The 72,089-nt window shown below is 40.3% G+C and overlaps 1 protein-coding gene across 3 annotated transcripts; it reads right to left on the bottom strand.

Annotated features, from left to right (window-relative positions):
- Positions 1–24,781: 24,781 nt before the first annotated feature.
- Positions 24,782–71,255, bottom strand: LGI1 (leucine rich glioma inactivated 1). Of its 3 annotated transcripts, none has more exons than XM_049855311.1 (8): positions 70,843–71,255; positions 70,384–70,455; positions 46,152–46,223; positions 45,980–46,051; positions 34,294–34,365; positions 29,003–29,172; positions 28,561–28,725; positions 24,782–25,709 (listed from the first exon to the last, which is right to left on the bottom strand). In XM_049855311.1, the coding sequence occupies exons 1-8, from the start codon at positions 71,055–71,057 to the stop codon at positions 24,874–24,876; spliced, it is 1,674 nt and encodes a 557-aa protein (XP_049711268.1). In that variant the 5' UTR covers positions 71,058–71,255; the 3' UTR covers positions 24,782–24,873. The 3 variants fall into 3 exon arrangements, with proteins under 3 accessions (XP_049711268.1, XP_049711270.1, XP_049711269.1); XM_049855313.1 differs by having other exon boundaries at positions 24,782–24,928; XM_049855312.1 differs by lacking the exons at positions 45,980–46,051; positions 46,152–46,223.
- Between the last annotated feature and the right edge of the window lie 834 nt (positions 71,256–72,089).

Below are 72,089 nucleotides of genomic sequence, written 5' to 3'. Positions count from 1 at the left end.
ATTTATGACTACCTTTCATTGTACTAAATGTGTTTTTAAGCTTTTACTGGAAAGCTCATATTGCATGGAGATTTTTCCCCACAGTTCTCTTGCCTGTGAGGTGGTTTCTTGGCTGCGTTAACTCTGGTCTCATAAATTGGCCAGACTCAATCCATGCTGTATGTTTGCGACTCCGTTCAGAGCTCTTCATTTCTGGTGTGAGTTAATTCACCTGTAGAGGCCAGGAAAGGGACTCTGCTTTGGACACTGACCCTGAGCAAGTAGTGTATTTCTGCCACAATTCTAGATGTATTATGGTGCTATATCAGCCACTAGGAACTCCGCTCAGGTTACCACTACGAAGAGGGGGCTTTAGTCCATTCCGATGAAGGTATTTAACCCAGTCCTGTTTGCCTGTATTTTTACACTTTGCTTAGTGCTAAAGTTTTACTATGTGTTTTCAGCCACTGAAATTCTTCTCTTGTTCTTTGAGTGAAGTATGTAAGTGTCTCATCTCTTATTTCTATGTATTTGTAGCACAAGAAGGAGGATTATGAATGCATTTACTCTGAGACCTTTATCCAGAGGTTCTCATGCCTTTTTAATGAGTGAGATGACAATATTTATCTGAATATCAAAAACATGTCCTTAGATCTAGTAATTTTGCTTTGGGAAATATTACTTAGGGAAGTAACCCAAAAGGTGGAAAAAAACCTCATGCACAGAGATGCTTGTGCCAGTGTTATCTATGATTATGAAATCTGGATATATTCTAAATATTTCCCAACAATAGGGAAATATTTCATAAATATATCCACCCACTGTAATGTACAGCTTCTAAAAAGAATAATTTACAAAGAATGCAAAATATAAAAAATGCTTGTGTTATAATGTAAGAGAGAAAATTGTCCTTAGCCCTTTTTTGTTGTGATTTATACAATTGTACAAAAAAAAAAAGGCATACAGAGAATGGAAAGAAGCCCCAGCAAAATGTTAAAAGTGGTTGTCTCGTGATGATTTTTTCCTTTTATTATCTATATTTTCAAAACATTTTGTTATGCCTATGAATTATTTTTATAATAGGAAAAGAACTGAATAAATATACTGATAGAAAGCTGAACAAAAGAGGAATGAAATCGTAAGCTGGGCATACTTTCCATGATCATAGAGAGTGAATTGGCGGGCCACAGAATGACTCATTATGAAGCACAGTTCTCATAGGTCACAAACACCAGAGAAAGCTTTTCTTAAGGGGTTATTCATTGTGATTAAATCTAGTTTCAGCTTCAGGGCACAGGTAGCACTAGATGGGGGGGATAGAGAGCAAGGAGGTGGGACTAGGATGGAGTGACAGATGGCAAAAACCTCCAGGCTGGCAGGAGAACAGTCTGGTGGAACCAGGCTCAGATGGGGGAAAGGACAAATGAGGAGACTACACTTTGAGAGTCAGCTGGCAGGAGGAAAACATTTATTGAGGGGTTGTTGAGTTTGTGCCAGGCACTGTTTTGAACCCTGAAAATACAGCTGCGCAAGATAGATACAGTTCTTGCTGTTAAGACATTTGCAGTCCGGGGCAGGAGTCAGCAAACTTTTTTTTGTGTGTGAATGGACAGGTAGTAAACATTTTAGGCTTTGTGGGCCATATGATCTTAGTTGCAACTCTGCCATTTTAGCATGAAAGCAATGATAGACAGTAGTAAACAAATAGACATGGCTGAGTTCCCATAAAACTTCATTTACAAAAATAGAATTTTGGCCAGTTGGATATAGTTTGCCAACGCCTGGTCTAGGGAGAAGACAGAGACAATACCCAAGTAAACAAATCAATAAGACAATCGTAGATCATGATCCTTGTCAGGAAGGAGGTAAGAGTGGTGCGTTAATGAATTACTAGGGGTAGGCTACTTTATCTTTTATCTGTTACTGACCTATGACAGACAGCCAGGCAGGAAAGCCCACAAATCTCAAGATATAAAATGACCTGAGCACCCCAGAACCGAGTCCCGAAGGATCAGAAGAATCTGCCCACCCAAAGAGCTAGGCAAGGGGAAGAATTTCAGGCAGAAGGGAAAACAGATGCAAGAGCCTGAGGCAGGAAAAGGCCGGGAGTTTCCCATGAACAGAAAGCACGTGGCTGGACAGCAGTGAGCCAAGAATAGAGTGAGATTGTATGGGTAGGGGCACATTTCTGTAGATGTTTAGCTCATGACAAACATTTTGCATTTTATTCTAAATATAATGGGAGAACAGCGGAGGTTTTTTAAAAATCTTATCGTGGTTATGTATATAATATGGAAACCCTGGTGGCGTAGTGGTTAAGTGCTATGGCTGCTAACCAAAGGGCCGGCAGTTTGAATCCGCCAGGCGCTCCTTGGAAACTCTATATGGCAGTTCCACTCTGTCCTATAGGGTTGCCATGAGTCGGAATCGACTCCATAGCGCTGGGTTTGTTTGTTTTTTTTTTTTTGGTGTATACATATATAAAATTATGTCATATATAAAACATAAACTTTACCATTTAAAGTGTACAATTTACTGACATTAATTACATTCATAATGTTGTACAACCTTCTCCATTATCTATTTCCAAAACTTTTCATTACGCCAAACAGAAACTCTTATACCCCTTAAGCAGTAACTCCCCACTCCCTCTTCCTCCCTGCCACTGGTAACCTGTAATCTGCTTTCTGTTTTTATGCATTTGCCTGTTCTAGATGTTTCATGTAAGTGGAATCACATTTGTCATTTTGTATCTGGCTTATTTCACTTAGCATAATGTTTTCAAGGTTCATCCATGTTGTAGCATTTATTAGAATGGCCTTCCTTTCTATGGCTGAATAATATTTCATTGTATGGTTATACCATGTGTTGTTTAGCCATTCATCTGTTGATGGACACTTGGGTTGTTTCCACTTTTCAGCTATTGTGAATAATGCTGCTGTGAACATTGGTGTACAAGTATCTGTTTGAGTCACTGGTTTCAATTCTTTTGGGTATATACCTAGGAGTGAAATTGTTGGGTCATATGGCAATTCTATGCGTAACTTTTTGAGGAATCACCAACCTGTTTTCCACAGAGGCTATACCATTTTATATTCCCACCTGCAATGCCTGAGGGTTCTAATTTCTCCAGACCCTTGCCAACACTTGTTATTTTCTTCTTTTTTTTTTTTTTAATAATAGCCATCTTGGTGGGTGTGAAGTGGTACAGCGGAGGGTTTTAAACAGAGGTGACATGATCTGATTATATTTTAAGACAATCAGTGAACTGATTTCTTGTCTTGTTTCTGGGCTTTTCGATGGTGTTTAGCTGGGTCTAGGGCAGGGTTTGGGGTTGGGAACATTTAGCCTTATCTGTGGCTGAGGTGGAAACCCTGGTGGCATAGTGGTTAAGTGCTACAGCTACTAACCAAGGGGTTGGCAGTTCAAATCCACCAAGTGCTCCTTGGAAACTCTATGGGGGCAGTTCTGCTCTGTCCTATAGGGTCACTATGAGTCAGTATCGACTCGATGGCAAAGGGTTTGGCTTTTTTTTTTTTTTGGTGGCTGAGGTGGGATATGTGAGAAGAACCCAGAAATGGACAGTATTACACTATTACCACACACTGTGATGAACCATAGACATTTATTTTCTAGAACACTTCTTTGAAATATTACTGTAACTGGATTTATTGACACCTTTTCAGAGCACTTAATTAGTGGATACCTTATGATGTGTGCATTAATCATAGACAAGGGCTTAAAAAAAGTTCAAGTAGGGAGCTAAGAGGTGGTCAACTGGCAGGTACAGTGTGCAGTAGCAAATAAGATAATTTTTTAATAATAAGTAATAAGACTGTGATGGAGGCCCCTAGGTTAGGATGGAGGAGCGTCTCAAATTGAGCAAAACACAATTAACACCCAGGACAAGGCAACCCGTGGTTGTGACAGAAGTGCAGAAGTTTAGTTTGATGTTGTGTAGCTTTGTTCAGATTTAATTTTTGAAGACATTGCAGGCAATAGTTAGGGAGTATCCTCTGATAGGGAAGAGAAAGAGGAGCCAACAGGAAATAGAATGTGGATAGATAATTGGCGAGAAAATAATCATTTGGGGTCCAGACTCTCCTTTCTCCCTCTTTCTCTCTCTCTTTTCTCCTTCCTTCCTTTCTCCCTTCCTTCCTCTCTCCCTCCCTTCCTCCTTCCTTCTTCCTTTCTTAAAGACAATAGTGAATAAGAGAGCAAGCAAATATTTAATCAGCTGGTGCCACTCTCTTAGGGTTGCCATGGAACAAATTTTATTATACTAGATATTATTCACTGTTTATCTGAAATTCAAATTTTACTGGAAGTCCTGTATTTTCATTTGCTAAATCTGGCCATTCTATACCTTAGGGCTTTGGTTTTGCCACTTAAGCCTCAGTGAATTAATTTTAGGATTACTGTCTGCTATTTGAGACAGCTGCCACCAGGAGGCAGCTGAGTGCTGGGTTCACTCCAGATGAGAGTGTCCCTGAGATTCTAGATGGCTGAGTCTGATTACCCTCTTCCAACCTTCCTGATGCCCACCCCAATTCTAACCACAGCTTTCCACTGTTCACTTCTAATCTTGCTTTATTAAAATAGCTAAACTCTAAAGAAAAATTAAAACCCTTTGTAAATGTGAAAAGAACCCATAATACAACACGCATCTTGTTTCAGAATTAATTGCAATCATAAATTAACCCTTCTTTCTTTTAAAAACCTGTATTACACTTGGACAACTCATGACTCTGGTCTCTCATCTCCTTGACCTTGCTGTCTCTCCCCTTTCTCCGTTCCCTCCTGCCCTCTATGGCACTGGCTCTTTGCTCCCTCTCTCTCTCCCCTTTCCCTCCTCAGCTCATCACTATGGTTACATGGAGAACTGTTTCTGTGGTGCCCTCTTCCACAGCCTGCTTCTGAGGTAATTTTCCCCAGTGAATTCCAACTCCAGTTATCTCTGCCCTTCTCCTCCTCCAATAGAAGTAAAAATTCAGAGAGAGAGAATGAGCATCCCAGCAGCTCAGAGATCCAAATTCTATTTGTAACCACGAGACTTTCTCTAGCTAATGTTACTACTTCTTGGTTTCTTTCTTTATGAGGAGAAGTCACTCCTGACCCCATGCCTCTTACTCTGGTTTAAACCTAAATCCACATTTAATACTTAGTTGACTAAACCTTTTGACCTTGTGACCAACTGTTTTCTTCATTAAATGCCTCAGATTCTAGAAGTTAAAAAGGCTCCCCTTAGGACAGAACAACAAATTGGACAAACAACACTGTGTCACACAGGGGAGACATCAAAGTAGAAATGTCAGTCAAGTCAGTCCAGGCGCAGTGAGGCATTTTAGAGAACTGCCCAGAGCCATGTAAGGAAATGTTAAAGACAAAGGCCCTGAGGATAAGAAAGGATTAGAGAGAGAGAGAAGAGAGAGACAGAGAGAGAGAGAGACAGAGAGAAAGAGAGACAGAGCCAGAGAGAGAGACAGAGAGAGAGAACCTCTACCAACAGTTTTCAAGCAGCAAAGATGATGCCAGAAAGCTTTTGGTACCATAACATGGAAGTGAAAAATTAGAAACAGCAGAGTTGTGATAAGTTTTTGGCTTTTGGATTGTTTGTTTTTGGGTAACTTGAGATTCTGTGAGTTAGGTAATTTTTCATGGTCCCCATAAGTTACAGAATAACTTCCTAAAATTATGCAAATGATCATTCAAAGGAAGGGGCAGAGTTATAATGTTAGTCTCTTCTATCATTCTGTTAAAACTATGACTCATGGAGTCAAAAAAGACTTTCATCAAATGAACTCAGTCCAGTAATATGTTTTTAATGTCGTGAAACGGTTGTTACCCACAGGAGCACATCTGAAAATCCTCATGTCCTCTCCCATCCCCTTCCCTTACACAGCAAATTCTATACCTCTCTTTTCCAAAACATGTATCCTGACACCCTCCTCTAGCCTAACCTGTGAGTCTTTGTATTATTCCCTTCCCCTTCTCCCAGTTTTGCTTCATGGGAACCTCCAAACAGGACTCTCAGGAGAGGAAGAAATTCAATGGAAAAAGCTAGAGCTTTCTTTAGCTTGTAGGGGCAGGAGAAGGGTTAGGAACACATTGACAGTAACAGTTTTGCCTTGTTAGACTTACAGTTTTGATAACAAAATTTTTAATGATTTCTTTCAAGCATCAGAGCATCTTCCCAGTCCTGGTGGGACAGCCACCTGAGCTAGCGATAATGCTGAGTAAACCCCATTGCCGTCGAGTTGATTCCGACTCATAGCGACTCTGTAGGACAGAGTAGAACTGCCCTGTAGAGTTCCCAAGGAGCACCTGGTGGATTTGAACTACTGACCTTTATGGTTAGCCATTTTAGCACTTAACCACTACACTACCAGGTTTCCATAATGCTGAGTGGTAGGTGGTAATTGGTAAGACCAGGGATGGAGTATCCAATAGGCAAGGTAAGCTCAGGCTTACTTGTGCTTACTTATTAATCTGTAGTGAACAATTTCACATGGGTTTCACCATATCTTAGAAGTGATATAGGCAATACAATAGTTATATCTCTGCCATACAGGAAAGAATGAGTGATTGTTTCAGGCTGAATTTAATTGTTTATATCTTGGCTGAGTCACTAGGAGTCTATGCTCTAGTCTTCAGTTTTAAATGATCCAAACTTCCATTCTGACTGTATGTCTCGTGACGACCAAGCTTTGAGGGCCTAATCCAGTCTCTCAAGAAACAGACCAGTGGATTGATTTCAGGGAAGAACATAACCTTTAAGAGGGACAGAATATGGGTGCTGTCTTCCTCTTGAGAAAGTCTATTTAGAACATGAAAGCAAGATGCTATTTTCCTCAGTTTCAGCCTCTTCCTCTGGCCCCACTGTCTTCCTCACCATCTGGCTGAAGCAGGACCTTGGCAAATCTTATTTAGCAAAAGTTTATGAGACAAAAATCTCCTCCCCCAAACCTCTTTTCCTACATTAGCCGTGCCATTTCTGGGAACCACTCTTTGTAGTCCCAGTTTCCTGGAGTACAGAGGTCCACAGAAGCGGCTACATGGTCACTGAGTCACCTGCACCAGCAGCCTGCTCTCTCAACCTGGTTCTGCTGCCCTCTGCTGGCCACAGTGGGCTTGTTTGGCCTGTTAACCATTTGGGTCATGTCCTCCTCCCCTAAAAGGCTGCAGTACTTTCCCTCTAACTCTCCTTCCTCAGCATCCCTCAACAGAGACCAAACTCTGCTGTTACTAAGGAGCAGAGCGTGGCATGAAGCCATGTGACAGCTTCCAGGTAGAGTTTATCTAATATGCCGCTGAATGATTCTGGCACCCATCATAATGGATAATGGGTTATTTCTGGGAAGGGCCTAGAAATATAGCCAGAATATGTCTGAGCTCATCAACTATGCACTGACTCTCATTCGATTTGTTGTCAGTGATATCTCTTGATCTTGTACCAACGTATTGAAGAAATTCTTATTTGGGGCCCCCTAAACACGAAACCACTTGCGATAGCGTAATAATATCATTATAATTTATTTGCTACAGGATCCTTAAAGCTGCAGCTGAGTATTGCAGAAATCTCAAACATCAGCATCAGTTTGAACCTTTAAACTGAAAGTACAGGGAAGAATATTTGGAAAAGGTGCTGATGGAGGTGAAATTGGGTCTCCTGGAGAAAAAGGAGACTGGGCTCAGGTACCCCAATGTGCTGGGATCCTAGGGATCAGTCATATGTGCCGAATTTTATTTTCTAATGTGTATCTCCTCAGCATCTTGGACTAGCCCCTTTGGCCCTTCCCAGGGCACTAATGCAGGTTGGCAGTGGGTATCTGGGATGTATTTCTGGGAGGACGCACTTACCACATAACCTTTCTTCTTTGCCATACAAAGAACCCTTTAGCAGATGGGTGTGTTTAAAAGTGGTCTGCACTTTGGCCCCACATGCGTATAAATATTGTAAACATGAACATCTTGCTCATGTTAGCAATGACTGCAGCGCATATTGACCTCAGATTAGGAGGGTGAGGTAGCGAAACCCTCATCAAACCACCAGTAACAGCTCCAATGGATGGCTGGGGGAGTGGGAGAGGACTTACTCCATTTTGGGGAAACTTCTCTTTAAAAGGAAATCCTGGTGGTGTAGTGGTTAAGTGCTATGGCTGCTAACCAGAAGGTTGACAGCTCAAATCTACCAGGTGCTCCTTGGAAACTCTTTGGAGCAGTTCTACTCTGTCCTGTAGGGTTCCTATTGAGTTAGAATCAACTAGACAGCGAAGTGTTTGTTTTTTGGTTTGCCTTTAACAAATTATCTAAGAATTATATGAGAATAGTTTTAAAAAATCAAATAGTAATAAAAGGGTTTCAATAAAAACAGTCGTCTCCTGTCCTACCCCTTCCCAGACTCACTCCTCTGGGGCAACGGGTTTCAGCTCTTTTAGCTGTTTCTTCTTATATGTACTCCCGTATTCTAAGTGGAGTAGTCTATGTAGGCTAAAATGTCTTGCTTTATCCATCTTAGATATGATCTGTTGGTTTATATTAGAGTAGATGAAGATTTAGCTCTCTTCCACAGAATCTCCATTTCTCCTCTCTTCAACTTCCCACATGGTTAGAACATGAGGTAGAAAAACCTTGTAAACAGGTGGGGCTCTGAATTCAGACTACTTAGCATTGAATCCCAGTTGTGTGACCTTGGGCAAAATGCTTAAGCTGTCTGTGCTTTAGTTTCCTTATTTGTAAGGTAGGGATGTTGGTAATAATAGGACACAGGGTTGACAGGGTGATTGAAGGTAATAATGGTACACAGGGTTGATGGGATGATTGAAGGTAATAATAGTACACAGGGTTGATGGGGTGAAGGAGTCAAGTCATGGAAAGTGGCTATGTTGGCTCTAGCCAACAATTTTACTTACATTTTTGGCTAAATTAATATTCTATGTTTAAAAAAATGTTTATATTACCATAAATATATAAATATGGGTCCCTGCTGAGTATTGCTCACTTTTTGTACTTCTATAACTTTAATTTTCCTTGTATTAATAATTCCGTTGTTTTTCCATTTGCTTAGTTTTCTATGTACCTATTATTAATTCTTCTCAAAACATTCAAAAACTCCTCAGTACAAAAACATAGCAGATAATCTGTCAGCTCCATTTTCTTCCCCAGGGGCCTCCCTCTAAGAGCCCTCAATTCATCTGTACCTTTCTGGCCCTCATGTTGTCTCTGCCAGCTGCACAAAAATCATTCTGTAACTACTCTTCACCATCATCCTTGAAACTCCTCTGCTTCCCTCCTGTGTTGACTCTCCCTTTCTCAACCCCATGTCCTCTCTTCATTGGTTTACTCCTTTTCTCAACCCCATGTCTTCTTCTTCCTTGGTTTACTCCCTCATTTTGATGTAGTACATCCTGCACCAGCTTCCTGAGAAAGGTTCATGAGAGGTAAAAATACATACCAACCACCGAACCAAACCCAGTGCCATCAAGTCGATTCCGACTCATAGCGACCCTATAGGACAGAGTAGAACTGCCCCATAGAGTTTCTAAGGAGCGCCTGGCAGATTCAAACTGCTGACCCTTTGGTTAGCAGCTATAGCACTTAACCACTACGCCACCAGGGTTTCCAAAAATGTATAAGACCTCGTAAACCTAAAAATTTCTTTTTTTTCTACTCAGCAGCAGAGTCAGGGAAGAGAGCTTGGCGTGGGGTGGGGGGTGTCCCACCATTTGGATCAGGTACTTGTTTTAAGCCCTGAGCTTTATGCTGATCTCTGCTATGCCTGGTGTTCTCATGCCTGGAGTCTCTTTAGGTCAGTTTCTCCAGAGACCAAAGCTCTAGTTTGTTGACTAAGGTAGTGGTGGATGGTACTTGGTTGTGTGAAGTAACTGAAGGATCTAGGGGTCTAACTGCCCCTAGATCCCTCTTTGACCAATCCCTCCCTTATTTTGTGGAACTTGGTGAATCAAACTCCAGAACCTTTCTGGGATTCTACATGGAGTTGTGGCCTACTTTCAATGTGCTCCTTTCTGCTAGTCCTTAGGTGGCAGTTTTCTTCACTCTGTTAAATCAGTTACTACTTTTCTTCTGCCCTGACTCTGCCCCCCTTTTTTTGATGTAAACAATTGATACTTTCTTTAACTATATATAATGCTGTTGTTAGTTGCCATCAAGTCAGTTCTGACTCATGGAGACCCCATGTGTGCAGAGTAAAACTGCTTCATAAGGTTTCCAAGGCTGTGACTTCTTGGAAGCAGATCACCAGGCCTGTCTTCTGAGGCATCTCTGGCTGAGTTCAAACCCTATATATATACATGTATATATATACACACATATATATACCATATATATATGTATATATTATACACACACACATATGTTTAAAGTACCATGCAAATGTGGTTTTGAGCTCCCCCTTCTAACCTGGACATTATAACTGTCAAGCCCCTCATATATAAAATTTTGAAACATCTATAAAATATTACCATTATGATTGAGATCATTCTTGGGACTGCAGCTGAAAGGAAATCTAGGCAGAAGCTTCTTTGGGTCAAATGTCAAAGGATTTTGCCAGGTTCCCTGCTGTTTTAAATGTATTTTCCTTCATTTACTCATGTATTCATGCATGTATGCTATACATGTGTTGAGCTCCTACACATGCCAGTCAATTTGCTATGATTTGGAGGTACAGGCATGAATAAGACACAGCCCTCACCTATTATCTGCATATTACATTATATCAATGTGGTTGTCATTATAGAAGTTGCAAATGCTTGGTTCTTTCTATCTCCTTTTAGACACACGGTAGGATTGCATTTGTCAGTCCCGTTGTTCTTAGGCATGGCCACATGACTTGCTTTAGCCAGTGAGATGTGAGCAGAAATGCTGTGTGTCTCTTCTGGGCAGAATCTTTAAGTGCTAGTGTACTTGGTCATATCTCTTCTTCCCCTCTTTTGTTTGATTAGCAGTGTTCCATATAATGGCTATTCCATCAGTTCAAGTCCTTGTTTGAAGATATGATGACTCAGAACAGATTTCACAGTAGCGTGAATAACAAATAAACCTTTGTTATTTTAAGCCACTAAGATTTGGGATTTGTTATTTAGCAAGCAACCCTGGTGGCACAGTGGTTAAGAGCTCAGCTGCTAACCAAAAGGTCGGCAGTTTGAATCCACCAGCTCGTCCTTGGAAACCCTGTGGGGCAGTTCTACTCTGTCCTGTAGGGTCAGAATCAACTCAATGACATGTTATTTAGCACAACCCAGCCTACCCTGACTGATGCATTTAATGCAAATATAGTGGTCAGTCCCTAGGACTCTGATTGCAGACAAACCTGGCTTTGAGTCTTGATACTGCTATCTACCAGTTATATCACTTTGGGCAAACTTCTGAACCTCCCTGAACTTCAGTTCCTTCTATAGAAAATAGGGGCAATAATAGTAACTGCTTCATAACATTATTATAAGGATTAAATGGCTGAATGAATGTAAAACTTTCGGCACATGTCCTATGCATAGTAAGTCCTCAATAACTGGTAGCCATTATTATTGCTTTCTATCGTTAACAATAGTTTTAGCCTATTAAACATTTTTATTTATTTATTTATTTTATTAAACATAAGTACTCAGGCTGTCTAGAGGCAGGAAGAAGAATGTGTATGAGCCAGCCGAGTTACTGCACAAGATGGAATGCTGTCTTTTAGGAGGTATAGAAAATTCTTCAAAATTTGTGATGAAAACAAGTACACATATGACTGTTTTGTAATAGTGGGAGGGAGGGGTTTTTATATTTGGTTTTTTTAAGTTTCTCTGCTTGTTCACACTCCATGCAGAGTACAAGCCCCTGTTTGCTAAACCTTGATGAATTCTATGCTAAAAATACTCCTTTCCCATTTGGTGCTGTGAAATGTCATATCCATTAAACACCAACATACCAAATGCTACTTGCAGATCCTCAACTAAGCAAACCCAAGGCAACAGGAAATTTTGATCTTCCTCAGCTTATTCGTGTTGCCCATCTCAACTGATTCTTCTGAAGGATTATCTCAGTAGATCTTAATGGACTGGCAATAGGCTATCAACATCAGGATCACCTAAGGGATGGTTAAAAATAAAAACTCCTGGGTCCCATTCTTTGAAGATTCAGATTCAGTGGGTTTGATGCAGGGCCTCAGGAACCTCTGTATTTAATTGTCTTTCTAGGTGATTCTAGAATACACCCAGTTTGGGGAACCACTATTAACAGAAGGCATTGTCTTACATTCAATTTGTTGTTCAGATTGGCCTACGATCTTTTCCAACTAATGACAAGATACCCGCAGGAAAGCTAAATCAAGAAAAATCCTGGGCCACTAAGGAGTCTCTGAGATTTTAATCTGCAAAGTCAACCTCAAGGCAACTAGAACAAGGAGAGAGGACAGCTGACGCTACTCTTGCCTGATGGAGATTGATTTGAAGTGGAAACACATTCAGCAAGAGAACAGAAAGTGATCTAGGAATGCATGGACTCATCTCCCAGGAATGGGTGGCCACAAAATCAGAATTGGCAGCATGACTTTTACTTGGAAAGGCATCATTTTGAGACAAAGGATATCAGTTCAGATATTTTAAAACTGAATATTTGAGAGAAGATCATTTAAAAATGTACATAGAAAATGTAACAATGAATCATCATGAATAATAGACAAGGATGGGCAATTATATTTTGCCAAGTTTCACAAATTAAGAGCTAGAAGGGATCTCTGAAGCATTTTAGTCAAGGGATTCTCGACACATTGGAGGGTGTTGCCTCTGCCTTATTCACAATGGCTCTCTAAGTAGTTCTCAATAGGGACCACACCTCCTACTGAAGACATTTGTTGTTTTGCCTGTCTAAAGTCCTTTCCTCCATAAGATCCAGCAATCCCACTCCTAGGAATACACCCTAGAGAAATAAGAGCCGTCACACAAATGGACATATGCACACCTACTTTCATTGCAGCATTATTCACAATAACAAAAAGGTGGAAACAACCTAAGTGCCCATCAACAGATGAATGGATAAACAAACTATGGTATATACAACAATAAAGAACAATGATGAATCTGTGAAACATTTTACAACATGGATGAATCTGGAGGGCACTATGTTGAGTGAAATAAGTTGATCACTAAGGACAAATACTGTTCAAGACCACTATTATAAAAACTCATGAAAAGGTTTGCACACAAAAAAGAAACAATCTTTGATGGTTACTGGGGAGGGGAGGGGTAAGGAGGGAAAAACACTAACTAGACAATAGATAAGTGGTAACTTTGGTGAAGGATAAGACAGTACACAATACTGGGGAAGCCAGCACAACTTGATCAAGGCAAGGTCATGGAAGCTTCACAGACACATCCAAACTCCCACAGGGACTGAATTACTGGGCTGAGGGCTGTGGGGACCATGGTCTTGGGGAACATCTAGCTCAACTGGCATAACATAGTTTATAAACAAAATGTTCTACATTCTACTTTGGTGAGTAGCGTCTGGGGTCCTAAAAGCCTGTGAGCAGTCATCTAAGATAACTCCACTGGTCTCATCCCTTTGGGAGCAAGGGAGAATGAAGAAAACTAAAGACACAAGGGAAAAATTAGTCCAAAGAACTAATGGACCACAACTACCACAGCCTTCACCAGTCTGAATCTAGTACAACTAGATGGTGCCTGGCTACCACCACTGACTGCTCTGAGAGGGATCACAGTAGAAGGTCCCAGACAAAGCTGGAGAAAAATGTAGGACAAAATTCTAACTGAAGCACACACAAAAAAGACCAGGCTTACTGGCCTGACAGAGATTGGAGAATCCCCAAGGATATGGCCCCTGGACACCCTTTTAGCTCAGTACAGAAGTCACTCCTGAGATTCACCTTTCAGCCAAAGATTAGACAGGCACATAAAACAAAACAAGACTAAATGGGCACACCAGCCCAGGGGCAAGGAAGACAAGGCAGGAGGGGACAGGAAAGCTGGTAATGGGGAGCCCAAGGTCAAGAAGGGGAGAGTGTTGACATGCTGTGGGGCTGTTAACCAATGTCACAAAACAATATGTGTATTAATTGTGTAATGAGAAACTTATTTGCTCTGTGAACCTTCATCTAAAGTACAATAAAAAATTAAAGTTCTTTCCTTCTTTTAATACCACTTCAGTTTTAATTTAGGAATCCCCATACCTCATCCCCAGTCCACCGGGTTATCATTCATAAATTCCAAGGTGGGCACATGACCAAGCTTAGACAGTCGGAGCATACCATCTGTTACGGATTGAATTATGTCTCCCCAAAATATGTGTTATAACCTCTATGCCTGTGGTTATAATCCCATTTGGGAATGAGTTGCCTATGTTATGTTAATGAGACAGGATTAGTGTAGGGTATATCCTGAGTCAATCTTTTTTGAGATATAAAAGATATTAAATGCAAGCTAGCAAGGAGAGATGGGGTTAGAGCGAGAGATGCCAAGCCACTTGAAGATTGCCCAGGAGCGGAAGCTCAGAAGAGACAAGGACATTCCTCCAGAGCCCACAGAAGAGAAAGCCTTCCCCTAGAGCCAGCACCCTGAATTTGGACTTCTAGCCTCCTAAACTGTGAGAAAATAAATTTCTGTTTGTTAAAACTACCAACTTGTGATATTTCTGTTACAGCAGCCGTAGAAAACTACTGTGAGAAAATAAATTTCTGTTTGTTAAAACTACCAACTTGTGATATTTCTGTTACAGCAGCCGTAGAAAACTAAGACACCATCCTTAGGCCACGACAATATCTTCAGGGATGGGTTTGGGGATCTAAACTTAGCCAATGAGCATTAGCCTCAAATTTTTGCTAGAACAACTGGGCAAGAGGCACTGTCTTCCTGCCGGGCATGGCTAAACTGGCAAAGCATATTGCCACTGCTGCTGAGTATCTCTCCACCATGAAAAGAGACTGACCTAGGAAGAAATCAACACAAGGAAAATAGAGCCAAGAGTCAGAGAATGATAGATTTATGTTTCTGAAACCAGATGCATTGTTATGTTTAAACTGGTTTGAGCTGGATTTGGGTAATTTACAACCAAACAAATCCAGACCAATATGTCTCCCCATGGATCAGAGTCTGGGATGGGAAATGGCCATCTATATTTGGAAAAGTCCTCACAGATAATTCTGAAACACCCATTGAGAGTGGGCAGGGATTGGACAGGAATGAGAGTATGTTTTTCCTCTCCAGACACTTTCAGTGGAGAATGGCTTAAGGAATCTCACCTTCATATTATAAAAAAATCATATTATAGATGAAGAAATTTGGCCAAGTCACATAGCTAGAAGACAGTAAACCCAATGTGAGCTTGATTGTGTCTTTTTTCAACAACAACACACACACAAATATATATATATATACACTTTTAAAAAATTGAAAGCACATATTGTGTCTTAATATAATTTTGTTAATAGAAACAACATGGTAGGATTGCTTCTTTTTATCATTCATAATGCCTGACTTTTATTGACATAAAACCCCGGACAGAAACTTAAAGGGCTATTTTCTACTCCATACTCCTGCTACTGATACAAACACTGGCCACATTGTTACAAAAGCAAGTTTTATTAAGACATAGACAATTTCCTAGGGGCCAAAGTCCCTCGGAAAGAATGCATGCATGTTACAGACTCCTGCTGCCTTCCATGCTGGGGCACAGTAATTTAGCCGGGGTCCATCTGCTCACTTTGCAGATCTCCCATCTCCTTTCTTGGTGGGCTCAGCTGTCTCTGATGGCGGGACTACCTGGGTTTTGTCCATCTTTTCTACTAGAAGTCCACAGACACTCTCAGGTCTCACAGAGAAGAATGAGATGGTACAAAGGAGCCCGCCCCCTAACCTCCTCAATTATGATAGTTCCGACGCCATGGTGTACTACTGCAATAATGTGCCAATTCAGAGAGAAGAGTGGAGCGGTCAGATGCAAACTCCGAGATCGGACTTACTAGCTGTACGTAGGTGGCCAATTACTAACTTCACCAATAAAATGAGGGTATTAATAGCAACTGCTTCCTGCAATGGTTATGAGGATGACATTTAATCTACAATTAAACTATTGTTCTATAATTCACATTTTACAGATGAAATTAATTAACTTGCTCAGGGTCATAGAACTAGCAAGTAGCTGTGTTGGGAGGCATACCCAGGTCTGCTGGACTCAAAAATTCATGCTGTTAGCCACTATGTCTACTGCACCAGAGAGAGAAATAGCATAAGCACCAACGGACAGACTTACAGGCAAAAAAAGCAGGAAAACATGGGTCATGTTTCGTTTCTCCTTTTGACCCCTGTAGAATTTACTTTTGCCTTTTTTATGACAATTGCTGCATTCTGCCTTTTAGAAACGAACCCTGCCAGTTTGTACATCCTTTAAGGGTAGAGACAATTTCTTGCTCATTTTTGTTTTCTTTGTGTGATCTCTCAGTTTACAGAGTTCTGAATTTTAAATATATTTATTTCTTTAGGTAAAGAAGTCAAATGTCATAGCATCGTGCCACTGGTGGATAGTATCCAAATGAATCTTGACTTTGCTTCTTAACTGGCTATGTGACTAGGCAAATTAACTTTCCCAAGATTCAGCTTTCGCATTTCTAAAGCAATACTATTAGTATAAAATTGTAGAAGATGGCGTGATAATACAGATACAGGACTTAGTATAGTGCCTGACTCATAGTAAGTGCTCAATAAATGTTACCTATTATTGTAACTAAATTTAAATATTAAAGAATATGTCCCTGAATGGTTAATATGCTCCCTGCTAGCTGAAAGATTGGTGGTTCAAGTCTGCCCAGAGGCATCTTGGAAGAAAGGCCTGGTGATCTACTTCTGAAAAATCAGCCATTGAAAACCCTGTGGAGCACAGTTTTACTCTGATGTGCATGGGGTCACCATGAGTCAGAATTGACTCGGTGGCAACTGGTATGTCCTATATTAAAGATATTTTGTTTAGAATAGTTAAATATGTGTGGGAAGTCAAGGTCAAGCGAATGAAGGACAAAGGACAATTGTCCTGGAGCCTGCCGCTGTCCATAGAACTGATTTCTGGGACACAGCTCTGCTGGAAATTATTGAAAGCCTGAGCTAGGGAGAACTCCTGCCCCTGGGGCATCTCTGAACAGTGCTGACCAAAGGTGTGGATTGACTTTGGTGATATAAATTTCAAAGGGCATAGCCTTTCTGAAAGTGTTAGTATAATACTTGCTCTTTTACTGTTTTCATGGATTAATTAACTCAGTTCCCATCTTTCAATTGGTGGACGGGGTTTAGGGTAACTGGGTTTTGTGGTATATACGTTTTATAAGGATTTCCACAGGAAAAAAATCATATCTCTTTCATCTTCTAGCACCTCAGTTACCCATGGGGATCAGAGGCCTGTGCAGTCCTGTTCTTTTGGGGGTAATTCATAGTCAGGATTCTTTGTGGGCCTGGGAATTTGCTTTAGGGATGTAGCTGCTTCTATATGCAAACAGGAAGGCTAGAGTTGTTGAAATTTGAAATTATTTCAATTTTGTGAACTCCCTACAAGGTAGAACTGTTTTAGGAGCTGGAGGGTAGGGTGAGGTGGGGGCATAACAGGTGCCTGAGACACAGTCCTGATGCTCAGGGTTTGTGTAACCTGGTGAGAGAGACAGATGCATCAACAACTAACCATAACACAAGGCAGAATGAATTAAGAGCCTCACTTGTGATAAAAGCAATGGACTGAGAAAGCCGGAGAAAAAGGAAATCACATCTGACTGATAGGTGGGAAAGACTAAGATCAAGAGGTAGAAAAGTGCAGAAAAGGGCATTACAGGTGGTCAGAGTAACCTGGAGAAAGGCACACAAGCATTTAAGTGCCTGGATGGACAGGGATTGGCAAGTGGTGTGGGTAACTGGATTGGAGCATGGGCCAAGAGGAGGAAGCAGTGGGAGGAAAGGCTGGTCCAGATCTTGAACTCATCCTTCAGGACTTCATACTCCCCCACCAAAAAGAAAAAAACAAAAAACAAAACCTGTTGTCACCTAGTTCATTCTGACTCATAGTGACCCTATAGGACAGAGTAGAACTGCTGCATAGGGTTTCCAAGGAGTGGATGGAGGATTCGAACTGCTGACCTATTGGTTAGCAGCTATAGCACTTAACCACTGCATCACCAGGGTTCCTCATGACTTTATAGGGCTATTTAAAGACCTTCCTAGGCCTGTGGCATCACTGGAGCCCCTGGCACACTTGATAGCAATCATATTAAAATGCATCTATACCCCTCACTAAGTAAGATTGACATATAACTGTGTAAGAACTGAGTTCAGTTAGTTGAGCTGCAATTGACTAGTGAACTGCACCTCTAGGGTGGTCTTAGGAACAGTGCCAGTCCTGGAAGAATTTGAAACCAGTTTGGGATGAGATAAGTACAGAACTTGAGAGGAAACACTGAAAAACTTTTATAGCAATTTCACATTGCCCTGACAACCAAGCATGTGATTATTTTCCTAGCCATTCATTCTTATTTTATTTTCCAAAAGTATTGGTCTACAATAAATTGGAAAAAAAAAAAAAAAGTTGAGAAACACCAGACTAACTGACATAAAATTACATATTGAAGAAAATTCAGACTCATTAATTTTGACTTTGCAGGTTCATAGTTTGGACACAATAATTCTTTTTCAGGTGATAATGTGCCCCATGGCCTCCATTGCTTCCTGCAGAGTATTTAGGAAGAATCTAGCCTTTCAGATAATCTTTATAAAAATGTAGTATAGGAGATCTGTTCTCCTATGGTGGCACACAGCCACTCCAGCCCATCCTTCTTGCTGATTACAATTAAAAACTCTGGTCAAAATACAAACAAAGAAAAATGTATCTGAGGAATCTGAAAAGTAAACAAAAGAAGGTAGATTGTGTAGAGGAGTTAAAACTTGGAGAAGTGACCAGCTCAGGAATGAGTTTTCCATTTTTTTCTCTTGTTGCACTGCCCCAAGGGCAGGCCCCAGTAGCAGAGCAGTGCAGTGGCACAGTACAGCAATACAAACAGCTAAAACATGGAGTATTTTTAAACACCTTTTTTGGCCAGAAGAACCAGGCCAGAGAGTATTGGGGGATTCCAAAGAGGAGAGAGCCAGAGAGTTAGGATTCGATGGCAACTAACGATAACAATTTGGAACCTGCTCAGTCTCAACCTAAACTGGGACAGATGCAAACCAGCATGGCAGAGGCTTGGAGAACTGAACTGAACTGAGATTTGAAGGTGACACGGAACTTGCAATCTAACTGGGTTGACTGCCTTTGTAAATAGAGACATCAACATGCTCCAGAGGATATAACATGATACAGAGTCTCCATAATATGACATTCACAATACCCAGTATACAATTGGAAAATACTAGATGTATAAAAAAAGCAGAAAACGGTTACTAAGTCTCAAGGGAAGAGACAACAGATGCCAGCCCCAAGATGCCCCTGATGTTGGAACTGTCAGAGAGAGGCTTTAGAGTACCTATTGTAACTATGCCCCATGAGGTAAAGTAAAACACATTTTAAATGAGTAAAAAGACAGGAATTCTCAGTAGAGAAACAAAATTTTAGAACTGAAATATTCAATGTCTGAATTGAAGAACTCACTGGATGGGCTCAACAGCAGAACATTAGATTACAGAGGAAAGAGTCTGTGAACTTGAAGACAGATCATTAGAAATTATCCAGTCTGAACTACAGAGAGAAAAAAAAATGAAAATATGAATACCACCATGATATCTCATATCTATGTTATAATAAATTGTGCCTAAGCACTCTGACTTAGTGGAGATAATTTTTTCGTAAGTACAGAAATCCACTCTAAGCTAAAACAAAATGAAATTGTATGTGTGTGTCTGTGTGTGTGTAGCGAGAGTGTTGTTATTAGAAGACTCCAGTGTACCTCAAGGAATTCAAGGGCATGGAGTGCCATTGGATCTAATGGGAAATGGAATGAGACATAGACATTCATTAGGAGTAAAGGCAACTCCTCTCTTTGCTTTCTCCCACCCTTCTTTCCACCCTCCTTCTCTCACTCTCCCTCTGTGGTGGTTACTGTGCTCCACTTACCAAATCCCCATTCAGGAAAAAAGGACTTATTTTCCCAGTTGTTGGGAGAGCTGCCAGAAGGTGGGTCTCAGCTGTCAGCCCTCTTTGGGGATTGCCTTGGCTAAAGAAACTGCCTCACCTAAAGCCATGCTTCCTTCCAGGGACAGCCTCCATCCAATAACTAATCAACATAGCGCTATAAGGGCCTCATCCTCTTGCTCCAAATTTGGGCAACTCAGAAGGGATATCTGAGCTTTAAAGCTCCCTGTAGGATTGCCTGAGGCTTTTGTTGGAGCTGCATCCAAGCTCAGCTTCTCCCTCTGCCCAGTCCTGCTCCTTTTCTCTCCCTCGCTCATGTTGATTCCAAGAGTGAGGGACCCAATCAATTCCAACTCAAAGTGACCCTATAGGATAAGGTAGAACTGACTCATAGGGTTTCCAAGGTTGTAAATCTTTACAGAAGCAGACTGCCACCTCTTTCTCCTGAAGATAGGCTGGTGTTTTCAAACTGTTGGCCTTTTGGTTAGCAGCCAAGTGCTTTAACCACTGCACCACCAGGGCTCCATCCCAAGAGTACTCCCTAATAAATGTTTTGTATGCTAGTTTCTCAAAGGCTTTTTCTTAGGAAACCCAATGTGTACCAATCTTCCTTTCACTGTTCCCCCTTCCTCTCTCCCTTTTCTTTTTGTTCTTCCTCTTTCTTTCTCCTTCCTTTTTTCACCTCTTCTCTCTCTTCTTTCCTTTTTCCCTTTTTTTTTCTCTCTCCCTCAGACTACGTAGTTCCTCACCTCTGCTTCTTTCTGAGCTTCTCCTTCATTCTCTTCTCACTTGGCAGACCAGCTTCCTCTGGTTTCTTGGCACATGTGAGATCATGGCTGCTCCAAAATGGTGCCTTCAGTTCCTCAGTTACCATTACTGTGGCATATGCTGTTAGTATCTCGCCTGATGCCCTTCACTAGACTGATGTACTCATCCTGCAGCTGCTGTGGGTGTCCATTGTTAACAGGTCACATGTGTACGGTTCTCTGGAGCACTGCTCTTATCCATTGGTGCCTCCTCCCCAGAAATTCCTGAGAGGTTAAGCCCCATGCCCTTTGTCCAATAATTGTCAGATGAGAGGGTGTAATAGTCCAGCCTTCTTGTCTCAAGGCAGAATGAACCCTGTGGTAACATTCATGCTCCAGAGCTCCCCATGCAATCAGACTGAGGCTAGATTTCTCGTGAAACCACATTGTGGCATAGCATCTTCCCATGCCTGATACTCCTGTTCTCACTCCATAACAGGTTTATCCTCAGAGCACTCTTCCAAAAAATGCTTTGCACAGCTCTATTCCTAGTCTGGTGCCTATGGCTTATTGACCTAGCCATCGCTGTCCTGATTTCAAATACCCAGAAAACAGAGCTGGATTAACTTACACTGAGCGCAGCCCAGCTTCTAGGTTGAGCACCTGTTTACTCCAGGTACAATCGTCTGTGACCAGGAAGGGAGCAGAGTTATATATTGTAGAATAGATATGGGGTATGGGGAGAGGAGGCAAATTCTTAGAAAAGGCTGATCAGTCCCTGCAAAAGTGGGTCCTCCCACCTGCCCTGCTCTTCAATCTTTCTTGAATTGATTTTCTCAGTCTGCCTCTTCACTTCTCACCTCTTACACCACCTACAACCCCAGCTTCATATTGGAGAATAAGGTTTTGACAGGCAGCACCATGTGATGGAGAGAGTGCTGGGTTAAGAGTCAGGAGGGTTGGATTATAGCCCTAACTCACCCAGCTCACTTCATATCTCTGGGTTTTAGGTTTTAAGGTAAATTGGAGAGCCAATTTAGTCAATGATTCTATGAAAACAAACAGCAGAATCTAAGACTTTAATCTCTGTATCCCAGCTCAGTGATCTCAGCACAGTGCCTGGCACAGTGTAAGAACACTGATAATATACTGAAAAAGGACATATCCTTTAAAAATGAAATGACAGTGAATTACATTAAGACAGTAAGATAGAACATGGCCCAAAAGTGTACAATATTCTAGGTATGGAGCCTACTAGCAATAAAAGCTATCACTTGGTGAGTGCTAATTTGTGTCAGTTCTGTGGTAAACACTTAACATGCTACTTCAAATACTGTTGCTGTGTAACAACCCCATAATTCAGTGGTTTAGAACAACCATTTTATTGCGCTCATAGATTCTGTGGGGCAGGAATTTGGACAAGGCACTTAAGAGATACCTTGTCTCTGCTTCACAATGTCTGGGGCCTTGGATGGGAAGATTTGATGGCTGGCAGTGTCTTGACAAGTGGGGGCTGGAATCACCTGAAGCATCTTCACTCACATGTCTGCTGGTTGATGCTGGCTGTTGGCTGGGATCTCAGCTGGGGCTGTCGACCAAAGCTCCTGCATGTGGTTTCTCCATGTGGCCTGGTCTTCCTCACAGAATGGTGGTCTCAGGCTAGTAGGACTTCTTATATGGCAGCTCAGGGCTCCAAAAGTGAGTGTTCCAGCTTACAAGGCAGACAGTTCATAATTTTTTATGATTTAATCTTGAAAGTGCTACTCCATCATTTCTGCCACATTCCATTGGTTATAAGCAAGTCACAAACCCACCCAGATTTAAGGATAAGGGAATTAGACGCCACCTCTCCATAGGGTGGGAGCAAGGTTTTCATAGAGTAGATGGGATGGGAGATATTATTACGGCCATATTTGGAAAACACAATCCACCGCACAAGCATTATCTCATTAAATCCTTCCATTGTCCTTGGAAGGAGATATTGTTGTCCCTCTTTAACAGATGAAGCTGAGCTCACAGAAGTTAGGTAACTTGCTTACGGATAAAGCCAGTCCATGGCAGAGGTGGACTACACAGTCTGTCCAAAGTAGGTGTTCTCCAAGAGTATATGATGATGCTTACTGGAAAAACAAACTAAAAAAAAGGGAAAAGATATTCCTCCTTATTGTGCAGGATGGAGAATGGGTAACTTTTCTTCTCCCCTATAACGCTGATGTCAGAGTTCATATCTTTCCTGTTCAGGTAAGGAACCTAGTTCCTGTGGACACTTCAGCAGCTTCACTGTCCAAGAGGGTTGCTCCCTGAAGACTGTATAAGTACCACAACCATTTTTGATGCTTCAAGTCTGCCAGGCATGTGCTGGGCAAGGGGGTTGCTGTCTGCCCAGCTGCACTCCAGTCATAACGCAAAGGAATCTAGGGAAAAATGAGCAGGAGGAAGCTCTGATCCCTTCTGTGAAGGCAGTACACAGAACCGATTTGTGCCAGGAATATCTTCTCTGCTACTTGAAATAATATCTTCCTTTTAAGTCCAAATAAGGGCCATTTCTTCCAGGAAGTCATCTTTGCTACGGCCTCGATACTTGAAATCTGCAATGTTCAGATGACGCTTGGTACTCACTGCACCCTCTATAGGTTTTTGTGTTCTAATTCATCTATTAACCCTGTAAAACCCCAGAGGGCAAGGCCCATGCCCTACCCTTCTTCCTCTCCCCCAGGAACAAGGCCGTGTTCTTGATAGGTACTCAATAAATACTAACTGACTAGGTCAAAGAGCCTAATAAAACTTACAATTATAACAGAAGGACGCTTTTGCTTCTTGAAAAGCAGTTTTTGAGAGCCTACTATGTCACAGGCATTGTGCAAGATGGAAAAAACCTGCTGCCATCGAGTTGATTCCTACTCACAGCAACCCTATAGGACAGGGTAGAACTGCCCTGTAGGGTTCCCAAGGAGATGCTGGTGGATATGAACTGCTAACCTTTTGGTTAGCGCTGAGCACTTAACCACTTTGCCACCAGGGCTCTGTGCAAGGTGCTAAGGATACATGTAACCCAGGAGCAAAAAGTTAGAAAATACAGCATGAGGCTTCTGAGGCTCAGAGGTTCAGTCACTCTGCAGCATGTCATTAACAGGCCAAAACTGGCATCTAGAATCGTCTTTCATCGGATTAAGAGGCCCTCATATCAGGTACATTTGAGATGAGTGCTATAAGGTTTCAGTCTCTCCTACCTGTCAGATGATTCTAGAATCAGATATTTAGACAGTCCCTGAAGATGGTTTTTAAAAATGTAAAACTTCATTTTAACTTCTCCTGTAAATTTTCTGAGTAATGACTGTAGCTGGGGCTGTCAGAAGAGAAAAGAATGGCTCTTACTGTCCTTTATTTCACATTTGTCTTCTTGTAAGAGGTAAATCTCTCTATCTTTTTAATTCATTTCACCTCAAAGTGTTCATAAAAACCCTGACCTTTGGGAGCAGTTTTTACTGTTCATAATCAGCTGATCCATCTCTATAGAAAAATCTGCCCATAAATTATGGGTAATCGATACAAGCATCTTGTCTTCAGTCATTATTCATACCATAAATTCTTGATCCAGATATAACCCTACTGTATAAAACTATATCCTCAAACATGTCATCAACAAGAATAAAACAACTCCTATAAATAATTACATTTGGGACATGAAAGAAAATGTAAACATTTTATTTGGCAGTTGTTTTTGAACACATGAATAAATAAATGGAAAAGTACATATTAATATTTCTTTTGGAGTAACAGATACCATTAAACACTTATTTACACATCTTCACTGCAAGAACAGTTACACAATTCAATTTTGTCATATAAAAGGTAACTTCCCATACCACTGGACTGAACGGTTAAGGATGGAGATACTGGTAGTGCTTGGTTCTAGCAGTCTCAACGTTTGAAAGGCATTCAGTTGCAAGTGTGATAAGAAAAGTCATCATGCATTGAGTTCATCCGGGTCATGTACTGTAGAAAGTTTCTGATGGCAGCCACAGAATTTGGTGCGTCATGCGCTTAAGTCAACTATGACATGTTTGTAAATCTGTGTATTTCCCTTAAAACTGGAAGCAAAAAGAAAATTACGCTTATTAATTGACACATGGGTGAATGATCTCGGTGCCTGAACATTTAATTCCTGGAATTTCACAAATTTGGCTTTGTCGGCATCCCAGTTATACACTTGAGTAAAGGAGTAGTCACTTCCGAGAATGGCATATTGGTAATTATTGATCTGCAGAGGCTGGAACACCATGGATCCTCGTGATGGCATCCTCTGAATATCCTGAAATGAGGCACCTCCCCATTTCATTACTTTAGAATCACCTATGAATCTTGTCAAGCAAATGTACACGTCACCTTTCACCGAGAAGTGCTTTACTGCGTATACATCCTCCATGTTAGGAATGTCAGTTTGGTTAGTGAATAACTGTGTTGCTTTGTTCCATTGATAAATGACAGGGCGCTGGGAGCTACTGGACAGAATTAAATGAGGCGTTCTGAGTGTTTGAGGTGTTCTGGCTATTTCTAAATATTCCACATCAGTGTCCCTATACCACGCATGTAAGGACTGATGGGAGTAGAATCCATTTCCGTTCCATTTGTAAATGGTAGTAAAGCCAGCTTTTGAACTGTCAGCAACAACAAAGTACCAGTTGTTCTCAATATTGAATGTTTCAATGTCATTGGGTTTTCTAATTTTCAGAATTTCAATATCCTGGATTTTTATGAATTTATTAGCAAAACCGTCTCGTTTATAGATGTGAGAGCCGCCAAACAGTTGGGCCACAATGACGTAGAGCTGAGTTTCAATGACTATAGGCTTGCACACCACAGTGGACGTGCCTGGAAAAAGATAAACGAGAGGTTAATTGTATGGCCATCCTCTTTGGAGCATGTAAACACACAGGCTGAGGCCATACAACTTCTACCCAAATCTGCCTAAAGTAAGAGATTTCTTTGGTTGATTAGGTAAGGTCAATCTCCAAGGCCTAATGACTGTGGGATCCTGAAGTTTTTTGTCTTTTTTGCCTCATGGGATGTTTTACCAACAACAGGTCACATCCAACCTGTATGAGTTGTTTAGGACCCTTGGCTACAACCTGGGTTTCCTTCTCTCACTTCTTGGAGAAAGAAAGCATTGCTTTCCCTGATACATCATGAATTAATTGAAGTAATTCTATGAAAAACTACCATTTATTGAGTACTTACTAGTGCTTTGCCAAATCATCTCATTAAATCTTCCCAACCATTCTGTGAAATGTATGTTATCATTCTCCCTTTTACAGTTGGGCAAAGCTCAGAGGGGCTAAGTCCTGCTAGAAAAATGCAGAGTTGGGATTCAAACCCAGGTATACTTGACTCTAGTGCCCCTATGCTTTTAACCCAAGCTAGGCTGAGGTTAGCTGTCTCAGGGTATCCAACTTGGGTTAGAATCTCATAGGCTTCTAAAATCAACCTATGAAGGCTTGAGCTGTGGTCTGAGCAGCCCACATTTTTACCTGGAATTGGTTTCCTCTAAGTGTCAATTGCCTTCTGCTCTAGAACAACCTGAATTTTCCCTGAGGAAAGAAGGGAGCTGCCACTTGTCATTTTTCTGAAGTCTTAGGTCAGTGGTGGCAGGAGAGAAGAGCAGGAAAAAGAATCTTTGAGAAAAGTGAAACGGGTACAGCGAGTAGCTATGGTCCCCAGAAGATATTTTGGGAAATCCCAGAAACCGATATGGGGTCTCTCTGCGACCTGGCTCTGTATCCTTTTGGTAAGGGTTTGACAGTTATCCATAGATTCTGATCTCTTTCCTAGAGGATTCCTGGCTCCATAAATCCAAAGAGAGGCAGGGCAAATCTAGGCCCCCGGCCCTTTCCGACTGTAGTTCTTGGGGCTCTGAGGCAATAAATTCTGCATTGACTCTTACTCATTGGCTCCATGCGTCTCCAAAATTATTTTATTTGTAACTCTTTTCAGTACTAAACTGACCGTGTGACCTTAGGTAAATCGTTTAACTCCTCTGGGATTCAATTTTCTCTTCTCCACAATGAGGAGTTTGGATTAGATCAGGGATGGCCAACAGACTTCAACACATGTATCACGACTGATTGATAGTGGCTACCTGGAGAAATGGGCTGAGAAGGATTCTGTGGCCTCGTCTGTGCTCCGCAAGAAAGAGCATCATGATAGATTAGCAATGTCTGTCTGGCGTGAGGGAGGGGATAGTGACAGCATGTGCCACATATTTGTCATCCTAGACTAGATGAGCTCTGAGGAGCCCTCTGAAAGTCTGCAAATGTATGATTCATTTCTTTTTCAAGTGCTCATGCAAAGCAATTGATGAACTGTATGCAGGTAAGAAGAACCTGATTTAGACTGCAGGAAACCCGGATAGAGTTCACTGGAAAACTGAGAGAGGCTAAGGGAGGAAGGGAAGCAACAACTTTCTCCTTGAGAAAGAAGGGAAACTCCAGGAGGGTCTCAGTGTGGAGGGAATTCCTTCCTCTGGGCAACCTCAGGCTCAAGTAAGTAAGCCCCAGACAAATCTAATTATGACCCTCCAAGCCTTGTCTAAAGGGTGACCTTTTATGGGGAGGTTTGAGTGCTCTTAGGAACAGATGTAAATGTATTAGAAGATAAGGCTGATGTAAACATTTCAGAGTTACAGCCATGTTGTATTTTATGACTTAAAACCAAATCAAACCAAACCCGTTGCCATGGAGTCAATTCTGACTCATAGCGACCCTACAGGACACAGTAGAACTGCCCCATAGGATTTCCAAGGAGGGGCTCATGGATTGGAACTGCTCACCTTTCAGTTTGCAGCCAAACGCTTGACCGCTGCACCACCAGGGTAGGACAGAAACTTAAGATATCACCTAAGTAAAAGTGTTCATAGAAAAAATTGGGTCCCATGGCCAAATGAAGTGTGAAGAATACCGGCAACAGGTTTCCTCACTGCAGGGCTTCTCAGAGCCTCTAATTCGTATGGGTGGCATAAGTGGTTTGCAATTAGCTGCTAACCGAAAGGTCAGCAGTTCAAACCCACCCAGCTCCTTTGTGGAAGAAAAGACCTGGAAATCTGCTTCCATAAAGATTACAGCCAAGAAAACTCTATGCAGTAGTTCTACTCTGTAACATAAGGTCACCATGAGTTGGGGAGCAGACTCAAAGGCAGCTAACAACAACCATCTCCAAGAGGGAGATATGGTTCACAGTGATTCACAGAGTTCGTGAAACACAAACCCTTTTTGTCACAAGGCAACGTTAACATTTTTTTAAAAGTAATGTTTGTGCAACAAAATTTGAGACTTCTAATAAGGAAAAGGGGGCCCAGTGAGAGTAAGTGGCTTGCCCAGCTAGTTTGTGGCAGAACATGGATTAGAATCCATGACTCCTGGTCCAATACTTTTTCTCTGAAGAAAAACAATCCACCTTTTATTGAGTATTTCCTATGCCAGGTCCTATGCTAATTTCTTTGAATATATGATTGTATATATTCAAAGCAACTCTGTGAGGTGGATATTATTCCTATTTTACAAATTAGGAAATCAAGGCTTAGAGAACAATCCCAGGCCACTTAGTAAATGGTAGAGCTGAAATTCAAATCACTTTAAGCCTGATCCAAACATTTCCTCAGGCCATTCATCTTTCCCTGATCTTGGCCCAAGCCTTTCTGTTCAAAACACAATTAAGCTTATTCTCCTACCTGTAATGTTGTCATAATTCCGGAAGGTCTTCTCTACATGATCCCATTCAAGGAAAATGCATTTTCCAGTAAAAGGCTGAGCAATGACTACATACTCATCGTTCAGATAAGAAAAAGTGTCTATGGACAGTGATTGATAAGGTAGGTCTTGAGACTTCGCAAATTCTGCAAAAATAAAGAAATGATGAGCAACTGTGTTTTAATGCCCCTTTTCTTGGCTAGATTTCAAATATCCATAAGAAATACACTTAGCTCAGAGAAACACATGAAAATGGCAATTATACTATGCTTTTAAACTCATGGAGTTTTAACAGTTCATAACATTTTTTAAATTAAACTGCTCAGTTGATTTTTAAGATGTAAACAATATCAGTTCCTGTGCACACAAGAAAGGAAGCCCATATTTTAGTTTTATGAGGTGGAATGATTTTGAATACGTTACCTGTAATGATGCAATCAAAATCCTTGGAGGAGAGACTATTGATTTTGCGCTTCTTGTATTCTGGGGGACCTTCGCAGTAGATGTCCTCGACAGTTGCGTTGGTGTGGTCTAGCCATTCCACCAGCCACTTCAATTTACAGTCACAATTAAATGAATTCCCCCTTAGGTCCCTGAAAGACAAACTTCAGCTGCTTTTGCAGTATGAGGGCCCTACCTACACAGGCATGAATTCTCTTTTAACCACTGACATGTGCAAAATGGCCGTACTTGGCTTTAGGCCTTGGAGTTTAGATCTTGCCCTATATTCTGCCTTGAACCTGACTGACCATTCACTTTGGGGCTAGAGAGTTACCCGTTACCCGAGTGTATCTTTTTTTTTTTTTTTAAATAATACTTTATTGTGTTTTTGGTGAAAATTTACACAACAAATGAGGTTCCCATTATATAATTTCTATACAAATTTTTCAGTGACATTAGTTTTTCACAATGTGTCAATGTTCTTTTAAATTGTCTTCTGGTTGTTCTGTTTCCAGTGCTCTAGTTTCCCAGCCCCCTTGTCTTCTCATCTTTGCTTTAGGGTAATTGTTGACCTTTCGGTCTCATATAGATAGTCTCATATAAAAAAAAAAAATTTTTATAGATATCCTTTATTTTGTGTGCCAATCTGTTATTTCACTAAAATGTGACCTCAGGGGATAGTTTTGGTTCAAGGTTTAAAGAGTATCTTGGGTGATAGTCTGAGGAAGTCCTCTAGTCTCAACTGGTCCAGTAAGTCTGGATTTTTAAAGAATTTTAGTTCTGTCCTGTGTTTTTCTTCCATTCTATCAGGGTCCATCTATTGTGGCCCTGATCAGAACAGTCAGTAGTGGTAGCCGGCACCGTCTAGTTCTTCTGGTCTCAGTGTAGATAAGGCCATGGCTTGAGTAGGCTATTAGCCCTGTAGACTAGTTTCTTCTATGGGACTATGGTTTCCTTCTTTCTCTTTCGCTCCTGACGAGACCAATAATTGTATCTTAAATAGCTGCTTGCAAGCTTATAAGACCCCAGATGCTATTCACTTCACTAGGATGCAGAACATGAACTTTGTGAATTATATTATGCAGCTGACTGAGTTGTCCCATGAGGCTAAGGTCCTAAGCCTTCAAACCCAGAAAACCAATTTTGTAAGGTATTTGGTTATGTCTGAGAAGTATCTGTTACTGTGTCCTCTATGAATACATACACATCCACATACATATCTGTACATACACATATATATAGATACTTCTATCTATGTACACATATGTACACATTTGTACCTACCTGTACACATATATACCTATACACATACGTATGTGACCATACACTTGTTTTTTGGTTATTGTTGGTATCGTTGCCAAATTATATATGTCATATTCTTTAGCACAAACATCCTTTTCTCTTGTGTACCCCTTAGCAATACCGTTTACTTTGGTCAAGCTGTGTTCATTACACCCACATTTGGTGCTACTTTTCCCATCACCAAAAATAACAAGTATCTGCAATCTAGAGAGTGATTCTCCTGCTCCATCCCTGGTAAGCACCAATGAACATTGGTCTCTGTATATCTATCTCTTCTTATATTTTTGTAAAAGTGGGATTATACAATATCAGTCCTTATGTGATTGACTTACTTTACTTAGCATTATTACAGTGAAATGAGTTCTTTTGTGTGGCCTTTTGCCTTGGTTCTTTGGAAAAACAGCTTGAAAGATGTTTCCCCTAACCCTTGAGGCATTATCTCTGCCCCATTTTTCTACCCCAGAAGGTTTGTTACTTTTGTCCAGGGTAATTGACATTTCTTGGGTAATTTGCATAAACGACTTTGTTTTGATACTTTTTGTCTGGTCCTGGGCTCCAGCCTGCCCTGTGATTGGTATGGACCTTGCAGGGATTGGTCAATAAAAAAAAATAAGGTCAATAGACTATGCAAATGAGGTGAGTTGTACCTCAGCTGTGCCTACTATGCAAATGAAGTGTCTGTGGCCTACTCAGAGGGTATTGATTTGTTTGTGGCCCTACTGGGAGGGGACATGTCTTGAAATTGACAAGGAGTTGTGTATATATGTATGTAGCCAGTTCCATAGAGGTTGAGCAGATAGAAGCAGGAAGAGAAGTAGCAAGAAGAAACAGAAGGAAGAAAGAAGAGAGAAGAAGCAGAGGGAGGGAGAAGGCAAAAAAATAAAAAGAGCTGTAACACAGGTCAAGGGCTTTAACACTGAAGACAGCAAGAGACCTGGAAAGGGCCCAGAGGCAGAGTTGGCAGTGACAGACAGCAGGACATAGAGGAGCCTGTCCTCAGGAGGCAAGAAGAACCTGTTCTAGGGGACTGAGAGGAGCCTGTCCACAGGCCGAGAGGAGCTAAGAGAGCTGTTCTGCACTGAAGAAGGGAGACTCAGCCTACATGCTTGCTGATCCTGATTCCTGAGTTGTACCCTGTTCCTTAAATAAGCCACTTAACTGTTAAGTATGGTCTGTGAGTTCTGTGTGGCCATTGCAGTGGATTAACAAACCCAGAAAATAAGTAGACAGTGCTGTGAGAGGGATGGCTGGTATCAGAACTGGTAAAAGGTTGGAGAGTGGAGTTATGTCTGACTTTCACCTCACAGGGATCAGCCTTGGGCTGATCTTGATTCTCATTATCCCGCATGAAGTTAGACAGATTCTAACAGTGTTGACATTACTTCTCCCACCATTTTACCATTATGTCCTCCAGATCCGTCCATGTTATAATATGTTTCACAGACCCATCATTGTTCTTTATGGTTGCATAATATTCCATTGTATGTATGTACCACATTTTGCTTACCCATTCATCTGTTGTAGGGCACTTAGGCTGTTTCCATTTTATATATTTTTTGCTATTGTGTACAACGTTGCAATGAACATAGGTGTGCATATGTCTGTCCATATCTCTTTTATTAGAGCTTTAGGGAATATACCTAGGAGTGGGATTGCTGGATCATAACCCCAGTGTATCCTTGAGGGCTACCCAGTCAATGGAATCTCACTATCTTATTCCCTTTTGGATTCAAAGGTGGTTCAGTCTAGCACTGCACTGTCCAGGAGAAATATAATGTTAGCCACAAATATAATTTAAAATTTTCTATGTCCACATTTAAAAAGTAAAAAGAAACAAGTGAAATTAATTTTAATAATATGTCTTATTCAACCTAATTCATACAAACAAAATATTATCATTTCAACATGTATTCAATATAAAAATTCAGGTATTTTACATCCTTTAGAAATACTAAGCCTTTGAAATCCAGTGTGTATTTTACACTTATAGTGTATCGCAATGTGGATGTTAAATTTTCATCAGAAATACTTGGTCTGTAATTAGATGTCATAAAATTTACAGTTAAAAAAAATGTATTCACACACTCGACTTGTTCCAAACGTACTTAAAAGCTTTCCAATAATTGAACTGAGGATCAGTGTTTAAATTTAAACTTTTAAAAACTAAATAAAATGTAAAAGTCAGTTTCTCAATTGCACTAGCCACATTTTAAGTGCTCAGTAACTATATGTGTCTAGGTGGCTTCTGTATTAGACAGAATAGGTCTAGTGGAGAGAATGTATCATATTTAATTAAATCGAGTGAGCTGTTTGCTTTTCTTCTTCCTCACAGACATAATTAATCCTGATCCTATTCTATGGGCTACAAATTCAATTTAACAGGAAATGACTTTGACACAGCAGAGTTAACCCAGACATACAATAACTTATGCCCGTAATAAATTATACAACACAGATAGTTTAAATTTCCATATATGACCCAAACTCACCAGGTTGTCTGTTTATTTGCATTGCTAAATGTCCAGGAATTCTAACTCTCCTTAAAATCTTCCTTGGTCACACAGAATTCCTAAGACAGATACTGCCTACTCTTCACACTGCAAGTAGATAATTTTTTAAATGCCGAAGCTTTTAAAAAACTCTTAGGGAACACATATATTGAAGAAAACAACAACAACAACAAAAGTCCACTAAAAGGCAAGTTGGTTTGGTGCTTATACTTCTAAGATAATTTTTCATCTGGGCATATCAGAATAGGCCCAAGAGGCCAAACCCATTATGGGATTTCCTGGGGAGACTGAGCCAATTTCAAGTGTTTTTTTCCTAGTGTGGAGTACAGGCTGATGCAGGGATGGGCCAGAGGGTCCCCAATGAGCCGCATCCCCAAGTCCGCCATGGAGTAGCATCTAACTTCCAGAACATTCCCAGAACTGACCTCATCTCCCAAGAATAATCTCAACCAGAATTACGAGTGCCAACCTTTCGTGATCTGTCCAGGACTCTCCTGGAAGTGTCCTGATCCAGGCACTCACTTAAAAAATATGCCATCATTTAGGAATTGGGGTGACAGATGGGGGAGGGGGTGAGGGAAATACTGCAAGGAACAAAGAAAGTTTTTCATTAACTTGGGGATATGAAGTTAAATACTAAGTTTAGAAGAAATTACTTGACAGTTTTTTTTTGTTGTTGTTATTAAAGAATAGTTGTTTTGAGTTTATATAATATAGCAAAGTACCAGAATAATAAGAAATCTTTTGCTTTCATGTATATCCTTTCGTTTATTCCTGTATTCTACCTTATGACATTTAAATACCCTTCTGGTTTTCTGGAGGGCACTTAATGAAGGGAAATTGCTTTTCAGCATATATTACTTGCTTTGCTTACAGCAAAATATACAATTCCTTGCAATGATCTTTCATTCTGAAGCTTAAAAGTCAAAGTTTGAAAGCTCTTTTGTTTGAAAAAGGGTCAAAAATAATTAAGTTCATTCCCTTCCTGGGGCTTAAGCCAAATTCCTGGGGATTAAGCCTGAAGTTGTTCATTCTAATGAGAAAAAAAGGCAAACTTTTCTCCCTTCCCCCACTTCCTGCTCCATTTCTCTGTTGACTGACCAACCCATGGGTGTAACCTTTCATCTTTGCTATGTCAGTTTCCCAGACTCCTTTATGTTTTTCCTTTGTAACCCCATTTCCTGGACCTCATGAGAAAAAGAGGGAAACAGTCTATCTAGGCCTCCCTTTTGCACCTTCGCAAGTCCTTTATTATTACTCTCTCCCACACAAACACAAGGCTTTGTCAAAGAGATGCCTGCATACTCTGTATTCGGAGTTTCCAACAGCAAATACCGTAGAAGACCCAAAAGTCAATCCAATTACCACAAGCCAATTTAAAACTCTAATAGTCAATACCAGGTCCTCTTGTTAGTGATAGCAAATTAAGTAATGAATCAGTGACTTTTTAATTCCTCTTACACATTTGTTAAGGAATCCAGGCCTTTGAAAATATCTTTTGGGAGTGTCTGGAGATTGTTGTTTGCAAGGCTCCTGGAAAAAAAAGAGAAAGAGTGATGTAAACTGTAGTCATAAAGTAAATAAATGCATTTAATGATAAACATTGGCCGTGAGTCTCTTTTGTTCTTTTTCTACACTAAATTACTTGCAGCACTTTTTTTTTTCTTCCTTCTAAGATACTACTGTTACTATTGCTATTGTATTGTATTTTCAATTCCTGGCCTCTTTACTTCAACACCCACTCAGTATTTATGGCACTTTATATACCATGGTAAATTAAAAACAAGCAAACAAAAACGACACCTGGCCACTGATTTTGTTTAGAACAGAATATGAGATTCACACTCATAGATGTCCAGACAAGGCTGACAGCATCCATCTCCAATGCCTCTCTCCTCACTCAAGCTGTACCTTCTAGTCCTTTGCTCCTCCCCTCTTGCTCCAGAGAGCAGCTAAGCTCCAATTATTCCACCTCAGACAACAGCTTTCTCACAAATAACCATCTATTCATTCTCCTGAGACATCTTCTTTCCACTTCCTTCAGTTCTTGCCCTACTGTTACGGATTTTTTTTTTTTTTTTCTCTTGCTTTCCTGTTTTTCTTCCATGAATTGCTAAAATGATTCTAACCAAGATTAACAAGTACAAAATAGTCCTGATAGTACCCAAGAGAAGGAAATGTTGTGTATATTACAGGAAACGCAGATATAATGAAGTACGGATGCTGTGATGGGACGGCACCAGGGCTGGCACTCTTCTGTTGGAACCTGCACTGCATGTATAAATGCTACATACTTTCCTGTAAGGCTGATTTCACAAACGAAATAAAAAACAAAAGAGCCTATGCCATTGGCCTCCCAAGCCCTTTAAAATTCTCTCAAATTCCCTTCGAAACACTCTCAAAAGTCTTCTCTCTACTCTACCTCCTTTAACTAAGTATGAGATTTTTCAAGTGCAAATTCAAGATTTTTAAGATCTGTTTTTAAATTTATTATCCTGTTTTTCTGAGTTTTAGAAATTACTACTATACTGGCAAATTTTTTTCAATAAACCTTGGAAGGGAAGAATGAGAACTGGCTGAGAATGTTCTAGTCCCAATGATGTTCCATCTTGTGCTGAAGAGCAAGGCTTTGGAATCATTCTGAGTTGGATTTGAATCCTGGCTCCACTATTTACTCACTGGGAGCCTTTGGTCATGTGTCTTTTCTGAGACTCAGCTTTTCATTCTTAAGTGGGGTGTAATAATACCTATCTTATTAGATTGTTGGAAGGTGATAATTTGGGACAGTGCCTGTCACCTGTACTGCACTCAATAAAAAGTAGCCGTGAGGAGGGGGAGGATGGGAAATGATGAAGGGCTTCTGTGTGTATGCTGTCCAAGAAACAACGTTGAGGAAACTGACCATACGAATGAGCTGTTATGACTATACAGTAGTTTTAATAAAATGCTGCTAAAGAAGAATATTTAAGGGAACGCATCCATAATTCAGCTTACTGACTGGTGTGTGAATGAAGAGATTTCTTGGCATCTTGCTCCAGTCCAGAGTCATTCCCATGATATGTCTCAATTTATCTTCTGGCACAAAGTGTCTTAAAGTTCTCATGCTAACTGCTCCTAGTGAACATCCCTCCCCCAGAAATCAGCAAATGACCCAGCTTTCTACATGAATGTAGAAATCAAATTATTTCAGAGGGCCATGTTGCTTGTCCCCAAGCTGTCTCTAATCTTCCTTCTCTAGAGTGTGATGGCATGAAAGAGTATGACCCTGAACCAGTGTGGGGGGATCTTCTTCCTCTTCAAAAGTCTGATAGCTAAGGTATCCTGGCAAGGATGGGGGTCAAATCTGTGGTGGATTTTAAAATTAAATATGAGTGCTTTCAGGAATAAGAACAGGGAGGATGTGGAGCCAGAAGGAGAGCCAAGGAGCCAGAGGCAGCCACCAGTTGTCAGGAAAAGGACTTTATATGTGGTATGATTTTAGGAAACCAGCCTGTCAGACTTGCTTTAGGGCTTCTTGAACTCAACAGCAGAGTGCAGTGCACATGACGGGCCAGAAATGGATATCTGGGCCTGTGCTTTGGCTGTTTCCTTTTCTATCAAGCGAATGATCACTTGGTCAGAATGATCTCCATGTTCTATTCCTGCTCTTCAATCACCTTTTTAAATTTTTACTGTGAGAGGCTTATGGCTTTGACTTTTTTTTTTTTTTAAATAATTTTTATTGTGCTTTAAGTGAAAGTTTACAAATCAAGTCAGTCTCTCACATATAAACTTACATACACCTTACTACATACTCCCAATTACTCTCCCCCTAATTTTTTTTTAATGAGACAGCCCGCTCCCTCCTTCCAGCCTCTCTTTTCATGACCATTTTGCCAGCTTCTAACCCGTTCTACCCTCCCATCTCCTCTCCAGACAGAAGATGCCAACATAGTCTTAAGTGTCCACCTGATGCAAGTAGCTCACTCCTTATCAGCATCTCTCTTATGGCTTTGTCTTTAATGAAAATCAAACGATGCTAGGAGAAGCAATACTTTAGGCCATATAGTTATGAGTCAATGAGTTTGAGAACAGGAGAGGACACCAGAATATCTGATTGGGGTGGAGTGGAGCTGATTGGGTGATGAGAAGTTTGAGCAAAACTTTCATCAATGTTAATTTTTTTTTTCTGGGATGATACTGCTGTGAATACTAAAAACCAAATCTGTTGCTGTCGAATCAATTCCGTAGTAACTCTATAGGACAGAGTAGAACTGCCCTGTAGAGTTTCCAAGGAGAACCTAGTGGATTTGAACTGCTGACCTTTTGGTTAGCAGCAGTAGCACTTAACCACTACACCACCAGGGTTCCCGCTGTGAGTACTAGAAGGATGTTTTTCTTTCCATTGTATTCCCAGTGCCTAGGGTCGCTTTGAGTCAGAATCCACTCAATAGCAACGGGTTTGGTGTCTTTTTTTAGCATAGTGTCTGACACATAGCAACCCTCAGTAGATGCTTTTGAATGAATGAATGGAGCAAGCTAAGCAAGAGGGGTTAAGAAGTGCATGAGGAGGAGCGCCAATCTAAACAAAGAAAAAAGCCGAACAAGTACCTCTTAGGCCCCTTGTGCCAAGACACCGAGTTAGGGAGAAATTCAAAGCCCTGTGAATTACTGTGGCCAACCTACCACCACATCATGTGGGCCTCCTGCTCACAAAGGGCCGTCCTTCCCCTCAGCTTCCCAGTGCTCATACTTCCAAAGCAACATGGAGGCTCTTTAAAGTATGCCTTCAGCTAAGCCGCATTCGCTAAGTCCTAACTCAGAGTCTACCTAAGAAATTCTTTAAAACACCCAGCATATTCTTCATGCAACTCAACATTTGGTTGCTCTGCACTGGCTGAGTAGGGTCAAACCTTCTCAATAACAGATGACCATTCCTTTCTAGTAGAAATCATGGCCATTCCTTCCACTTTGGTGTTCTCATGGTTTGCCTGAGAAAACCTCTGATGTGACTATGGAAACCATGGGCAAGTCCTTTCTCTGAAGCAGACCAGATCGGCTCAGACAGCACGTTTGTTTCAGTTCCACTGGGCTCTGCCGCTAAGAAAGCATCGCCCACAGCCATCTGGGGTGCCCCCAGCCTCCCTGCAATGCAGACTCTCAGCTTGGTTTTGCGTCTCGTTGAACATGCGGTGCTTTAAGTGCAATTACTTTAATCTCATATGAAATGTTTGAAGGGGATAAATACACTATGGAAATTGGAATCCTGATCCAGGGCCAACAGAGGTCAAGCAGCAGGTTTTAGTTTATTCCTATATAATGTGACTTACTACAAACTAGGCTCTGTTCTAAGCATTTTGCTTTTATTAACTCGATCAACCTCATAATAATCTTGGGAGCTAGGTACTGTTATCATCACCCCAATTTTACAGATGGGAAATCTGAGATACACCGAGGTTAAGTGAACTGCCGAAGGTTCCACAGCTGTTAAGAGGAAAAGCTAAGCTTTGAACCCAGGCAGCCTGGTATCAGAGATTACCTCTTAACCACTACATAACATGACTTCTTTGCATATATGTCATTGTGAGAGCTGAAATGAAGATATCCTGCACGACTGATGGGGGACATATGGGTGTTCTGAATGTGGGAACTCTTACGTACATCTTTTATACTCCCACAGTGTCTGGTACAGTGCTGACAACTCCACAAACACCTATAGATGGATGACAATTTTCCCAAATATTTTTGTACACATATGCAAACAATCCTGTCTCCACTAGGCCTTAGCCATAGTGACATGTATGTGATAATCAAAGAAATACTACTAAAAAGCTCATGGATATTGGCAGAAATCAATACATGATGTTTAGGGATTTTGTCATCATTGGCCATAAACTAATTTAATATCCTTATTTTTGTTCCCATACAAAAGTAATACATGCTCATCAGAAAAATTCACACCTCGATAAAATATATTAACTACTTGCAGGATTCCAAACCTTAAAGATGACCAATATGCATAACATAGGACAGTTTTTTTAAAAATAAAGTAATTGAGCGAGGGTCCCAGGACTTGACAGGCTTTGTAAGGACTTAAATATAAGGAACACTCTCTTTTCTGAGGGGTAATTTAGAAGGAAGGGATCTTCATTTATTTATTTTTTAATAATTTTTATTGAGCTTTAAGTGAACGTTTACAAATTAAGTCAGTCTGTCACATATAAGCTTATATACACCTTACTCCATACTCCCACTTACTCTCCCCCTAATGAGTCAGCCCTTCCAGTCTCTCCTTTCGTGACAATTTTGCCAGTTTCTAACCCTCTCTACCCTCCTATCTCCCCTCCAGACAGGAGATGCCAACACAGTCTCGTGTGTCCACCTGATATAAGTAGCTCACTCTTCGTCAGCATCTCTCTCCAACCCATTGTCCGGTCCCTTCCATGTCTGCTGAGTTGTCTTCGGGAATGGTTCCTGTCCTGTGCCAACAGAAGGTCTGGGGACCATGACCTCCGGGATTCCTCTAGTCTCAGTCAGACCATTAAGTATGGTCTTTTTATGAGAATTTGGGGTCTGCATCCCACTGACCTCCTGCTCCCTCAGGGGTTCTCTGTTGTGCTCCCTGTCAGGGCAGTCATTGGTTGTGGCCGGGCACCATCTAGTTTTTCTGGTCTCAGGATGATGTAAGTCTCTGGTTCATGTGGCCCTTTCTGTCTCTTGGGCTCTCAGTTGTCATGTGACCTTGGTGTTCTTCATTCTCCTTTGCTCCAGGTGGGTTGAGACCAATTGATGCATCTTAGATGGCCACTTGTTAGCATTTAAGACCCCAGATGCCACATTTCAAAGTGGGATGCAGAATGTTTTCATAATAGAATTATTTTGCCAATTGACTTAGAAGTCCCCTGAAACCATGGTCCCCAAACCCCCGCCCTTGCTCTGCTGACCTTTGAAGCATTCATTTTATCCCGGAAACTTCTTTGCTTTTGGTCCAGTCCAATTGAGCTGACCTTCCATGTATTGAGATTGTCCTTCCCTTCACCTAAAGTAGTCCTTATCTACTAACTAATCAGTAAATAACCCTCTCCCACCCTCCCTCTCTTCCCCCCCTCATAACCACAAAAGTATGTGTTCTTCTCAGTTTATACTATTTCTCAAGATCTTATAATAGTGGTCTTACACAATATTTGTCCTTTTATCTCTGACTAATTTCGCTCAGCATAATGCCTTCCAGGTTCCTCCATGTTATGAAATGTTTCACAGATTCATCACTGTTCTTTATCGATGCATAGTATTCCATTGTGTGAATATACCATAATTTATTTACCCATTCATCCGTTGATGGACACGTTGGTTGCTTCCAGCTTTTTGCTATTGTAAACAGAGCTGCAATAAACATGGGTGTGCATATATCTGTTTGTGTGAAGGCTCTTATTTCTCCAGGGTATATTCTGAGGAGTGGGATTTCTGGGTTGTATGGTAGTTCTATTTCTAACTTTTTAAGAAAATGCCAGATAGATTTCCGAAGTGGTTGTACCATTTTACATTCCCACCAGCAGTGTATAAGAGTTCCAATCTCTCTACAGCCTCTCCAACATTTATTATTTTGTGTTTTTTGGATTAATGCCAGCCTTGTTGGAGTGAGATGGAATCTCATCGTAGTTTTAATTTGCATTTCTCTGATGGCTAATGATCGAGAGCATTTTCTCATGTATCTGTTAGCTGCCTGAATATCTTCTTTAGTGAAGTGCGTGTTCATGTCCTTTGCCCACTACTTGATTGAGTTGTTTGTCTTTTTGTGGTTGAGTTTTAACAGAATCATACAGATTTTAGAGATCAGGTGTATAGATTTTAGAGATCAGGTGTATTTATTTTTTACTAAACTCTTTTTAATTGTACTTTAGAAGAAGGTTTACAGATCAAACTAGTTCCCCATTAAACAGTTAATACCCATATTGTTTTATGACATTGGTTAACAACCCCACAACATGTAAACATTCTCCCTTCTGGACCTTGGGTTCCGTATGACCAGCTTTCCTGTCCTCTTCTACTGTCTTGTTCTTGCCTCCGGGCTGGTGTACCCCTTTAGTCTTGTTTTATTTTATGGGCCTGTCTAATCTTTGGCTGAAGGATGAACTTCAGGAGTGACTTCAGTACTGAGTTAAAAGGGTGTCCAGGGACCATATTCTTGGGGTTTCTCCAGTCTCTGTCAGGCCAGTAAGTCAGGTCTTTTTTTGTGAATTAGAGTTTTGTTCTACATTATTCTCCAGCTCTGTCTGGGACCTTCTATTGTGATCTCTGTCAGAGCAGTCAGTGGTGGTAGCTAGGCACCATCTAGTTGTACTGGCCTCAGCCTGGTGGACACCATGGCAGTTGTGGCCAATTAGTCTTTTGGACTAATCTTTCCCTTGTGTCTTTAGCTTTCTTCATTCTCCCTTGTTACCGAAGGGGTGAGACCAGTGGAGTATCCTAGATGGCCGCTCATAAGCTTTTAAGACCCCAGATGTTACTCATCAAAGTAGAACGTAGAACATTCTCTTTATAAACTATGTTATGCCAATTGAGCTAGATGTTCCCTGAGACCATGGTCCCCACAGCCCTTAGCACAGCAATTTCGTCCCTTAGGGAGTTTGGATGTGTCTGTGGAGCTTCCATGACCTTGCTAGGGAAGGGATCTTTAGTAGATAAATCTCCTGAGGTAGATATATAAAAAGATGAGATAAGTTCATTGTTTCTTCAGGCACTAACTAAATTTATATAAGTGCTCAGCTGGCCCCTATAAGCAACTATAATGTTAGACCAATCTAGAAGGTTATGTCTAATCCCAACTATCTGCACTTGTGGACTAAGAGCGAGAGTTAGGCTCCTGTCTACAGGATCTTCCCTTTTTTCCTTTATATATATATATATATATATATATATATATATATATATATATATATATATATATATATATATATATATATATATATATATATATATATATATTTTATATTTGTTTCTCAAATCATGTTCCAACCAGCTCAGTAAAATCTTTCTGGTCTTGCTAGAGCTAATATGGTAGACAGGGCACTAGATTCTCATGAAACACCTGGTGGAAATTTCTGGCTTTACTGCTTACTAATTAAAAAAAATTAGGGAGCCCTTAAATTAAGGGTGCACCTCTGTGTTCTCATTTATTGATGAGGATAGTGCTACTGCCCTATTGTGAGACTATGATGAGGTCAAGAATATGAAAAAGCTTTGCAAACTGTTCCTGCAGTACACACAGGTTAGAGGGTGAGGTAACAATGCCTCACTGCTTGAATGTTTGCCCTTGATTGGGAAGAACTGGCCTGAGGTGGAGAAAAGTACACTTGGAAGGCAAAAATGTTAAAAAGGCAATTCATGACTCAAATAAATGTCAGATTTATTTATATGTGATAAATAATAGAAAATGGATTTGAGGTCCTAAGCTGGTAATCAGAGAAATATATGGGTTTCATAATCTTTCTACTTCACCCCTTCTTAAAAGGTAGAAAGAAAAAAGGAAGAAAGGAAGGAACTACACCTTAAAGAACAGCATAATTAGAAAGCAGAACATAAACTGGGGACAAAGACAGTAAGGAAATATTTGGTTCTCTAATTCCTGTTGGTACACTGAGCTCCTCTAGGTTGGAACTGGATCTCATTCATCTTGGTAAACCCTACTCCTTGTAAAGTGTGTGGCACATCCTAGAGACTATTTAGGATGAATCATATGGCATTGCTATTTTTCTAGATCAAAAACAGTCTAATATTGGCAATGTCATGCAGTTTAGCTTAATAAGTACTAGATAAAGATGCAAGAGACGGAATACTACCCAACTCATTCTATGAAGCCACCATCTCCCTGATACCAAAACCAGGTAAAGACACCACAAAAAAAGAAAATTACAGACCTATATCCCTCATGAACATAGATGCAAAAATCCTCAACAAAATTCTAGCCAGTAGAATACAACAAAGTATCAAAAAAATAATTCACCACGACCAAGTGGGATTTATACCAGTTATGCAAGGCTGGTTTAATATTAGAAAAACCATTAATGTAATCCACCATATAAATAAAACAAAAGACAAAAACCACATGATCTTATCAATTGATGCAGAAAAGGCATTTGACAAAGTCCAACACCCATTTATGATAAAAACTCTCACCAAAATAGGAATTGAAGGAAAATTCCTCAACATAATAAAGGGCATCTATGCAAAGCCAACAGCCAACATCACTCTAAATGGAGAGAGCCTGAAAGCATTTCCCTTGAGAACGGGAACCAGACAAGGATGCCCTTTATCACCGCTTTTATTCAACATTGTGCTAGAAGTCCTAGCCAGAGCAATTAGGCTAGACAAAGAAATAAAGGGCATCCGGATTGGCAAAGAGGAAGTAAAATTATCTCTATTTGCAGATGACATGATCTTATATGCAGAAAACCCTAAGGAATCCTCCAGAAAACTACTGAAACTAATAGAAGAGTTTGGCAGAGTCTCAGGTTATAAGACAAACATACAAAAATCACTTGGATTCCTCTACATCAACAAAAAGAACATCAAAGAGGAAATAACCAAATCAATACCATTCACAGTAGCCCCCAAGAAGATAAAATACTTAGGAATAAATCTTACCAAGGATGTAAAAGACCTATACAAAGAAAACTACAAAGCTCTACTACAAGAAATTCAAAAGGACATACTTAAGTGGAAAAACATACCTTGCTCATGGATAGGAAGACTTAACATAGTAAAAATGTCTCTTCTACCAAAAGCCATCTATACATACAATGCACTTCTGATCCAAATTTCAATGTCATTTTTTAAGGTGATAGAGAAAGAAATCACCAACTTCATATGGAAGGGAATGAAGCCTCGGATAAGCAAAGCATTACTGAAAAAGAAGAGGAAAGTGGGAGGCCTCACTCTACCTGATTTCAGAACCTATTATACAGCCACAGTAGTCAAAACAGCCTGGTACTGGTACAACAACAGACACATAGACCAGTGGAACAGAATTGAGAACCCAGATATAAATCCATCCACATATGAGCAGCTGATATTTGACAAAGGCACAGTGTCACTTAATTGGGGAAAAGATAGTCTTTTTAACAAATGGTGCTGGCATAACTGGATATCCATTTGCAAAAGAATGAAACAGGACCCATACCTCACACGATGCACAAAAACTAACTCCAAGTGGATCAAAGACCTAAACATAAAGACTAAAACGATAAAGATCATGGAAGAAAAAATAGGGACACCCTTAGGAGCCCTAATACAAGGCATAAACAGAATACAAAACATTACCAAAAATGACGAAGAGAAACCCGATAACTGGGAGCTCCTAAAAATCAAACACCTATGCTCATCTAAAGAGTTCACCAAAAGAGTAAAAAGACCACCTACAGACTGGGAAAGAATTTTCAGCTATGACATCTCCGACCAGCGCCTGATCTCTAAAATCTATATGATTTTGTCAAAGCTCAACCACAAAAAGACAAACAACCCAATCAAGAAGTGGGCAAAGGATATGAACACGCACTTCACTAAAGAAGATATTTAGGCAGCTAACAGATACATGAGAAAATGCTCTCGATCATTAGCCATCAGAGAAATGCAAATTAAAACTACGATGAGATTCCATCTCACTCCAACAAAGCTGGCATTAATCCAAAAAACACAAAATAATGAATGTTACAGAGGCTGCGGAGAGATTGGAACTCTTATACACTGCTGGTGGGAATGTAAAATGGTACAACCACTTTGGAAATCTATCTGGTGTTTTCTTAAAAAGTTAGAAATAGAACTACCATACAACCCAGAAATCCCACTCCTCAGAATATACCCTGGAGAAATAAGAGCCTTCACACAAACAGATATATGCACACCCATGTTTATTGCAGCTCTGTTTACAATAGCAAAAAGCTGGAAGCAACCAACGTGTCCATCAACGGATGAATGGGTAAATAAATTGTGGTATATTCACACAATGGAATACTACGCATCGATAAAGAATAGTGACGAATCTCTGAAACATTTCATAACATGGAGGAACCTGGAAGGCATTATGCTGAGCGAAATGAGTCAGACGCAAAAGGACAAATATTGTATAAGACCACTATTATAAGATCTTGAGAAATAGCATAAACGGAGAAGAACACATACTTTTGTGGTTACAAAGCGGGGAGGGAGGGAGGGTGGGAGAGGGCTTTTTACTGATTAATTAGTAGATAAGAACTGCTTTAGGTGAAGGGAAGGACAATACTCAATACATGGAAGGTCAGCTCAACTGGACTGGACCAAAAGCAAAGAAGTTTCCAGGATAAAATGAATGCTTCAAAGGTCAGCGGAGCAAGGGCGGGGGTTTGGGGACCATGGTTTCAGGGGACTTCGAAGTCAATTGGCAAAATAATTCTATTATGAAAACATTCTGCATCCCACTTTGAAATGTGGCATCTGGGGTCTTAAATGCTAACAAGCGGCCATCTAAGATGCATCAATTGGTCTCAACCCACCTGGAGCAAAGGAGAATGAAGAACACCAAGGTCACATGACAACTGAGAGCCCAAGAGACAGAAAGGGCCACATGAACCAGAGATCTACATCATCCTGAGACCAGAAGAACTAGTTGGTGCCCGGCCACAACCAATGACTGCCCTGACAGGGAGCACAACAGAGAACCCCTGAGGGAGCAGGAGATCAGTGGGATGCAGACCCCAAATTCTCATAAAAAGACCATACTTAATGGTCTGACTGAGACTAGAGGAATCCCGGCGGCCATGCTCCCCAGACCTTCTGTTGGCACAGGACAGGAACCATCCCCGAAGACAACTCATCAGACATGAAAGGGACCGGTCAGTGGGTGGGAGAGAGATGCTGATGAAGAGTGAGCTAATTATATCAGGTGGACACCTGAGAGTGTGCTGGCATCTCTTGTCTGGAGCGGGGATGGGAGGATAGAGAGAGAGGGAAACTGGCAAAATTGTCACGAAAGGAGAGACTGAAAGGGCTGACCCATTAGGGGGAGAGCAAGTGGGAGTACGGAGTAAGATGTATGTAAACTTATATGTGACAGACTGATTGGATTTGTAAACGTTCGCTTGAAGCTTAATGAAAGTTAATTAAAAAAAAAAGTAATAGGAACATTTATACTTACAGGTGAATTAAAGACTTGAGTCCCCGGAAAGTATGTCTTGAAATTGACTTGATGTTGTTGTTTTCTATGAATCTGCAACAGTTTATAATATTTTTATCAGACAGCTGTAGGAACCAGCAAGCACAAGGTCATGAATCATTACGATTAAAAACAAAAAAGTCTTTTTACTTACAAATACTCTAAATGTGGAAGACCAATAAATGCATCATCACTGATCACATCAAAGGAGTTCGATGTGAATAACCTGCCCAGAAAAGTACACAATGAAAATGGTTAAACTGCCAGATTGTCAATCTTTGCTGCTTTTATCTCTCAGAGAAATGAGTGGGTTGTATACAGAAAAGTGTCTGGATGTCTGCCTTATACAGTGTTATTTATGTAGGTAATATTTGCAGCTTTTTTTTTTTCTTAAACCTCCAATTATCTCCTCCCCAAATGCTCGTCGAGGAGGTGCTTTGCATCCCACTCCTCACAGTCATGGCTATCACATGCCCTGGGTATCATTCCGAGGGACAGTTGGAGCATCCATGGTAGGGGAAGCGGCCAAGTCAAAATTTTGAATGTTTTCATGACAAAGACACTTCCAGAATCATTTCTACTTGCTGGAGAAACCTCTGGAGCGTTTTGAACCAACACAATCGTGCTTTGGGGTTCCAAGCCCAGGAAACCTAGAAAATTTTAGCTCCATGTCTGGTTATGCTGTAATATAGCAGACAAGGCATTGGTACTGGCTAGTGAACACCAACTAACCCCCTTCTTCGAAAATAGAACTGGTTAGAGATGGAAAACAATGAGGCTTAGGAGGAGTCTTAGGCCCGTTTTATTGCTAAATAGTTGGAAAAACACTTGCTTTTGGACAAATTGATTCGCATTTTCAAAATCCACAGGGATTTGGTTTCGAAATTAGCGATGAAAAAGAACATGAACCAGCAGTCTCCACACCCTGTTGGACTCTTAGGAGAACTTGCCAGTTTTCTGAATGTGAGGCTTGAGAGGTGTTATTAAGCCAAATAATACAAAGCATTTTTTAAGAGTATTAATTTATAAAATTCATTTCTATAAATGTGCTGACTCAAGTAGAAAATATGGTTAAAACGGACTGATGACAAATTTACCATGGGTTCAAGTGATGTTCCGTTTACCTTTTAAGGCTCTCGTGGGTGAACATGGTGATTTTATGTGTAGCTATTTTCTAAAATCCTATAGTGGTCTTGGACCAGACTAGACGTTTGACATAATTTGACAATTTGCATCTCATACATACTGTACGATTCCATTCCTATAAAGTTCAATATTCTGTTACTCAACCCCGTGAATTTTAATTTTGAAATCAAGGGATTAAATATAACTGCCACTAGTTTTTGTAGTTACCAACTAGCTCAGTGACTTCATCTCTCTGAGCCTGTTAAATTAGGGGATTAAAACTATATCTCACTTTCTGAAAATGTATGAAGAAATTAAAAAAAAATTTTTTATTGAACTTTAGATGCAGGTTTACAGAACTAGTTTCTTATCAGTTAGGACACACATTGTTGTATGACATTGGTTAACAACCCCACAACATGTCAACACTTTCCTTTCTCAACCCTGGTTTCCCTATTACCAGCTTTCCTCTTCCCTCCTACCTTCTAGTCACTGCCCCAGGGCTGGTGCACGCCTTTAGTCTTGTTTTGTTCCATTGGCCTGTTCAATCTTTGCCTGAAGGGTAAACCTCAGGAGTGGCCGTATTACCGAGGTGAAAGGGTGTCCAGGGGCCATACTCTCAGTGTTTCTGCAGTCTCTGTCAGGCCAGCAAGTCTGGTCTTTCTTTTTGAGTTAGAGTTTTTTTTCTATATTTTTCTCCAGCACTGTCCAGGACCCCCTACTGTGATCAGTCAGTGGTGGTAGCCGGGCACCATCTAGTTGTACTGGACTCGGTTTGGTAGAGGCCATGGTAGATGTGGTCCATTAGTCCTTTGGGCTAATCTTTCCCTTATGTCTTTAGTTTTCTTCATTCTTCCTTGCTCCTGAAGGGGTGGGAGCAGTGGAGTATACTAGATGGCCACTCAAAGGCTTTTAAGATCCCAGATGCTACTCACCAAAGCAGAATATAGAACATATTCTTTATAAACTCTGCTATGCCAGTTGAGCTAGATGTTCCCTGAGACCATGGTCCCAACAGCCCTCAGCCCGGCACTTCAGTCTCTTGGGGAGTTTGGATGTGTCTATGCAGCTACTATGACCTTGCCTCGTACAGGTTGTGCTGGCTTCCCCAGTATTGTGTACTGTCTTACCCTTTACCAAAGTTACTGCTTATCTATTGTCCATTATGTGTCTTTCCATCCCTACCCCTCCCCTCCCTCATGACCATCAAATATTGTTTCTTTTTGTATGTAAACCTTTTCATGAGTTTTTACAGTTGTGGTCTCATACAATATTTGTCCTTTGGTGATTGACTTATTTCACTCAGCATAGTGTCCTCCAGATGCATCCATGTTATGAGATGCTTCACAGGTTCGTCGTTGTTCTTTAGCATTGCATAATACTCCATTGTGTATATGTACCACAGCTTGTTTACCCATTCATCTATTGATGGGCATCTAGGTTGTTTCCATCTTTTTGCTATTGTGAACAATGCTGCATTGAACATGGGCGTACATATATCTATTCGTGTGACAGCTTTTATTTCTCTAGGATATACTCCTAGGAGTAGGATTGCTGGATCATATGCTATTTCTAGCTTTCTAAGAAAGTGCCATATCATTTTCCAAAAAGGTTGTATCATTTTGTATTCCCATCAGCAGTGTGTAAGAGTTTCGATCTCCCCATAAAATCTCCAGCATTTGTTATTTTCTGTTTTATAGATTCATGCCAGTAATGCCAGGGTAAGATGGTATCTTATTGTGGTTTTGATTTGCATTTCTCTAATGGCTAGAGATCATGAGCATTTCCTCATGTGTCTGTTGGCTGCTTGAATGTCTTCTTTGGTGAAGTGTCTGTTCATTTCCTTGGCCCATTTTTTAATTGGATTATTTGTCTTTTTGTTGTAGAGGTGCTGGATTTTCTTGTAGATTTTAGAGATTAGATCTTTGTCTGATTTGTAATAGCCAAAAATTTTTTCCTAATCTGTAGGTTCTCTTTTTACTCTTGTTGAAGTCTTTTGATGAGCATAAGTGTTGAATTTTCACAAGATCCCAGTTATCTAGCTTATCCTCTGGAGCTTGTATGTTGTTGGTTGTGATTTGTATCCTGTTGGGTTAATGCCCTGTATTAGGACCCCTAGAGTTGATCCCATTTTTTCTTCTAAGAACTTCATAGCTTTTGGCTTTATGTTTAGGTCTTTGATCCATTTTGAGTTAGTTTTTGTATATGGTGTGAGGTATGGGTCCTGTTTCATTTTTTTGCAGATGGACATCCAGTTTTGCCAGCACCTTTTGTTAAAAAGATGGTCTTTTCCCCATTTGATGGACTTTGGGCTCTTGTTGAAGATCAGGTGACTATAGGTGGATGGATTTACATCTGGGTTCTCAATTCTGTTCCATTGGTCAATGTAATTGTCATTGTACCAGTACCAGGCTGTTCTGACTACTGTAGCTGTATAGTAGGTTCTGAGGTCAGGTAGCGTGAGTTGTCCTACTTTATTCTTCTTCTTCAATAGTGCTTTACTTATCCTGGGCTTCTTCCCTTTCCATATAAAGTTAATGATAAGTTTTCCCATCTCTTTAAAGACTGTTGTTGTGTTGGAATGTGGATCAGTAGAAAATTTATGAAAATTTATTTGACATCTGAGATTGCTTCAAAATAATCAGGAGTAAGCAGCAGTGGACTAGAGATGAATTAGGCATGAGTTGATAATTTTTGAAGCTGAAAATTGAGTACATAGGAGTGTATTTTTCTATCATTTCTACTTTTATATATGCCTAAAATTTTCCAAAAATATGGGGGAAAAAAAAACCCACCAACAATGAACCAGCCAAACAAAATTAGGTGATCTTTTGCACTTCTTCAAAAGTTATCAATTCTGGGGTAGTGTTGGATTAATTCTCTTTTAAATCCTTTACCTCCATATACAACAGAGCATGGCACTAAAATTGTCTAGGTTTCCCAGGCTTTGAACTGTGAAGCAACCACTGTTTTACTCCAGAATGTTCCAGAGATTTTTCTAGAGCAATGGATTGTCCCTCTAATATCATGGCTTTACACTTAGGTAATTCATTAGGGCCTGAAAAGTTCGTAACTAGTGAATGGTGATGCATATTCAGGCCCCATAGGTATTCAGATTCAAAGGTTTATGATTTCAATCACAACTTTGGCGATTATGTTTTCTCACTTTAGGTTCAGGAGGACAACAAGATTGCTCAGCCTACACCAGGTAAACTAACCCAAGAACTTTCTTAGGTTGGAGACTTTTGCTTCACTCTGTATAGAAGGTACAAGGGATGAAGAGAGAGATTGGAATAAGGCAGAAATGGGCACAGAGGAATAAAATAACTCCGAGGCTCACTGGTTTGCAACCGTGCCATAATTGGAACAGCAACTTCATAATCACACACTTCAACCCATCAGAAGAAATGGGTTCTCATCACTAGTCCCTCTTTTGTTGAATCAGATGAAAAATAGAGTGGGGAATGGATATTAGTGAGCAGAACTTGCCCATCCAAGACAGAAAAAAAACAGAGGATTTCTGCCAGAATTTTTGTCTGCTTGTTCATTACTTATCCCCTATACTTATAATAGGGTCTGCCCCTTAGTGAGCACTGAATAAATATTTGTTAAACAAAGAAGAATTTCCTTTGCATTAAATTCTGATAATTACTAGATTACCACACTGAATGTTCTTTACAACAGGGACTTACCCCTATTTGTTTTTGAGTCTACAGCACAGTTCATAGTTGAATAATATTTGTTGAACTAGATTTCAGGAATTAAAACCTCTGGCTATAACTGCAACTACATGTAAAAATATGGATGAATCTCTCAAAGCTAATGTTGAGGGAAAAAAAGCCAGAACACAGAAGAGTACATCCTATACGATTCCACTTACATAAAGTACAAAACCCAGCAAATTAACCTATGCTGCTAGAAGGCAGGATAATTATTGCACTCAGAGGTGGCAGTAACTGGAAGGAGACACAAGTAGTAATGATAATGTCTGGTTTTGGGGGCATAATGATAATGTTTGGTTTTTTTGACTCAGATGCTGGTAACAAGGGTGTTCAGTTTGTAAAAATCATTGAGACAAGTTGTTATTGGGTGCCGTCGAGTAGATTTTGACTCATAGTGACTCCCATGTGACAGAGTAGAACTGTCCTATTGAGTTTTCTTGGCTGTAATCTGTCAGTTTGTTGTATTGTGGTGGCTTGCATGTTGCTGTGATACTAGAAACTTTGTACCGGTATTTCAAATATCAGCAGGGTCACCCAAGGTGGACAGGTTTCAGCTGAGCTTCCAGACTAAGACAGACTAAGAAGAAGGACCTGGCAGTCTAATTCTGAACAAAATTGGCCAGTGAAAACCTTATGAATAGCTCAGAACCTTGTCTAATAGAGTGCCAGAAAATGAGCTCCTCAGGTTGGAAGGCACTCCAAATACAAAAAGGGAAGAGCTGCCTTCTCAAAGTAGAGTCGACCTTAATGATGTGGACAGAGTCATGCTTTCATGACCTTCATTGGCTGTTGTGGCACAACTCAAAATGAGAAGAAACAGCTGCAAACATCCATTAATAATTGGAATGTGGAATGTATAAAGTATGAATCTAGGAAAAACGAATCAAATGGAATGCATAAACATTGAAATCCTAGGTATTAGTGAGCTGAAATGGACTAGCATCAGCCATTTTGAACCAGAAAATCATATGGTTTACTATGCTGGGAATGACAACTTGAAGAGGGATAGCATTGCATTGATTGTCAAAAAGAACATTTCAAGATCTATCCTGAAGTACAACGCTGTCAGTGATAGAATGATATCCATACACCTAGAAGGAAGACCAGTTAATACAACTATTACTCAAATTTGCACACCAACCACTAAGGCCAAAGATGAAGAAATTGAAGATTTTACCAAGTTCTACGTTCTGAAATTGATTAAACATGTATTGATAATTATTGGTGATTGGAATGTGAAAGCTGGAAACAAAGAAGAAGGATTGGTAGTTGGAAAACACGGCCTTGGTGGTAGAAACAATGCTAGAGATCATATAATAGAATTTAGCAAGACCAACAACTTCTTCACTGCAAATACCTTTTTTCAGCAACTATGCACGGGGACCTCCGCAGATGGAATACACAGGATTCAAATCAACTACATCTGTGGAAGAAGATGATGGAAAAGCTCAACACCATGAGTCAGAGCAAGGCCAGGGGCCAACTGTGGGACAGACCATCAATTGTTCATATGCAAGTTCAAGTTGAAGTTGAAGAAAATTAGAACAAGTCCACGAGAGCCAAAGCACAACCTTGAGTATATCCCACCTGAATTTAGAGATCACCTCAAGAATGGTTTGACACAATGACCACTGATGACCAAAGACCAGGTGAGTTGTGAGATGACATCAAGGGCATCACACATGAAGAAAGGTAGAGGTCATTAAAAAGGTGAGAAAGAAAAGACAAAAATGGATGTGAGAAGAGACTCTGAAAGTTGCTCTTGAAGGTAGAGTAGTTAAAGCAAATGGAGGAAATGATGAAGTAAAACAGCCAAGCAGAAGATTTCAAAGGGTGGCTTGAGAAGACAAAATAAAGTATTATAATGAAATATGCAAAGACCTGGAGATAGAAAACCAAAAGGGGGAACATGCTCAGCATCAAGCTGAAAGAACTGAAGAAAAAATTCAAGCCCCAAGTTGCAATATTGAAGGACATGGGAAGATGGAAGAAGAAAGAAGATGGAAGGAATACATAAAGTCACTGTACCAAAAAGAACTGGTTGACATTCAACCATTTCAGGAGGTAGCATATGATTAAGAACCAATGGTACTGAAGGAAGAGGTCCAAGCTACACTGAAGGCACTGGCAAAAAAACAAGGCTCCAGGAACTGATGGAATACCAATTGAGATGTTTCAACAAACGGATGCAACAAATGGAAGCATTCACTCATCTATGCCAGGAAATTTGGAAGACAGTTGCCTGGCCAATTGACTGGAACAGATCCATATTTGTACCCATTCCAAAGAAAACTGATGCAACAGAATACAGAAATTATGAAACAATATCATTAATATCACACATAAGTAAAATTTTGTTGAAGATTATTGAAAAGTAGTTGCAGCAGAACATCAACAGGGAACTGCCAGAAATTCAAGCTGGATTCAGAAGAGGCTGTGGAACTAGGGATATCATTGCTGATGTCAGTTGAATCATGGCTGAAAGCAGAGAATACCAGAAAGATGTTTACCTGTGTTTTATTTACTATGCAAAGGCATTGAACTGTGTGGATCATAACAAATTACGGATAACATTGAGAAGAAAAGGAATTCCAGAACACTTAATTGTGCTCATGAGGACCCTGTATTTAGACCAAGAGGCAGTCATTCAAACAGAACAAGGGGATACTGCCTGGTTTAAAGGCAATCCATATGCTGAGCAAATAATCTGAGAAGCTGGACTATATGAAGAAGAATGTGGCATTAGGATTGGAGAAACACTCATTAAAAACCTGTGATATGCACATGACATAACCTTGCTTGCTGAAAGTGAAGAGGGCTTGAAGCACTTAGTGATGAAGATCAAAGACCACAGCCTTCAGTATGGATTACACCTCAACATAAAGGAAACAAAAATCTTCACAACTGGACCAATAAGCAACATAATGATAAATGGAAAAAACATGGAGTTGTCAAGGATTTCATTTTACCTGGATTCACAGTCAATGCCCATGGAAGCAGTAGTCAAAAAATCAAAAGACACATTGCCTTGGGCAATCTGCTGCAAAAGATCTCTTTAAAGTGTTTAAAAGCAAAGATGTCACTTTAAGGACTAAGGTGTGCCTGACCCAAGCCACGGTGTTTTCATTTGCTTTATATGCACGCAAAAGCCAGACAGAGAATAAGGAAGACCAAAGAAGAATTGATGCCTTTGAATTATGGTGTTGGTGAAAAATATTGAACATGCCATGGACTACCAGAAGAACAAACGAATCTGTCTTGGACAAACTACAGCCAGAATGCTCCTTAGAAGCAAGGATAGCAAGACCTCATGTGACATTCTTTGGACATATTATCTGGAGAGACCAATCCCTGGAGAAGGACATTACATTTGGTAAAGTAAAGGGCCAGCAAAAAAGAGGAAGACCCTCAACGAGATGGATTGACACAGTGGCTGCAACAATGGGCTCAACAATAAGAACAATGATTGTGAGGATGGCGCAGGACCAGGTAGTGTTTCATTCTGTTGTACATAGGGTCACTATGAGTTGGAACCGACTCGATGGCGCCTAACAGCATAATAACAACAATCTTTATAGAAACAGATCACGAGGTCTTTCTCCCTCAGAGTCACTGGGTGGATTCGAACTGCCAATATTTCAGTTAGCAGTTGAGCACTTAACTGTGTGCCACCAGGGCTCCTTCACTGAGATATACACTTACGATTTGCAGCTCCTTTGCTGAGATGTACACTTAAGATATGTGCACTTTTTCTTATATGTTTATTATACTACAATAATAAGGTTCTTATAAAAGCTTAAAAAATCCCTAAGATAATAATAATACCATAGTGCTTGAATTATAAATTTAATTGTTGTTTTCTATAGACAAGTATTCTATCACATGATGCATAAAACTGTACTACGTTCTAAATATAGTTGAGTGGGCCATCCATTTCATTATCCTATGTGTACTTAAAAAATCTCCTAGAGAGCTTCAAAGATGCCAATAATCAAAGTAGCTCAAACAACCAGTCTATTTGAGCATATCGAAACAAAACAAGAAGCTAGGACACAGTAAGCAAACATAAAATAAATAAATATAATAACTTACTGATGGCTTGGAGACAATAGTCAATATCAAATCACATAAAGAGTCAGACCATGACGGCTTCAGCAAGCTATCAACACAAAGAATCAAGAAACCTCCTGGAGGAAGAAAGTCTTGGAATTACTGGAGGTAGAGTTTAAAAGATTGATATGCAGTGCTCTTCAAGAGATCAGGAAGAAGATCAGGAAAAACACAGAACAAGCAAAGGAACACACAGACAAAGCAATAGAGGAAGTTACAAAGGTTATACAAGAGCATAATGACAAATTTAACAGGCTGCAAGAATCCACAGAGAGACAGCAAATAGAAATCCAAAAGATTAAAAATAAAATTTCAGAATTAGACAATTCAATAGAAAATCATAGGAGCAAAATTGAGACAACAGAAGTCAGAATTGGTGGGATTGAAGATAAAGCACTTGACGCCAAATTATTTGAAGAAATATCAGATAAAAGAATTTTTTAAAAATGAAGAAGCCCTAAGCATTATGTGGAACTCAATCAAGAGGAATAACCTACGAGTGACTGGAGTAGCAGAACAGTGGGGGATAACAGAAAATGCAGAGAGAATTGTTGAAGCTTTTTTTGCAGAAAACGTCCCTGATGCAGCTATCTACAAAGGGGAGTCAATAAGACTAAACTCTGACTACTTAGCAGAAACCATGCAGGCAAGAAGGCAATAGGATGACATACATAAAGACTTGAGAGAAAAAATTGCCAGCCAAGATGTATACATCCAGCGAAACTGTCTCTCAAATATAATGGTGAAATTAGATACACAGAAGTTAAAGGAATTTTTTAAAAACTAACCCAAATTACAAGAAATACTACAGGGAGTTCTTCAGTTAGCAAATCAATAACATTAGCTAACAACCCAAGACTAGAACATAGGACAAAACAACCAGATACCAACCTAGATAGGGAAGTCACAAAAATAAATCAAAGCTAAAACGCTGAAAATAGGGAAACAGAGATGTCAATATGTAAATGACAACATTAAAACAAAAAAGAGGGGCTAAATAATGTAGTCATAGAACTTTCATATGGAGAGGAAGTCCAGGCAATATCTAGAAATAAAAGATTGGTTTAAACTTAGAAAAATGGAGGTAAATATTAAGGTAACCACAAAGGAAACTCACGATCCTACACATCAAAATAAAAAAGAAAAACATAAAGACTCAGCAAATACAAAATCAACAACAATGAAAAAGATGAAAAGAAAATGCATAAAGAAAAATGGCTTAGCACAGAAAATTAAGTGGAACAAAGCAGCTGTCAACAACAACACACACACACACACATAATACATCAAAATGACATACCTATCAATAATTACACTGAATGTAAATGGACTATGGACACTGAAGTGTATCTGGCCCAATAACAAGCCATAATATTAAGATCAAACATATTTAGAGGAATCAATAAAAAACATAAGGATTGGAGTTTCATTCTCTTTATTTTAAACGATCTAGGAGACTTTTGTTTTTGTTTTTTGTGATTTAAGTGAAAGTTTATAGCTCAAGTTAATTTCTCATGCAAAATTTTATACACATATTGTTATGTGACCGTAGCTGCAATTCCTATAATGTAACAGCACACCCCCCCTTTCCACCCTGGGTTTCCCATGTCCATTCAGCCAGCTCCTAGCCCTTTCTGGCTTCTTATCTCACCTCCCGACAGGAGCTGCACATTTAGTCTTATGTATCTACTTGAACTAAGAAGCACACGAGTATTTTGTTTTATAGTCCAGTCGAATCTCTGTCTAAAGAGTTGGCTTCTGGAATTGTTGTAGTTCTGGGTTAACAGAGAGTCTGGGGCCATGTCTTCTGGGGTTCCTGTAGCTTCAGTCAGACCACTAAGTCTGATCTTTTGATGTGAATTTTGAGTTCTGCACCACTCTTTTCTCCTGCTCCATCAGGGACTCTCTGTTCCGTTCCCTGTCAGGGCGGTCATTGGTGGTAGCCAGGCACCATCTAGTTCTTCAGGTCTCAGGTTGATGAAGTCTCTGGTTTATGTGGCGCTTTTGTCTCTTGGGCTAATATTTTCCTTGTGTCTTTGGTGTTCTTCATTCTCCTTTGCTTCAGGTGGGTTGGGACCAATTGATGCATCTTAGATGTCTGTGGATTGACACAGTGGCTGTAACAATGAGCTCAAGCATAACAATGATTGTAAGGATGGCTCAGGACCAGGCAGTGTTTCATTCTGTTGTGCACTGAGTCACTATGAGTCAGAACCGACTCAACAGCACCTAACAACAACAACAACAACAGATGTCTGCTTGCTACCTTTTAAGACTTCAGATGCCACTCACCAAAGTGGGATGCAGAACATTTTCTTAATAAACGTTATGCCAATTGACCTAGATGTCCCCCAAAACCATGGTCCCCAGGCCCCCACCTCTGCTACTCTGTCCCTTGAAGTGTTTGGTTGTGTTCAGGAAACTTCTTAGTTTTCAGTTTAGTCCAGTTGCGCTGACTTCCCCTGTATTGTGTGTTGTCCTTCTCTTCACCTAAGATAATTCTTGTTTTTTATCTAGTTAGTGAATTCCACTCTCCCTCCCTCTCCATCTTGTAACCATCAAAGAATGTTTTCTTCCGTGTTTAGACCTTTTCTTGAGTCCTTATAATAGTGGTCTCATACAATATTTGTCCTTTTGCAACTGACTAATTTCACTCCGCATAATGCCTTCCAGATTCACCCACGTCATGAGATTTTTCCTGGATTCATCCTTGTTCTTTATTTTTGCGTAGTATTCCACTGTGTGTATGTACCAGAATCTATCCATTTGTCTGTTGATGGGCACCTAGGTAGTTTCTATCTTTTTGCTACCTTTATTCTTTTTTTTTTTTTAAATACTTACTCAAATTCACCCAAGGTGTTTCGTTGAATAATTAAGTCCTCCCCAGCTTGTAAGCATTACTTCCTTCAATTTCTGATATTTTATTGGATTTTTCCAAGAACAAAATCTTAGATTTATTACTGCCACTGCTACCTAATTTATTATTTTTACTCTTTATAATTTATTTTCTCCCTATTTCCTTAAAGCAGCTTTTGCTCACCTAACTTATTGAGTTTAGTGCTCAATTCACATATTTTTATTCTTTTAGATTTAAAATGAAAGTATTTAGAAATATGAATTTATCTCTGTGTAAAGCATCTAATAAGTTTCTATAAGTAAGTCTTTTAAATTATTTTTTAGTGAATCTATAATTGCATATGTGATTTCAACAGGTATTTAGAATGTTGTCAACTGCCATCAAGTCAGCCCCCCCGACTGATGGTGACCCCATATATTACAGAGGAGAACTGCTCCATAAGATTTTCTTGGGTGTGATCTTTACAGAAGTAGTTTGCCAGGCGTTTCTTCCATGAAGCTGCTACGTAGGTGTGAACTGTCAACCTTTAGGTTAGCAGCCGATCACAAACTGCTTGCACCACCCAAGCTGCTGTATTTAGAATGTATTCTAGAAATTACCAGTTGACAATAGATTTTTTTAAATTTCAAAATTTTATTATTACTATTGCATTGGGATCAGAGGATGTGACCTCTAACATGACTGCTAACCCCATGCTCCAGTGCCTACTTCCAGCTGCCATATCTAACCCCTATATAGGGGTGGGTCACATCTCTTCATAAGCAACAAATCAGCACCAAGGCCATAAGATTGTTAAAGGTTCTCAGTTGGACTGAAAAGCTAAGACCACCAGAATTTAATTCAAAGAGGGCAGAAAAGTCGGAGACAGGATTAGCGTAAAACTCAGAGTTCTGGCAGAGCCTGGGGTCAGCAAAGAGACATGAGGAAGAAGCAGAGGATCGAAGAATGAGGATCTGGCCACACTAGAAGGGAGTCGAGGTGAAGGCTATCCGAAGTCCAGCCAAGAAGCCAGAGACAGGGCAGGCACAGAGTAGAAGGACTGGAAAGGCCCATGTGTTGATGCAAAGGCTGGTGGGCCACTGGAGCAGTTTCCAGCCCCGGCTACTTGGGTGCCAGGGAAGGAGCACACTGAAGAAGAAATCTTAAAAAAAGGAGACTTAATAAACAGCCTGGGTCTTAATTCCTTCATGGCCATAAATCTTCCATGTCTTGAGCATGTCTCTTCTCTCTATGTTGTAAAATGAGGGAGCTAGACTACATAGTAACTGAGGCCCCTTCCAGCTCTAACGTGTACATGAGTCCATACTTGGAGCAGACTTCATTTACGGAAGAGTAGGCATGGGCCCTGGATAAGGGAGGAGAATGGCGGGGAGGCTGGTATGCAGATGGCTGAATGTGGGGGTGGGGGTAGGGGGTGAGCCCCACCTGAGAAAATCTCCCCTTGTCTCAAACCAGACTGCTCATCTCGTCATATGCCAGGGCCCCCTGGCTTTAATGGCACTTGCTTCTTCAGACTCACCTGTGACTTCTTGATTGCCAGAGTTGTCATAGACCCATGAGTGACTTGAATCTTGTCTTGCAGCCCAGAAGCAGGTTCTCTTGATTATAGAGTGAAGATGATTTAGGGAGTCCTCCCATACAACCCCCACTTGGGAAAGACAACTCTGGATGGAGAAGAACGGTTTCTAACAGCAATTCTAATAGTCCTGGCTTTTCAGTCCAATTAGGAACCTCCTAAAAATCTTATGGCCTAGTAGAGAGATCTCTGACAGCAAGCACCTGGTTGTCACTTAGAGTCTGCATTGACTGGACACAGAATAGAGAATCTGGTTTCTAGGCTTGTAGCTGCCACTTATGTATGTGCTGTATTAAGTAGGTGAATCTGTTTCATCATCTGTTAAAATAGGAATTATAAAAACAAAAAGACTTCTTGGATGATCCTAAAAATCATATGAAATAATGTATATGACCATGTCTCCAGTGCTTCCACAAAGGGCATAGACATAAAATGTCACAGCTGGAAAAGCTCTTGGGATGTAGTAAAGGACCTTAATTTTACTGCTAAGGAAATTGAGGTCCAGTGAGGTTGTTACCTGGCCAAGGAAACTTTCATGGGTATTGCCTAGGTTAATTAGCAGCCGTGGGTAGTGTGTGCAAATACAAGTGTGCACATTTCCAGGCATATGTGTGTCTGTGTGTTTCTATATATATGTATGTAAATGGAAGAGCACAATACATACAGGTTACAGCTGTTGGAAGAATTGGGGCACAGTTGGAGGAGGTCGCCAACTTGATTAGTGCTGGCTTTGCTTAAATGATTCAGACCCTCTGGTTGTTGCTAATATTCTCCTTTATCCAAAAGAATAAGGCCAGTTGAATGATAATTAACAATAGGCTGATGATTCACTTTAGTTAAACGCACACATTCTAAGCATATGTGCCACAGGAATAATTTACATTTGAATATTTAAAAATACGCTCTTAAAATACGAAAGCCTTAAAACAGGCAGCATCACATAGAAGCAGATTATTTGACCGTTGTTTTTGAGTCTCATCATTGAAAAACATTTTCAGTGTAATTCAGCTGATCCTTAAGTAAACCACCATCTCTTTGATCTGGATAGACTGAGAATAGCCTTAATTTGGCTCCCTATAAATCTGAGACTGGGGTAGGGGTAATTCAGAGAGATGTGTAGTACAATTCTTTCATTTTACAGTAGAGGAAGCTGGGGCCAGCACAGGTTAAGTGACTTTACCAAGGTCACATCTTTTGTCAGTGGCAGAACCAGGATTAGGATGTAGGTTTTAGGATTTTCAGAGTTTCCTTTGGGAATATTCTCAGCAGTGTGTGCACCAGCAAAGATTTGAGCATGGAACCACCTCTTTGATGCTAGTCCATTACCCCTCATCCCAAGACAGTCAAAACTTTTCCTTCTAGAAGCTGGCACAACTAGTCAACCAACTGACCTCTTTATGTTGTTTATAAATTAGGGTTGGTGTCTCCCTGGCCCTGCATCAACCAGGGAGAAGGGGCTTAATTTTTATCCAAAGCCCACTTTGTACCAGGCCTCATTTTTAGCAGCTTTCCGTCTATTAGCTTATTTTAATAACACTATGATTTGGGTTTTATTTTCTCTACATTAAAGACAAAGGAAACTGAGGTGAGAGAGGTAAAGTCATTTAAAGCTTATAAGTGCCTGGACTGGAAGTCCATGCTCAGGCATGGTCTTTCCACCAGGGCTAGTTCATGGCCACGGGAAAGGCCATGCTTCCTACCTTTAGTCACATCACATCTGCCCAGTCTCTGCTGCAAACCTAGAAGAGCCTCAGCCAGCATTGTCCAGAGTGTATTCCCTGGAACATAAGACCTTCAAGGAGTTGAAAGGTGTTACATGCATAAAGAAGGCAAATAAATTTGGGAAAAGTGGGTAAATGAAGTTAATGAGGTTTTTTAACTACTCAAGTCTTTTCTATCCTTAAACAAATTGAGACTCTTGAAAAGAAGAATTAAATATGCAGTTTCCCAAACTTCTTGGTAATGAAACCCTTTATGATTGAACTTCACATATAAATATTCCATGGCACTTACCCTGAGAAATGCTGATTCAGACACTTGGGAAATAGCTACAAGAGAATCCACTCCAAATAAAAACAATAAGAGTGCAAATTTAAGCTCAGGGGGCTTTTTCATGCTGAATGGGCTGCAAAGGATAATCTAAACCAGTTTCAGCCAGTTGCCATAAAGCCCGTTCCAAGTTCTGGTGACCCCATGTGTGTCAGAGTAGAACTGTGCTCTACAGGGCTTTCGATGGCTGAATTTTGGGAAGTAGATTGCCAGGCCTTTCTTTCAAGGAGCATCTGGGTAGACTTGAACCTCCAGCCTTTTAATTAGCAACAAAGCACGTTAATTATTTGCATGACCCCGGAACTCCAAGTAATAATCTACTTTCCTCCAAAAGATGGAGCATTCACTGAGATGGAGCGAGCATCCATCCTCAGAGAAGGAGTGTGTTCCAAGCTGCTTGCCCAGTTGGTTGGCTGGTGGTGAAGCTTGACTCTCAGATAATCATTTACTGAACCCACACTAACAAGTCTGTCTCCAGTGGCTGCTTATTTGGGGCTGGATGGTTTAATATCTCCATCAAGATGGGCTGCTTCCTGCCTGCTTGAACTCTCCTACCAAGCCTTTTTAGAACAAGGTAAAGTATCAATAATTAATCTAATAAATAAAAAAAGAATATCAAAGGCACAGATTCCCCAAATATGTTCCACAGAACCAATATTCTATGGGTTATTAAGAAAAGTTAAGCAACATTAAAAATTTCAGATCCTTTTCTATGCCAAGGTGCATCGTGAATAACCAGCGGGGCTAGAACGTGCGGTGTTTCCCAAGTTTATCTGAGCACAGAAGCCTTTTCTTTCAGGTCAACCGTTCCACAGAACACGAGTTTAGAAAACACTGGTCTAAGGTGTAACCTTAAAGTAAATAAGGTTTTTTCTTTTTTTTTTTTAAAGCAAGGAGACCAGAGCTTCCACATACAAATGAGAGTTGGCTCCTAGGGCAACTGGATGCTCTTGCCAGCAATGCTCCCACTCTTTCAAAGGGCTTTTGAAACTCCTTCTCAGTAATTGTCTCAAGGAATCAGGACACATTCTCCTCAATATCCTCATTAATGGCAAAGGTTGACCCTTTGAGAGGGGGTTTGATTTTGGAAACAAAACTGTGCAAAGTCAAGCCTGAAGATTCACGTTCAGGAGGAAGTAGATATAAGTGGTTAAAAGTGAGGACTTGGGTTTAAACCCAGGCTCTGCAACTTATTAGGGATGTGACATTGAGGAGGTTACCTAACTCTTCTAGGACTCAGTGCTTCATCTGTAAAATGGAGATGATCATGCCTGTCTCACCGGGTTACTGTGAAGATGAAATGAAACGAGATATATAAAGTGCTTAGCATCATGGTAGGTAGTAAACAGATCGTTATCAGTCTAGGCAATACAAAGATGATGAATGTCCTTAACAAAACCTCGGCTGGTTTTACTGCATGGCTTGTAAGCTGGCAGTGAAGACGATTCTAAAAAGGAATCCAGAAATGTTTAGCTATAGAAGCACATTTGGGAAGAGTCTACAGCCTTCTACCAATAATTCTCTGCAAGCCAAGAGTTATTTGCACTTATACATTCTGGTCTGTTTATTTGTTTAAAAGGCTCCTTGCTTTCTTTTTTAAAGAAAATAATAATTAGATGCCATTTATTATTGAGGACTTACATATCAGACACTGAATTTTACATTAGCATTTTATTTACATTATTCTAACTAATCCTCACAAAAACAAACATTTTCCCAAGTCATCATAATTTTTTTTAATGCTCCTTGCTTTTTAATCACACTTTTCACAGGAAAACACTGGATGTCTTACCAACTAAATGGGTCCAGCAATTTCTCTCTAATCCTCGTCCCATGGGAGGGATACTGAAACATTGTTTTATCATCAGCTACCAAATAGAGAGGGCCTGGGTAGGGTCCTTTAGACCTGCTGGTTGGGAACTACATTATTATTTTAATAATAGTTTTATAACAGCCAATTCTGTATTATGAGGCAATTTCAATTAATAATCCAAAATTGCTGATTTGTTAGAATTGATTTAAAAAAATTGCTCATTTATTTAACAAGATCTTTTTCTGTATCATATTAATTTAAAAATTTAATTGGAAAAGCAACCCTGTTTGCAAAATGGGATAGAATTTTTAAGCTAGAAGGAGACTGTTGATACAATTGAGTGTAAAAGTCTAGAAATGTCAGCCCGTGTTTTGTTTGGCCTTTATCTTGTTTTAACAATCTGCTTCCAGATTTCTGCCTTGAAAATTAGAAAATACCATCCATGTACTATATTCCCATCGCAATGATCAGTGGAAGCTGAGACATGGCTGTTAGACATGATTTTTCTGGTTTACTCCAGTCACCACCATTCCCTATTGTTTTATATCCAACTGCTTCTCTAATTTACCTTACCTCCCCACCCTCTATTGGCATTTGAGTTTCAGAACCATAATTTAATCTATCTTTGGTATTTTATGCATATAAAAGTTGAGGTGCAGGGACACTTTGTGACATATTGTCTGGACATTCTCCCCAGGGTTGCACAAACCATTAGTAGCAGAACTAGATCTCAAACCCACGTCACCTGACCTCTCGTTCAGGCCTTTTCCCATTCTAGCACAGAAACACTAATCTGAAGACTGGTCAATGTTAATTATTTAAAATAAAATCTGACATATTTTACAAAATGTGGTGCCAGTTATTTTTTTATGAGGAAGAGGTGAGAGGGTTATGATTTTTCCTTCTTTGTTTTTAGAAGCGTAAATAGTTGATGCTTCCCACGAGAAATATTTGAAGGAAAGATATTTTAGCAGGGGCTGATGGAGAACTATGTGCAGAACCACAGGATTTTAAAGCTGGGGTTGTAGGCAAACCCAACCTATACGCACAGACACTAATCTGATGTTAACGGTGCTTCACGTTAAAGTGCTTTTCAGATACTATAATAATAATAATAATAATAAAAAGCTAATGTTTATTGAGAAACAGGAACTGTACCAAGCACTTTACATGAATTGTTTCATTTATTCCTCACGATAATCCTGTGCAGTAGGTACCGTGGTTATTCCCCATCTTGTGGATGGGACACCAAGGCTTGACTACACTTGCCCCAAATTACACAACGAAGCAGCAGAGTGAGGATTTGGACTTATGTTTATCTGACCACAAAGCCCAGGTTCTCTGCCACTCGATACACTGCCAACTCAGTGGCTGAGCCATCCTGATATAATAGCTGTCTTTGGATAGCCCCTGCAATCATTTTGTAACCCATGACAGCCACAGTATCAACAACCAGTGAGCACCGCCATCACTACCAATCAACTGAATATCATTTTGAACAAGACAAGAAAGCTTATCAAGATTACCTTACAATACATTCATTTACAGGCAAAATATGATTTACGTTTTTAGGAATCACCACCAGCTTGGAGCTGCCATATTCCTTTCAGGGCAGGGAGCGACAGCATCTCGCTTGTCTTTGGGTCCCTCATGGTGCCTAACACTGTGCCTGCTGCATGGCAGAACCCCAAAATGTATTGGCTGAAAGGGGAGGCTTTTGCTTTCATTTTGTAACTGCTTGCAACTATGCAATAAATAAGCACTTGTTTTAGCTAAACCAAAACCAAACCAAACCCATTGCCATTGAGTCGATTCCAGCTCATAGCAGCCCTATAGCAGATCTAAATAGGCAAAAAAAGAAATGATTTTCTTCTAATTAATGAATTTTTTTCTTCTTAATAATGCTTAACTAACACTTCCCTTTGAATGTCCTGTCAGACTGGATAAAGGAGAATTTTACTCTTCATGGGAAAGCAACTAGCCAGCTTCCACAGGAAAACTAAGAACCTAGAAAGCCTAAATGTGATTGTTACATGTCAAAGACCTACATAAAATCAAGACAGGACAAAAGCGATTCAAGCAGGGGTCTAAGGAAAGGCTTTGGATGCTTTGCCTTTTAAGTTCTTTACACTGGAAATCTGTGTTGAAGGAAGTCTGAAGCCATATCTTCATGTGCAAATATATCTTCACACTTTTTGGTTCACACTTGATACTTCCTTCCCATATGTCCACATCCTTAGTCCATGTGAAGTCAGACGGGGATACTGAACACAAGGAAGAGTGTTAACATGAATAGGACTATGTACTGAGAGCCAAACAGGAGTCTTTAGGACAAAATTTCTGAAAATATGGATTGAATTTAAAAATACCTAGTAAACAAGCTTAGGTTTCCAATGCCTAGGCTCTTCTTAATGGTCCTCTATGAGCGATACGAGGCAGATACAGACACAGATAGCTCTAATAAGTGACAGACAACACTAGAGACATCAGTAAAGCCTACAGAGTCTGAGAAAACAGAGATCAGGGAATGAGGTATTTCCATCTGGTATGAATGGAGCTTGAGGGTCAATGTCAAGAGAGAGAACTCTGGACCAACAGGAAACAGTCAAAATCTATTAATATAAGCTGAGGTGTTTGAATTTTCTGTCTATAGGGAGCCATTAATGACTTCCAAGCTCAAGGGTGACATGATGTGTTTCAGGAAGGTAACACCAATGGAGATGGTAAGGATGGGACCTGAGCAGGGAAACCTGAACAGAAGCTCCTGGAGCAGCCTTTGAAAACAACGAACGCCTCAATTAGGGCAGTGGCCTGGGGTGAGGAGAAGGAAGCATACTCTCATACTGGTTGAGTGATGACTTGGCCAGTTGGAAGTGGGCAATAAGGGAGAGGAGAGAGGTTATGCCTAGGTTTCTTGTTTGAATAATTGGGAGGAAGAAATATGCTTTTCAATGAAAACGTTTGTTGTACAGAGCTAGTTGTACAGTTACAACAATTAATTAATTAGCTAACTGATTAATTAAAATTAAGAATCAGATCTATGGGTCATTAGGCAAATTGTAGATAAAAAAAGCCTAGATGACTGACGTTTTTACTTTGGCCAGTTGTCAGATCGCACAAACCAAAGCATGCTAAACCCTAAAACCAGCTAATAATTCCTCTTAGCCAATAGGTCTGTTTTCAGTTGTCATTGAGGACTGCCAAACATTTCTTATGCTTGTAATATGAGGAAGAATAGAAAAAGGTAACACTCACTAAAAGGTAACATAGGCCATGGATATTTTTCCCTGGATAAGTAGTACAGGCCCAAATGATAAAGCCCTTAGTAAGGGTGGATTTAGTATTTCTCTTGTCCATGCTATTTGTTTTTCCATTTGTTTTTCGTTTTTGGTTTATTATGGACTGTGTTCTTTTGTGTTGACTGTGGATTAATTAAAGAAAGAATACTACTCTTTTCCTTAGAAGGATCAATTCTGTCCATCCACACAAGGCAAAAATCGAATTGGCATAAACAGAAGTTTTTCTGGTCATATTGAATTCTTCTATATAACTTTTTAAATTTATTTTTAGCATGATGCTAAAACTAACCCTGGAATTCACTCCCTGCAAATAGAACTCTCTTAGGAGTTGGAGGGGTTTCATTCATGAACTGATGGCAATATGGATGCATTTTATCCCCTTAAATTAGAATTTTACTTCAGTTATGAGCCTGTATCACTGGGGATTTCAGTCTGGAGTTGAGAGGGAACAGGGCTGTAATATGTGAAAACACATTTCTCTAAGTTATGTTCACTAAAATACCACTCCCTATCCAATAAAAGCAAACTAGAATGAATAATTGTTTTCATTGGTTATGTTTCCACACTGGCCCTATGAATGAAACTGCATTTGCTTGGGAGAATTTTGTTTTTTGCTTAAAATCACAAGTGGGAATTTTAGTTTTTTTAAAAAATGTACACTCTGATAAATGTTTATTAGACACATTTATTCTTTCTCTCCTTTCTACAGAGGGTGGGCTTTTGCTTTTCTTGTTCTCCAACACAAACTGCCAGCTGGCACCCTAGCAGGGTCTTTTCCTCACACACCACATGGAACTTAGGGGGCCCTGTGCCTCTTTTCCTCAGTACCCCAGGCTGACATTTCAAAACATACTTCCCATCATGGCTTCTACACAGAGAATTACCAGAAGGTCTGAAAAACCACTGGAGACTGTAATTAAGAGATCAGATCGTTAGGGTGGATGATGGGAATGGGACAGTTCTTTTCCCTTTCTAATAACAGAGCAAAAATCCAACTGCCTTTGTCTGTCAACCAAGCAGAATTCATTCTAAGTTTATCTCGTCACAGGATATGACCGGCCAGTTTTTGGCAATCTATGGTCACAAATGCTGTTAGAATTCATTGCAAACTTCAAGCAATGGCTGGTATGGTCTGGATGACAAAAGTCATCCAAGGCCAAACCCAGGTCTGTTGGGCCTGCATGTTCCAATGGGGCTTGGTGGCCCATGTTTCCCTAGGCTATGAATCATGCGTTTCACCACTGTCATGATTCCAGGAGGAGTCTCTGGGTGGCACAAATGGTTAAACACTCGACTACTAACCAAAAGGTTGATGATGTGAACCCACCCAGAGGTGTCTGGAAAGAAGGGCCTGGCAATGTGCTTCCGAAAGGCGACAGCCTTGAAATCCCTATGAAGTGCGGTTCTACTCTGCACACATGCGGTTGCTATGAATCGGAATCGACTCAACAGCAACTGATTTTGTGAATGATCCTAGAGGACAAATGATTTTGTGAATGGTCCTAGGGGAGTTAACATTTGGAGCCTTATTTCCTCCTCAGTGAAAATGAGCTTAGTAGACCCTCTCCCGAGGACAGGGAGAAGCAGAGAACAATGGGCAGGAAGGATGAGGGCAACATCTTTAGGAAACAAGGTCCCGAAGGTTGAAGACAAACTTTGACCCCTTGACAATCTTGCATAAAGTTAGTTAGCCCTGGCACAAATCTACCATTTTGAGGTGAGCCAATGTGAGTTTATTGAGGGCGTACAGGGCAAGAATTACTTGTCCTTTTGTTATTTCTGAAATCTGAACTGCTTTTAGAAATAAGGGCTGGAATGTTCCATAGGAACTCGGAGCATGGGACACAGGGGCATGGCACACACTCGGTGTGGGCTATTTAAAAACCAGTCCTTTGGCTTCCCTCTGAGATGCTAAATGTGTGTAATCACATTACCCTGCAGCAGCCGGCAACTATTTCTATAACATTGTCCGGCATCTGTGCTTGCTGTGGTTGGGTCCACCCAAGAAAAACAAAGTGGAGATGTGTAACTGATTAACTGGGTCCATCCAGGCTTTCAGTGTCACCACTAATGTCCATCTAGTGTCGACAAAGGAATAGTTTGTGCCGATTGACACTTCTTTTTGAATTTTAAGGCCTGATTTATTTATCTAACCTGGGGGGAGAGTGGTGCTTTAGCACATCAAATGGGTGCTTTTTAAATCAGCCAGTTATTTATCTGACAAATGAACAGTATAAGCACAATTTATCACTTTTTCATACACAGCAAAATCTTATCCTATGGAAGGATCCCAGCATTAGAGGTTTGGCCCCTTTATGTACTAAAAAGTCTATCATTTCTGAATTTGCTTAATGAGCTAACACTTCCCCTAACCACTCCATGAGCCATTAATCAAATAGATAAATCCCTTAGGAATATTCTACTCAATTGTTAATCACTCAAAGACATTAGCCAGTGGAAGGACATCAGCCAACATTATTACATAATGTCAAAAAATACCTGATCAGGTTTGTGAATTCAATGAAATAGTTGAACCAGTTTTTGTATTTCATATAAACCAAACAATAAATTGTGTGATTTTTAGGTTTTTAGAGTTATCTAAATTTTTAAAACCCTACCATTTACGAAATGTGTAGTCATTTGGCATACCCTTGCCCTGACACACCATATGCCAAGTGTTTTATCTACTTAAATCTTATTCAGCTCTGATAACAACCCTCCAAAATATGTATTATTACCTCCATTTTACAGGTGAGAAGACTGAGGCTCAAAGAGATTTAGTCATTTGCACAAGATTACATTTCTGGTTTCTAGGGAGTGAGCAGTGGGGTGAGATTTAAATGTCGATGTCAAATCTATGATGTATGCATATGTATACAGAACCTCAGTCAAAATGGTCAATTAAAATAAGAAAACAAAACAAAAAACAAACAAAAATCTTGGGTCCTGGGCCATACAGTGAAGATACCCAAAATTCAATGGATTAACTAAATTGTCCATTTCCCACCTGGAGCCGTGTAGCTACAACCCAAGTGTGTTGCCTGACCCCAAGTACACAGAGACCTCTTGGCCCCACGTGGTACTGCCCTAAGACCTAGAAGTCCAATTGCCAAACATTACACACCGGAACAAATTATACACGTTACATTATGCCTGTGGAGAGATCTGATTTCTTAGTCAAATATTATCTTTTTGAATATTTTCAGGCACAGACTTAAATATGTGGTTCCCTGGTGGCCAACTCAAAACATATAGCAAAGACTAATCCTTTGCACTATGCTATATTAATATTTTCTTTCCCTCCTTGTAAGGGGACTAGTTATAAATTAGATGTGATTAGAAAACAGTCTTTTGAGAATTAATATTTTAAGGAATTACCTAGAAAGAACCAGGTTTTTTTCCCCACATGGTAAATCATATAGAGTAGCAGCATGCCCCAGATTCCCGAGAGACAACATCTTGAGCACATATGTTATGCTGGGTTCTGTATTGACTAATTCAAAAACTCTAAGGCAAAAGAACCAAAGTTCCCAAGTCAAAAATGAAACTAAAATAGTAGAATGGAATTGGGATCATTGTTGCCACATTCCAACAACTTCAGAAATAGCCATTAAAGCATATAACATTACAGGTTAGCTCATTTACCGTGGCAAGAATCAACCTGTACCGTTGATTTCGAGTCGCAAACAAACCCATCCACCTTTGACTTTCCTGATATTCTTTTTCTTTTCAAAATACAATCACATTTGACCAAATTCAGATTGAGATCATTTACTAGAGGGCTTATTCAAATATATGCTATATTATAAATAGTCATGATATAAATATTTCTCACAAGAGCTGCAGCGATGGTGTGAATAAAAAACTCCCTTCTGAGATTTCAGTAAAACCAGATCTCACAAAGGATCTGAAAGAAAACAAAACAAAACAAACATACACACAAAGAGACATACACACACACAGAACAAACCTTATGTTAATCTGGTTTAGCGTAACAGTCACGATTTTGACACTATTTTATGAAGTACGATACTGTCGCTTTTAGATGAAGTAAGAGAGATGAATCTGCTACAGGTTTCTCAAAATAATGTTTGGGGGGGCAGAAATCTAAGCATGTGCAGTAGCAGCTAACAAAAATAAAAAATTTTAAATGCAGCAAAAGGTTAGCACTGTCAGATGGCCAAGCATGCAAGAGGAATCTCCATGCCCTTCTACCAATACATACAAAGCCCAAAATACACTGGCTTGAATTGTTAAATCGTAAATTAGATACCAAAATGCTTACGGGCCTTACAATGAGATAACATCAGGAGGAACGGTGCGTGGGATGGATCTGGCATTCTCACATAAAGCATTATCTTTGGTACAAGTACACACGGCAGGGCATTTTGGCTTCGTTGGTTTCTTCCCCTCAGTCAGCAAAAGCGCAGATAAGAGACATAGGAAATAAGCAATTCTTTTCAGGGGGACGCAGGCATTTCCCATCCTTTGGCTTCTCTCTGCTTCCATGCAGTCGACAAAATATCCCCAAACATGAACAGGGCTTCTGGAATTCAGATGGTGATCGTCTTGCTCTAGACCAGCTCACATAGGAGTCCACCCTTTTCCTTGGCCTCTGTATCTCTGCTTTTCAAAACAGGGACCTGCAGCTGATTCGTGAGCTGCTACTCGCTCCAGCAATGCACTGCTCCGGGGAAGAGACCTGTGAGGTGCTGCGATCTGGGAGCGATCCAACTGCTGGAGGAGAGAGCCGACTTGCATCACCAGGAAAACACTGAGCACAGACCAGCCTTCGAAGGCAAAGTGAAGTGATGTAACAGAAAATAAACAGCTTTCTGCTTTCACCGGGAGGCCCTTTAATTGTTACCAAAAATAGGACGGCATTATGTCTTATAAGTGGGTGGGTGGGTGGGTTGAAGCAGTCTTCTTGTATTGGAGCTCGGCAATCTCAGAAACCTCTGGGAATTGGCTTTTCATGTAGCAAACAACCGAGTAAGAAAAACTAGCTTGGGAGCCAGCCCTGGCTGGAAAAATGAAGTTAAATCAAACTGTCTGTAGCATTCGGCTCAAACCTTGCCTTTTCTTGCTGAGTCCACCTGACTGATGCCATTGGTGAAAGACAAATAAGAACATACGGAGAATGTGACTTTCAGGGAATGAATGTAAGTGAATACTTTTCTGACACTCGTCACCTCTGATGAATTATGGATTTTCATAATTCCTCCCCCCCAACACACACAGACACACATGTGTAATCCATGCCCCCCTTCCATGATGAGGGAAGGAAACAGAAACCTTGATCGCCTCTGTACATAACCCACTGGCTTGTTTCTCTGCACTTCCACATACATCCCTTCCTCCCTGGTAGAGCTAGCAGCCTGGAAGGAACTCCCTGCCAGCAGGAGGCAGCCAACTTCCGCTGAGCGTGAAACGACCTGGCTCAGCCCAGGAGGCTGTGATGGGGTGGGCAAAACACTGCATTAAGAACCCAGAGACCTGGCTTTGAGACCCAGTTCTGCCATAAACTTGCTGAGGATGTCC

The sequence above is a fragment of the Elephas maximus genome, chromosome 16, assembly GCF_024166365.1.
Source record: "Elephas maximus indicus isolate mEleMax1 chromosome 16, mEleMax1 primary haplotype, whole genome shotgun sequence".
Classification (NCBI taxonomy): Eukaryota; Metazoa; Chordata; class Mammalia; order Proboscidea; family Elephantidae; genus Elephas; species Elephas maximus.
This window is presented reverse-complemented; position numbering and strand designations above follow the sequence as displayed.

Excerpts from the sequence above, each read along its gene's own strand:
- LGI1 (XM_049855311.1), bottom strand. The coding sequence starts at position 71,057 with ATGGAAGCAGAGAGAAGCCAAAGGATGGGAAATGCCTGCGTCCCCCTG. Across the intron at positions 34,366-45,979 it reads CTCAAGTCTTTAATTCACCT|GAGCCTTGCAAACAACAATC; the intron begins GTAAGTATAAAT and ends TTTTTTTTCCAG. Across the intron at positions 25,710-28,560 it reads GAATTATGACAACATTACAG|GCACGTCCACTGTGGTGTGC; the intron begins GTAGGAGAATAA and ends ATCTTTTTCCAG.